The 69998-nt window shown below is 50.9% G+C and overlaps 3 protein-coding genes, 1 long non-coding RNA gene and 1 pseudogene across 4 annotated transcripts; 3 read left to right on the top strand and 2 right to left on the bottom strand.

Moving 5' to 3' along the window:
• The first annotated feature begins 2396 nt into the window (after positions 1–2396).
• LOC140264847 (uncharacterized) lies at positions 2397–7975 on the top strand. Its single transcript, XM_072360752.1, has 5 exons — positions 2397–2559; positions 2933–2995; positions 3577–3724; positions 4007–4526; positions 7862–7975. Exons 3-5 carry the CDS (start codon positions 3627–3629, stop codon positions 7973–7975), a joined length of 732 nt encoding a protein of 243 aa, XP_072216853.1. The 5' UTR covers positions 2397–2559; positions 2933–2995; positions 3577–3626.
• On the bottom strand, positions 2484–13489 carry LOC140264851 (uncharacterized). Its single transcript, XR_011906124.1, has 4 exons — positions 13368–13489; positions 10099–10217; positions 8662–8802; positions 2484–3007 (listed from the first exon to the last, which is right to left on the bottom strand). It is a non-coding gene; the product is annotated as an uncharacterized lncRNA (long non-coding RNA).
• Positions 13490–22716: 9227 nt separating this feature from the next.
• On the top strand, positions 22717–23673 carry LOC140264850 (olfactory receptor 4S2-like). Its single transcript, XM_072360755.1, has one exon. The coding sequence runs from the start codon at positions 22717–22719 to the stop codon at positions 23671–23673; it is 957 nt and encodes a 318-aa protein (XP_072216856.1).
• An 8873-nt stretch (positions 23674–32546) lies between these two features.
• LOC140264849 (uncharacterized) lies at positions 32547–46646 on the top strand. The gene is made up of 5 exons (XM_072360754.1): positions 32547–32555; positions 40545–41500; positions 41905–41918; positions 42636–42806; positions 45676–46646. Exons 1-5 carry the CDS (start codon positions 32547–32549, stop codon positions 46644–46646), a joined length of 2121 nt encoding a protein of 706 aa, XP_072216855.1.
• Positions 46647–61718: 15072 nt separating this feature from the next.
• On the bottom strand, positions 61719–67656 carry LOC140264848 (annexin A4-like; annotated as a pseudogene).
• Between the last annotated feature and the right edge of the window lie 2342 nt (positions 67657–69998).

The raw sequence follows: 69998 nt of genomic DNA, 5'->3' as shown, positions 1-69998 counted from the left end.
CCGTGTTCCGTGAGGTCACAGTGCTCAATGTGCACCCCAGGTGTTCCATGCTGGCACTTGCTGTGGCTGTAGCAGTGGTGGCAGCATGGCCATGCCCCCCGCCCACCTTGCTCTCCTCCTCTTACTGATGGCCATGTGTTCCCAGGAGACTTGTGCTGCACCGGGGCGAGCTCCAGCAGCAGGTGGGTGGGCAGAGATGGGACCAAGCAGCACCACGGGTGAGAGGTCCAGGTTGTTCTGCCTTGGGGGTCTGTGCCACGCTGCCCCGGGGCTGCCTTTCCACGGGGGTTTGTTGGGAAGGGGGACAGGCAGCACCCCAGGAGCAGGATGTGGGTTGTGGAAGCACCGCTTCCCCCAGGGCTGACTGAGCCTGGCCTTCACCCTGGAGAGGTCCTATGTGAGAGCTCAGAAGAAGCGTGCTGGGAAAAGCGTGAGCATTACTGCTCCAGCTTCCTGGTGCTCCCACAGGCAAATCCCAGTTCCCAACAGAGACCCCCAGCTGGAGCCCAGAGGAAGAAACAGGCATCGTTTTCTCTGGTGCTTTAGTGGGAGATCCAGCAGGGATCACCCCGTAAGAAAACCCTGACGGGTTGTGTACCCTTCCATGCGGTCCCAGAAGTGTGTTGCAAGTGGCCTGGAGAGTCAATTTGAAAAGCTGCTGAGTGCCACGCTCCAAGCCACCCTGGACATTCTGTAGCTTTGGCAATCATGGCCTGAGTCTCCCATCCCATTACCTGACCAGTCCCCAGTCACTAAGGACTGCATTGGGACTGCAACATGCAATGGAACATCTCTCATCTGTTCTTGATTTTAGATGATGATGTTGGAGCTCCTTACCCAGATGATTGGGTGGATACTGATTTTGTGCCTCAGGAGAAACCCAGAGGTAAGTTGTGTCTGTTTCCTTGAAGGCAGAAAAATGAGTGCTGTGATAGTTTATTCAGGTACTTAAGAACCTCCAAAGGTCTTTCAAGTCTCTCTGTGCCTTAAAGGCCGTACACAGATCAGCTGTGAGTAGTCCTTTACTTGGAGAGTTGTCACATTTCAGTGGGAAGGCAGCTCTTGCCACTCTTTGGAGGAGAGAACCTTTGCCTTTGCTGTTTGGGCCATATCATTCCCCAACCTGCTGCAGGTCGCTGCAGAAAAACCAGGCCCCAATGTGCAGTGGAAGCTCTCCTGTTGGCTTTGTCTCCATACATCAGAGATCTCCTCAGTAAGAAAACCCAAATGTTCTTCCATGCTGTCTCTGAGGATTGTTTCACGTGGCCTGGAGAGAGTATCTGCAAAGCTTCTGAGTGCCAGCCAGCTGCACACCTGGCCCCTCTGCAACTTCCAACCCAGGTCCGGGTGCCACGTTGTCACCTGCGCCCCTTCCAGTCACTGCAGGTCCCTAAGGAAGAGATCACAACACACAATGGGAATGTTTTTCATCACTGCTTGATTATACCTGTGCCCATAAGCACTGCCTTGCCAAAGCCTCAGTGTAATCTGGTCCATTGGCCTCAAGGCAATCTCACAGGAAAGGGCCTTTAGATCTTCCCCTTCTCCTTCCACCCCCTTCCTTTCTCCAAACAGTTCCACACACGGTTCCTTTTTGGACTGGTGTGGTGCCGCTGCAGGCACCCAGCAACTATTAGCCAGATGCTGCAGTGTAGTAGGGAGAGAGCTGTGCAGCAGTGCTGTCATTCCAGGTTAAACAACCATCTGGCCACATCTGACAGGAGCTGCTCTGTTTGCGTTTGTTGACAGGTGTGGGTAGAGATGGATGGGATCCAGATTCCCAGCTGAGCTCTGGGATAGAAGCCCCAGCAACTCATACAGGTATGACAGGAGTTTTTGCTTTGAGAGATGCCAGCTCACAGCCCTAATGTCAGCCAGACATGTTTGCAGGTGTGAGTGAGAACACACACCTGTGTGCGTGTGCCTGTCCTTGCATGACCCCCTGGAACCATCTGCTCTTCAGGGATTCTGTTACGCAGTTCTGTAGGTTGCAGTGTGTGATGGAAAGTTCTCATTCTTTGGGTGCTCAAGTGCCTCCAGGGAAGGCCGTGCCAAATACTTGGCTGCCTCCTGTGCTGGAGCCCCACGGGCATCCCAGGAGTGGCTGCTGTCTTAATTGACTTTGATGAAAAGACCACTCAGTTCAATACCTTGTTTGTCTGAAATTTATCTCAATACTTTCTGTTAAGGTATTGAGAGACAGAAAGAGGTGTTGGGAAGAAGAAGCTATCCGCAGAAGCTGTCCCATATGCTACAGAAAATCATGAAGGAGAGGGCAGCACACGGTGGGTGTATTTCTGTCTGTTCACTGAAAGACTTGGGAAGCCGAGTTTCTAGATATATACATGGAGCAACTGTAGTGTGCACAGCAGGAAAGAGCCTTGCTGTTGTGATGCCCGTGTCTGAACTGCCAGTTACTTACAGTCCTACTCTCTTACCTCCTTTCTAAAGAGACCAATGGAGAGCCTGCGTATAGGGACACATTTGAGCAAGGCAGCCATCGCACACTGCCCGTCCCTCTGAGAGAAAGAGAGGCCACAAACGCAGATGGCGCTTCAGGTAAGGGCTGCTCATACAGCTCCATGGCCATGGTTAGAGATTGCTTCCCTCCCACGACACTCAGTTCCCAGGGACTTAGGAACTTTGTCCTTTTGGGAACAAGGCCACCAAAACCACATTCAGCAGAGATGAGAGGAAATAGAACCCTTCAGTGTACCTCCCTCACACAGTCCCTGCATTCCAGAGCTTGCTGTGCCTCCCTTGAGGCTCCAGGCACACCAGCAGCCCGGAGCGGGGTCCCTCCTGCAAAGTGAGGTCCAGAGAGATGCGCTGACTCACAGACAGGACAGTGGCATAGAGGGAGCTTCTTGTCCTTCTGCCTCCTCTGTGCCTGCACTGTGCTGAGCCTCTGCCTTTCTCTCATTCTTCACAGTGCTCTCAGAGTCCCAGGAAGCCCACCACAACTGGATCGATGATCTTTTTCAGAGGAATCCAGGTAAGCAACGATCTGGGGAAGGAAAAGAGAAGAGGCAGGTTCAGGTGCCTGCTGAGAGGCCCTCGAGGAGTGGAGAGCTCAGGGCAGCACTCCCTGCCTGACACAGCAGTGGTTCTTGTCCATGTCACTCATAGCAGCAACTGATTAAACAGATCCACGTGCTCTCCTTCTGCTCTAATGAGTTTTGTTTAGTCAGGCAACGTGTCCCAAAGGGTCACGGTGTGCCTGCCTGCAGCAGCACTACCCAGCCTCACAAGGCGAGGGTAGGTCAGTGCAAAAGAAAGCTTAGAGCATGATGGAGAAGAAGGAGCAAATCAGTGGTCCAGATCTTCCTGGACCATGGCAGAGCCAGAGCGTAACCAAAGCTGAGAGGCAAAATAGAGGCTCCAGAGTGCCTCGATGTGCAGTGCCTTTGGGAGTTCCCTTTGCTTCCCCTGGAATCAGGGAAGCATTGCAGCCTGAGGATTTTCACTTGTCCCAGGAGGCCAACAAAATGAAAAAGAATTGTGTAGCAACGTCAGACCTTCTGTGAGATTGCCATTAGGACGTAAGACACAGCAATGACCACACTGTTCCTCCAGGTGTGGATGGTGAAGGACGTGCAAACAACAAGCAAGTTAAAAGTGCACCGATGTACCGCGTGGAAGTTGCTGTAGCTGTCTCAGTTTCCCTATCGCTAGCGACGTTTCTGTGCTGTCTTTTTCTTTGGTGGTTCAGGAACAGAAAGCAGTGAGTTGTTCTTTACCCTCACCCCCACCCTGCCCAACTCTTTACTGTAGGGCTGCTGTGAGCCAGGAGGCATTTCTAGTTAAAGCAGTGTAAAGACACGAGTTAGTTGTTGGCTCACGTGGTCTGTGATTTATGTTGTTAGATATTTTAACTGGCTTCAGCCCATTCTTACTGCTGGGCCCAAGACAGGCTGGGAGCTGAGGGTGGCTCTTTGACATGTGCTGTGAAGAAGCAGAGCAGGGGCTCTCCTCCTGTGCCCTCAGCATGTTCCTCTCTCCACAGGCAACTCTCTGAAGATGAGGAAGCCCGAGCTGATACTGGCAGCTACAGCTTAGAGTCAGACGAACAGCCTGACTCCTTGGACCGGGGGATCTCTGAAAGACCCAGCAGCCCCCAGTTCCAACGGGCATCAACACCGCCACCCCGTCCTCCTCCGCCATCCTTCAGCGGACGGAAGGAACCTGCCCAGGGTGGAGGCTTGCAGTCATCATCCAGCACTGAAACAATGGCTGATGAGCACATGAGCGACAGGTCCAGCAGCTCCCAGCCCCACCGGGCAGCAACGCCACCACCCCGTCCCCCACCACCCCGTCCGCCACCACCAACCTTTGGGGGACAGAAAGAACCCGCCTGGGGTGGAGGCTTGCAGTCATCGTCCAGCAGTGATACAACAGCTGATGGGCAGATGAGCAACAGATCCAGCAGCCCCCGGACCCAACGAATATCGACTCCACCCCCCCGTCCCCCACCACCCCGTCCCCCACCACCATCCTTAAGGGGGCGGGAGCGTTCCCCCCAGGGTGTCAGCTCAGGGCCATCAGATACCTGGAAAACCACTGCAAGGGGGAAACAGACAAGGCCCAGCAGCCCCCAGCCTCCCCCAGCACCACCTCTGCCCTCCCCTCCATCATCCCCCAAGAGACAGCAGTGGGTCCCCCAGCATGACAGACCTGGCCGCCCCCGGCCCCCCTCCCCTCCCAAATTGCTCTCCCCCTCCCGTCCATCAGCCTTTAGAAGGTGGGAGCGGCCCCCCCAGGGTGTCAGCTCAGGGCCATCAGACACCCAGAAAGCAACTGCCAGGGGAAAACAGACCAGGCCCAGCAGCCCCCAGCCTCCCCCAGCACCACCTCTGCCCTCCTCTCCATCATCCCCCAAGAGACAGAAGCGGGCCCCCCAGCATGACAGACCTGGTCGCCCCCGGTCCCCCTCCCCTCCCAAATTGCTCTCCCCCTCCCGTCCATCAGCCTTTAGACAGTGGGAGCGGCCCCCCCAGGGTGTCAGCTCAGGGCCATTAGACACTCAGAAAGCAACTGCCAGGGGGAAACAGACCAGGCCCAGCAGCCCCCAGCCTCCCCCAGCACCACCTCTGCCCTCCTCTCCATCATCTGTCAAGGGACGGCAGTGGACTCCCCAGCATGGCAGGCCTGGCCAACCCCGGCCCCCCTCCCCTCCCAAATTGCTCTCCCCGTCCCGTCCATCAGCCTTTAGAAGGTGGGAGCGGCCCCCCCAGGGTGTCAGCTCAGGGCCATTAGACACTCAGAAAGCAACTGCCAGGGGGAAACAGACCAGGCCCAGCAGCCCCCAGCCTCCCCCAGCACCACCTCTGCCCTCCTCTCCATCATCTGTCAAGAGACAGCAGCGGACCCCCCAGCATGACAGGCTTGGCCGCTCCTGGCCCCCCTCCCCTCCCCCACTGCCCTCCCCATCCTTTAGAAGGTGGGAGCGGCCCCCCCAGGGTATCAGCTCAGGGCCATCATACACCCGGAAAGGCACTGCCAGGGGGAAACAGACAAGGCCCAGCAGCCCCCAGCCTCCCCCAGCACCACCTCTGCCCTCCTCTCCATCATCCATCAAGGGACGGCAGTGGACCCCCCAGCATGGCAGGCCTGGCCAACCCCGGCCCCCCTCCCCTCCCCCACTGCCCTCCCCATCCTTTAGGAGGTGGGAGCGGCCTGCCCAGGGTATCAGCTGAGGGCCATCAGACTCCTAGAAAACCACTGCCAGGGCGAAACACACCAGGCCCAGCAGCCCCCAGCCCACCCCAGCACCACCTCTGCTCTCTCACTCCTCCGCCATCCATCAGGAGGTGGGAGCACCCCCAGTGTGTGGGTTTTGGGGCACCATTTGACATCCACAGAACAACTGATGTCATCAACCAGACTTTTCCATGCTTAACACTACCAATAAATAAATAGTAACACCACAGTTGTCTATGTACTGTTGTCATGTCATTACCTGATCCACTACCAGACCTTGCATGTTACTTGGCATTGGCAGACAGTGATAATACGAGTGGGAATGGCTTTAAACTCTAAGAGTGGAAACTGAGGTTGATGCGTAGATGAAATTCCTCCCCCAGGGGCAGTGAGGCCCTGGCCCAGGCTGCCCAGAGGCTGTGGGTGCCCTACAGCCCGTCTCAGGCAGGGGACGGGGGTGGGAGTACATGATGCAAAAGCGCCAGTGCTTCTGCATAAGGTTTACAAGACAGCAGGCACCATCCTGCTCTGACTAGCAGGCAATAATTTGCTTTGAAATTAGAACTAAGCAAGAACTATTAGCACATTTTCTTCCTCCTGCATTTCATTTTGCTCTGTGGGCTGGCCTGAGAATCTGAAAGCAGAGAGAGACAGTGCTGTAAACCTCGTACATCTGCTGTCACTGCTCACTCTGTAACAGCAGTCACTTTATCAGAGGCTCAGTCCATTGTGCTACCACCCTGCAACTCCTCTCCAGCACCTGCCCAAGGCCACTGATTTCGGAGGATCCTCCACGGGGTGCAACATTCCTGTTTCCTCACAGCACTGCTACACTCCTCAGGAGTTACGGCCACAAACAAAGCAGCCAACAGCAGCTGTAAAAGCATTTCAGTACTCTGCAAGAGGAAAGAGTGCTCCTGTTCTGACAGCTTCCCTCAGCAGCCCACTACTGAAATGGTTTGTGGGGTTCCTTTGAGCAAGCTGCTAAGGACAGAGGTGGTCACATCAGCTGTTTATACATTAACTGGAAGAGAGGGCTCTTTCTTTACCATCTTTATTACATCTCCTTAATTGAGTCAAACTGTTTTCTAAAAAAAATTCTCAGCACTACAGATGATACTTAAAACATGTATGTATATATATATGGCATACATACATTTCATAGGAATAGAAAACAAACAAGAAACAAACAAACAACCAACAAACTGCTTTGTTCCAAAGCAAGCCCTGGTGAGCAGAGAACAGCAATACTAAGCCTGCTGTCATCACCATCAGGGCTCAAATTAAGACAACAGGCTGACCAGAGAAGAAGTTCTATTAGGCACTGCTCAGTGATGATGCTCAGAATGAAGCAGCAAAGATGTTATGTGTAGGAGATGATTTTTTGGAACTTTGTCTTCTGTAGCCAGCATTGATGCGGGCTTCACAATATGAGAAGGACACATGTCCAGTGCGGCACTGTGAAGATGGAGAAGGGCTGAGAGGGCAAGATGTATGAGGAGCAGCTGAGGAGCCCTGGTTTGTTCAGCTTAGGAAAGAGAAGATGGAGCACAGGCCACATGGCCTCCCAGGGAAAGCTGAGGGAGCTCAGGGTGTTTGATGAGTTTATGATTACTCTTCCCTTTGCAGCCTACAGCGTTATGCTTTGTCCCCTCATCACCACTATCAGGTGCCACGAGCACTGCACTTGCAGGCAGCTGGGTAGTTGGGGGAGTGAGGGGAGACCATGCATTAGATGAAGAGGAGGCTGAACACTCCATAGGTCTGAGCCATTCTAAATTACAGGGAGAGCATTTGATGAGGAGACATTGGGCATGGATGAGGATGAAGTAGATTGTGGAAGCGGATTCACCTCCAGATACAGAACAACCCATGGAAGCGGATCCACCTCAGTTGGGGCCGAGAAGACACAACACCACCAGGGTGCCTGCTGAAACACAGCACCCTATAAGAAAGATACTGCCTTCTGCAATATGAGCCCAGCCCATGACTTCAGAGCTGGGGAGGGGCTTCCTGGGGGCCACGTCGCATCCCAGGACACATCGAAGGAAGTGCCTTCCATCAATGGTAAGAAAACTAAACTGGAGTGGAGATCTGAGAGTAGACTACCATTAGCTACTGAGAACATGGAAGAAAATGAAGACTGGCTTTTCTCTCACAGACGCTAAGTGGTGGAAGGATGGAAGACATCAGGCCCACACTGGAGCAGAAGAAATACCACCTCCTCATGCTGCAGGGGCTGAGGGACAAGAAAGGAAGGTTCACGCAGCCCTAGAAACTCAGCAGTTTCACTGTGTCTCCCCAGGCTGCCTCTGGGGTGTTGGTATACTTTATCCCCATGCTGCTATAGAAACTGCCTGCAAATCAGCATGTCCAGAAGAACATGGCTCTTCTCATCCCCAGATAACTGGAATGAACTGTCCTTTGGAAGTACTGCCTTGCTCCCTTATGTATGAAGAAAGCTTAGACAATATGCACCTTCATATCAAGGGAAGTGAAATCCCAGAACTGACTTGCTGGACTCACACAGGAGATCTGCTGCACAAGGACGAATGGAGCTTCAGTTTTTCACTCATCCTCTCTCAGATCAGTTAAAAGCGATCTTCACCCAAATTCATCATAGTATCATCATAGTATCATAGTATTGTGCGAGTTGGAAGGGACCTTAGAGATCATCGAGTCCAACTCCCGGGATTCGAGCCCTCTGTGTAGCAGAGCGGCACTTCTACCCCTTGCGCCACAGGGGGGATTCGAACCCGAGCCCTCTGGTGTTGCAAGCGGCAATTCTACTCTGAATTCTATTCTAAATAATCCCAAATCTCTACTTTCATTAGCACAGTCATTCCAAATAACCTTTTCTGCAGTACAAACGGGCTCTGCTGTGGATAACGCTAAACTCCTTACTGAACTAAGTAGACTGTAATGCCACTGTGTATTAAGGATGCCAACTCCTGGACTTACCACTGCATCTGTCTTGAAAAGGAGGCAATGGGCTGTCTGTGTCACACCTGCAGCACGCATTCGGTGGTGATAAGGGCTCTTGCATTTACTGTATCCAACCTCCAGAGCTTCTGCAAAGGACACCAGGGCAGAAACAGGCACCTAAGAAAAGCAGCACAGAATTAAAAACACATTAAAATAACCTGTAACTGCTAGCTAGACCATTTTTGTAAGAAGTTCCAGAGAGCACTTTGTACCTACCTCACAAATAAATAACATCTTAAAACATCTTAAAGCAATACTTGAGAGAGCGTAGATCACATTCACTTTCTCACACTGACTTTCACCCAAATATCAGCCTGCTCACAGCAGGAGTAGAAGATACACAGCACGTGTATTTGGAAATCTGTAAGCTTCCAGCCTTTGCTTGCATGCTTGAGATTCCTAAGAATCTCAGGAAAATGACACCATCATTCCCATTGGGTTTCATGATAAGGCTGTTTGGAACCCCACCATGTTCTACCTGGATACCATTTGGCCCTGGTTACAGCAAAAAGATTATGTTCATCTTTTAGGGAAAATGACAAAGTCTTCACATACATCTTCATTCACAGGTAAAATCACCGCATTCTGAATGGAACAAAGCCGAATAAGAATGGAATTCAGGAAAATTCAGGACAGAAGAAGAAACCAATCTAGTTACCACTGGCCTTGAAGCTGTTGCTCAGATCACAGCGTGTGAGAAGTTCACAGAAAATGAATTTCCATGCATAATCTCCACTGGCACCATTCAGTGCAAATACATCAGAGGAACACACCTGCCTATGTTCTGCATGAATGAGCAGAAAAGACAGTACATGTGACTTTCCATGTTACCACCTGTATGGTAACTGTGGAGTCACAACCTGAACCACCTGGGAGCACAGGTGAAGGCAACTCAGCTGTGTGTACAGCTGTTACGTGTTCGGTAACATCCTCTGCTCAGTGTCCCATGGGCATGGACTGCTGGCCCCCACCAAGGGCCTGCTTCCTTCCCCTGTGCACCCTACAGGTGCTGCTCTGCAGAGGACCCAGCAGAGGGGCTCATTCTGCCCATGATCACAACCAGACTGTGGTGCCCCAGCTGCCCCCAGCACACGTCAGCTTGAACAAGGGTTTTCTTTGGGTAACAGCCAGCACGCAGGGTGGAAGGCTGTCTCAAGGACATGTGCTGGGTACAGAGGCTGAGGAACAGCCACAGGCTCACAGGCCTACTGGTTATGCTAGCATCTTGCCTATATCAGCTCCCATCAGTCCCCAGCCCTCCTCTGACCTGTTTGGCCATTCCTTGTGACTCTGTGCTGGCTGCACTGGTCAGGGTGGGAAGCAGACCCAGATGGACAGGGATGGGAGCAGCTAAAACCCCTCCCTGGGAGTCTATGAGCAGGCAAAATGATTGGAATGACAATGGAGTGTTACCTAAGGTGGTTGGAGTGCACAGGTATGCCTGGGGATGACAGCAGTCCTTCTCTAGCCGCTCTTCCTGGTGTTTGTTACATCCCAGCTGCTGCAGCAAAGACTGCAAACCCCTCGTTTGCCTGCAGGTACAGAGACAGAACACAGAAGTGTGAAAGTCAGCTCTTGCATATGGGCTCCAGGAGAAAGAGGGCGGGATGAAGCCTCAGTAGAAGAGGAAGGAATCAAAACATTAATGTATCAACTACTAATAAAAATGAAACAACAGGAAAAAGAATACACATTAATAAAAATAAATCTAAACAAAAGAACACAAAATGGGCTCATTATTGTACAAGCAGTGAGTCATTCATAGAGAGATTAGAAGTCTACTGCTGCTTAAAAATGCCCAGCTCCAGGGGCAGGGAGAAAAATAAAGGAGGTTTAAGACATGAAAAAAGGCAGTGCTGAGAAACAGGGAGTGCACAGCCAGGTGAGGGAGGCACACGGAAAAGGCTCTGTGCTGTCCCTGCTCAGAGGGCATCCTCAGCACAGCCCTGAAGATCTGCACACAGGACAGCACAAGAGAAGCTGAACATTACCACAGACACTCCTGATGCCTACAGAAGCCTCAGTAGCACTGTAGAGTGCTGGGTGAGAGAACACAACCATCAACATGGCCAGAAGGGAGATGTGAGCATTTATGTGAGCATGAGATCATTTACTGTTACAAATATTTACACAAAATAATTTTTAATTTCCTTTGATTATCTGTAGTTTTCTTTTGAATTCTGTGTTTTGCTATGATTTTGTATTCTATTCTATTGCTTTTTTTTTGTAGTTCACTTTTCCTTACTGCTCCTTTTTCTTGGCATTCCATTGTTTCTTTCATTTTTGTTGCTTCCTTTTCTCAGCAGCTCCTCTCTCTCCTTCCTAAGAATATTCTTTTTCTTTCCAAATTACTTTGCTTTCCTCTCCTTTTCCTTTGCTAGCTTCACTAAGGTTATAGCTTTATGCACATAGGATCCCTGAGACACATTCCCTTATGAATGCATCCAGCAGTGCCAAGGATCCTTACCTCTGTGCTTTGAAGAGTTTAGAGAGCAAGGGGGTTTGCTCTGATCCTCATGACTCAATGGGAGGGCCTGCTCTATGCGCCTGTTTAACCCGGCCCTCCATGCAGAAAATAACCAAGTGTATCCAGACACTTGTTAAGTCTCTGGTAAATCACTACAGCATGTCTGCTTCTCCCTTAGGAGTGTATGCTGCAGCTGTATATAAATTGGCCAAGTGTACACACAACAGCAGCTATGGACACCAACTGATTACAGGAGTCATGGAGTAAATCATAGAATGGCCGGCACTGGAAAAGACCACAATGATCATCTTGTTTCAACCCCCCTGCTATGTGCAGGGTCACCAACCAGCAGACCAGGCTGCCCAGAGCCACATCCAGCCTGGCCCTGAATGCCTCCAGGGATGGGGCATCCACAGCCCCCTTGGGCAACCTTTCCAGTGCGTCACCACCCTGAGTGAAAAACTTCCTTGTAATACCTACCCTAAACCTCCCCTGTCTCAGTTTAAAACCATTCCCCCTTGTCCTATCACCGTCCACCCTTGTAAACAGCCATTCCCCCTCCTGTTTATATGCTCCACAGAATCACAGAATCACAGAATGACCCGGGTTGGAAGGGACCTCAAGGATCATGTAGTTCCAACCCCCCTGCCTAGCAGGGCCACCAAACATACGCCTTTACTAGATCAGGTTGCCCAGAGCCCTGTCCAACCTGGTCTTGAACACCTCCAAGGACGGGGCATCCACAACCTCCCTGGGCAGCCTGTTCCAGGACCTAACCACTCTCCTAGTAAAGAACTTCCCCCTAACATCCAACCTAAATCTTCCCTCTTTTAACTTAAAACCATTTCCCCTAGTCCTGCTATTATCAGCCCTTTCGAAGAGTTTGCTCCCCTCCTGGGAGTAAGTTCCCTTCAGGTATTGAAAGGCTGCAATGAGGTCACCCCGCAACCTTCTCTTCTCCAGGCTGAACAAACCCAACTCCCTCAGCCTGTCCTCATAGGGGAGGTGCTCCAGCCCCCTGATCATCTTCGTGGCCCTCCTCTGGACCCTTTGCAACAGCTCTATGTCCTTCTTGTACTGAGGGCTCCACACCTGGACACAGTACTCCAGATGGGGCCTCACAAGAGCAGAGTAGAGAGGGACAATCACCTCCCTATCCCTGCTGACCACCCCTCTCCTGATGGAGCCCAGGATCCCATTTGCCTTCCGGGCTGCCAGAGCGCACTGCTGGCTCATGTTAAGTTTCTCATCTATCAGGACCCCCAGGTCCTTCTCTGCTGAGCTGCTCTCAAGGACAACTCCTCCCAGCCTGTACAAGTGCCTGGGGTTCTTCCGGCCCAAGTGCAAAACCTTGCACTTTGCCGTGTTGAACCTCATTAGGTTCACCCGAGCCCAGCTTTCCAGCCTGTCAAGGTCCCTCTGAATGGCATCCGTTCCCTCCACCGTATCGACTGCACCACTCAGCTTGGTGTCATCAGCAAACTTGATGAGGGCGCACTCCATTCCCTCATCGATGTCACTAATAAAGATGTTAAAGAGCACCGGTCCCAAGACAGACCCTTGAGGGACACCGCTTGTTACCGGCCTCCACCTGGACATAGAGCCATTGACCACCACCCTCTGTCTGCGGCCTTTCAACCAATTGCTTATCCATCAAGTTGTCCACCCATCAAATCCACTTCCCTCCAATTTGGAGATGAGGATGTGATGGGGGACCATGTCAAAGGCCTTGCTCAGGTGAGCAAGGTGAGCATGCTCCCTTCAAGTACTGGAAGGCCACACTGAAGTCCCCTCACAGCCTTCTCTTCTCCAAGCTAACCAAGCCCAGTTCCCTCAACCTTCCCTCACAGGAGAGCTGCTCCAGCCCTCTGATCATCTTAGTGGCCTCCTCTGGACCCGCTCCAAGAGCTCCACATCCTTCCTGTGCTGGGGGCCCCAGGCCTGGATGCAGCACTGCAGATGGGGCCTCACAAGAGCCGAGTAGAGGAGGACAATCGCCTCCCCGTCCTTGCTGGCCACCCCTTTTTAACGCAGCCCAGAACAGAGCCCAGGGCCCACGGGGACACACGGGAAGGAGGGATGGAGAAGAGCGAAGGAACGGCTGCTGGGAGGGACGGAGGACGAGGGAGGGATACACAGCAGGCCGCGTCGGGGCCCACGGGTGTGATCTGTTGGCCCCGCGGCCGTGCTGGCTGCCACCGTGCCCACCGCTTACCACAGCATCACGTCCACACTCTGCGAAGTCACTTCGGACGCGTGTAACGCCCACCGAGAACCAAAAATACAACACAGAAAAGCACGACGCAGCGCCGGGCGGCCGCCATGACAACCGCCCAGCTTCTAGAACCTTTCTCCGCCTCCATCGCTGCAGCCAATCAGCGGCCGCCGCTGGGAGCGCGGCCAATCAGAGCAGCCGTGCGTGCCCCGTTCCCGGCGCGGCGCGACTTCAAGAGGGGTCGTTGGGTTGTGCGGTTGGGCGGTGTGGGGCTCGGCTCGGCTCGGCTCGGCTCGGCTCGGCTCGGCTCGGCTCGGCTCGGCTCGGCTCGGCTCGGCTCGGCTCGGCTCGGCTCGGCTCGGCTCGGACGGAGCTGCAGCGCATCGCACGGCGCTGGGAGCGGCCCCGGATAGCGGCTGGTACCGGCCGGGATGGATCCTGTGCGGGGCCGGCGGTGCGCAGGGTGAAGCTGCTGTGTCTCATCTGATGGGTGTCCTGGGCCCTGTTTGGGGCGCGTGGTTCATCTCTGCAGCTCCTCCTTGCTGTGCAGCTTCTCGAGGTGCAGCCGTGTCAGAACGGAGCTGTCTCGTGCCTTTCAAAACGGTTCTTGGGGTGCAGCTGGGGAGAAACGGTCACCGTTTGGCTTTTCGTAGCAACAAATGTGCCGGAGGTCTTTAACAGCGAGATGGGTTAGATTTATGCCCTAGGATTTCAGGTGTGTGTGTGTCAACCAAGGGAAGATCCATATGGATGGATCTTGTATGTCAGCGTCCAAGCTAGAAAAGCACTAAGAACAACTTATTTAACGTATTGATAGAGATGAAGTGGAATACTCTCAGCCTGGAGACCAACTGGGTATAGCCTTTCTATTTCAGTCTGGTTCTGAAAGCACAGTGTTTCTGTGAGAAACTGCTTGCATTTCTGCCCTACCGGCCCACGGCGATTGAAACAACACAGAGAAACACAGCAGTGTCCTGTAATTCCTCGTATAAAGCAGGGAATTTCATTCCGTATGAGAACGGGTGTCCCTTCGTTCTCCTAAAGAAACAGTGAGAAAACAGTGCTGTAAAACCTGTGATGTTTGCTCCTGAGAGCGACCTTAAGTTATCGTTGTTGTTATTTTAATGCATATGATAGTTGATTTTGATGCTTGGATATCTTCGCTTGGATATAAGGGAAAGTCTACGGTGTGCGTGGTGAGGCACTGGAACAGGTTGCCCAGAGATATGGTTGATGCCCCCCGTCCCTTTATCATCAGTGACATGTTGAATTGTGGAGTGGTCTGGGTTGAAAAGGACCACAGTGCTCATCCAGTTCCAACCCCCTGCCATTTGCAGGGTCACCAACCAGCTGCCCGGAGCCACATCCAGCCTGGCTGTGAATGCCTCCAGGGGTGGAGCATCCACAACCTCCTTGTGCAACTTGTTCATCACCAACGTATGAGTGAAAAACTTCTTTTAATATCCAGCCTCCCTTGTCTCAGTTGAAAACAATTCCCCCTTGTCCTACAGCTATCCACCCTCATAAACAGTCATTCCCCCCCTGGTTCATACGTTTCCTTCAAGTACTGGAAGGCCACAATGAGGTTCCCCCGCAGCCTTCTCTTTTCCAAACTAAACAAGCCCAGTTCCCTCCCAGGACCCTCAGATCCTTCTCTGCAGGGCTGCTCTCAAGGGGTTCTTCCCGCACTTTGTATAAGAGGTGGTAGCCGAGCCGCTTTCCATCATCTACCAACTCTCCTTGTTGACTGGTGAGGTCCCAGAAGACTGGAGGCTTGCTGACGTGACTCCCATTTACAAGAAGGGTTGTAAGGAGGATCCAGGGAACTACAGGCCTGTTAGCCTGACCTCGGTTCCAGGGAAGGTTATGGAACAGATAGTCTTGAGGGAGATCACGCGGCATGTGCGGGATGACCGGGGGATCAGGCCTAGCCAGCATGGGTTCATGAAGGGCAGGTCCTGTTTGACCAACCTGATCTCCTTCTATGATCTAGTGACCCATCTGCTGGATGAGGGAAAGGCTGTTGATGTGGTCTACCTGGACTTCAGCAAAGCCTTTGACACTGTCTCCCATGGTATTCTCCTGCAGAAGCTGGCAGCCTGTGGCTTGGATGGGTACACTCTCGGCTGGGTAAGGAGCTGGCTGGAGGGCCGGGCTCAGAGAGTGGTGGTAAATGGAGTTAAATCCAGCTGGCGACCGGTCACGAGTGGTGTTCCCCAGGGGTCGGTGCTGGGGCCTGTCCTCTTCAACATCTTTATTGATGACCTCGATGGGGGCATTGAGTGCGCTCTCAGTAAGTTCGCAGATGACACTAAATTGGCTGGGAGTGTGGATCTGCCTGGGGGTAGCGAGGCCCTACAGAGGGATCTGGACAGGCTGGAGAGCTGGGCTGAAGCCAATGGGATGAGGTTTAACAAGGCCAAATGCCGGGTCCTGTGCTTCGGCCACAACAACCCCAGGCAGCGCTATAGGCTTGGAGCGGAGTGGCTGGAGGACTGTGTGGAGGAAATGGACCTGGGGGAACTGATTGATGCTCGGCTGAACATGAGCCGACAGTGTGCCCGGGTGGCCAAGAAGGCCAACGGCATCCTGGCTTGTATCAAGAATGGTGTGCTGAGCAGGACTAAGGAAGTCATCCTGCCCCTGTACTCGGCATTGGTGAGGCCTCACCTCGAGTACTGTGTCCAGTTTTGGGCACCTCAGCACAAGAAAGATATGGAGGTACTGGAGCAGGTCCAGAGAAGGGCAACGAGGCTCGTGAAGGGCTTGGAGAATCAGCCCTATGAGGAGAGGCTAAGGAAGCTGGGGCTGTTTATCCTGAAGAAGAGGAGGCTGAGGGGAGACCTTATTGCCGTCTTCCAGTACCTGAAAGGTTCTTACAGTGAGAGTGGGGCAGGTCTCTTCTCACTAGTGACAAGTGACAAGACGAGGGGAAATGGCCTCAAGTTGCGCCAGGGCAAGTTCAGGTTGGATATTAGGAAGAACTTCTTTACAGAAAGGGTGGTTAGGTACTGGAATGGGCTCCCCAGGGAGGTGGTTGAATCGCCATCCCTGGATGTGTTTAAGAGCCGTTTGGATGTGGTACTCAGGGATATGATTTAGCAGAGTGGTTTTGTTTTTTTTTTTAGAGATGGGGTACTGGTTAGGCTGCGGTTGGACTTGATGATCTTCAAGGTCTTTTCCAACCTGGATAATTCTATGATTCTATGATTCTATGAAATAGCTGGGATTGCTCTGGTCCAATTGCAGCACTTTGTAGTTTTTATTTGGATTGACTGCTTATTGTCAAACTTAGGGCCAGCTAAAGGTACTGAACAGAGATAAACGAAGAATGGGAAAGGGGAGTTTTATTGGAGGTCTGAGTGGTGAAACAAGTTGAGGAAATACAACAAGGGCAGCCTGTGCCCACTGGGGGATCTTTTGATTGACTGGAAGCACGCCTAAAGGGGATGGCTACTCATGGAAGAGCTGCAGAAATGCTGTTAGAAAATGGTATGGCCATCCAGCAGGATGTGTAGGTGTGTCACCAACCTGTGAGTGAAAAACTGATTGAAGATTGTGATTCAGTACCCGGCTGCCAGTCTGGTGTTGCAAACTAATGTTTAAATTTATGGATTGCATCAAAAATAGGAGCTGAATGCAGTGTGTGTGCAGCAGAAGCCTATGGAGGAAGCTGGGCCAGCGGGAATGCAGAGCGCTGTGATGATGATGACGGCCCGGGACAACAGCACTGCAGATGGTATGTTTTGAATGTAGTTAATTTCCTGACGCTGTGCCAGGCAGTAAGCATCAAGCGGATCTTCTAATCCCAACAGAGCACTTAATGTTTTATTTGTTTTGTTCTGCAAGGAACTTTTTGCAGGACAAACACATCACCCTATGAGGCAGCTATAGAGCTGATTGAGGTGTGTGAAGAATGGGAACTTGTAGAAACCTCTGTGAGTATTGAGACCCTCTGAAAACTTGTGGCTTCCTCTTCTTTGTGTCATGCACCAGAGGTGTAAATTTGAGTACCGACTTCTCTTTCTGATGCCTGATGTAAACACCCGTGTTGGAGTTTTGATCAGGTCTGCCAAAGACCTGCATCTAAGACACAGGTGAAAGAAGATGTAGGCGTGGAAGGAGCTTGAAATCCTTCTGTACAGTATGTAGAGAAATAGAGCAGGAAAAGTCAGGGTGAAGTTTTCATCCTAAATGTCTTGTAGGTGATGTTGGTTGTGCTGCCTGTAATTAAGCTTGCTTCATGTTTCCCATTATGAGACCCTGTTTTCAGTGGGGTCTAACTTCGCTGAGTTTGATCTGTTTGGTCTGGAACAGTTGTTCCATGCTGAATGTCTGCTTCAGGTTAATTGGTTTGGAGAGCTTAAACCAAAAATGGTTTCACTGTTTGTGGGAAGGAAATTAAGAGAAAAGTGTTTTCTTTTGCTGTGCAGGCTTAACTCTGGCATTTCCTGGATTTTGAGTGCTTGGGTCTATAGCCTTGGTAATTTTGTGTACGTACGTTTACGTTTCCTGCTTTACTAACACCCACATGGTGTCCAGCATATCTGGAAATATTGCTGGAGCCTTTGGGGCCCTGTCATATCTGTGTTTATTTTATTTCCAGTTGTTTTTCCCCTTTTACCTCCATGCCTGTTTGTTACTTCTGGCTGTAACTGAGAGCTGGCATGGTCCTACAAACAAACCTATGCTTTCTGTTCATGCTTGATTAGCTGAAGCAGGGGAAGAAAGTAATTATAACTCTTCCCTAAATTTCAGTTGCTGCTAGGAAGAAGCCAAGCTGGTATATGACATCTAGGAGAAAATATATGGATATCTGTTATGAAAGAGAGACACCCGCAAGCACTGCTTGTGTCACGTTGCCATGTGATGCTCAAAGGAGCACTCAAGCTCCCCTCCCGTATCCAGGCTATGTAGACTCTGGCGGTGTGAAGAACTTCAGGCTAACTTCACATTTGCGGGACTTTACAGTGGGTGGTTGTTTGCTTGTCATTGCTCCCCTATCCAGAGTATTACAGAGAACCGTGTCTTCTGCCAAGGCAGAGTTTGTAGTGGAGTCTTGGCTGATAAAAATGAAGGAACTGCAAATGGCAGCTTTGCTGGACTGCAGTCTGGAAAGGAAAAAAATCCAAGGGGACTTTTGTATTGTAGTTCATAAAGACCTCTGAGTACATCTGGGACTGTGTCCTTTAACCTGCACTAGAGAAGGTTCTTTGGAGTTCCTACAGTTTAATTGGAACAGGAGGCAGAGGATGAAGGCAGTGAGGCCTAGAAGAGAAAAACTCCATTCAGTCTGCGTATGATAGTGACAGGCTTTTTCCCTTCTGTGTGGGGTGAAGAGACAGGCTGGTTGTAGAGCAGTGTTGGGTGACTGGTTGCTGAACTCATCAGAGAAAAAAGCAGTCTGTTTCACAAACAACAGGAGAAAACAAAGAGCAGTTGGAGGAAGTAGGTGTATGTGCATATGGCATTGTCCTGCAGAGCACAGAGCTGCTCAGTCTTGTGACTGTCCTGGAAACTGTTCCAATAGTGGAAATGTAGTGACTTCTGAACTAATTTGGATGAGATTCCTGTCACGAACACTGTCCTTTGGGAGGGCTCTACCAAGCAGCTAACAGGCTTGGTCCCATAATGTCTCTGAACTCGATCCCTCAGGAATGGGAGCGGTGGCATACAGTGACAGGGAAGTTGTTTGCATAGCATTTCTCTTGCCATGACTCTGGCTTGCTCTGTTCCTAAGCCACGTGTGCATTCCTTCAAATTAAATTCAGTGGGCGCAGTCTGTTCCTTCACTTCCTCCCCTGAATGGGTGTTGACATGCTATGAAACAGCTGCCTTGCTCTGCTTTGGAGGCAGATGCTCTTTCAGAGGCTGAAGTAACTCCTGCTAACATGCAGTTTGTCTTATTAAGCTGTTGGGATTGCTCCAGACCAAAGTTATGAAGAATGCTGTGTTTATGTGGCAAATGACCTGGAAAAGGTATTTTATTGTATATGTGGAATTACACTTCCAACATTTCTCTGTTACAGATGTCAGACCTCACTGTACAGCTTTGGCTCTCAATGCAAGGGATAATTGAAGCAATTCTATACCTTTCTTGGTTGAAGTTCAAATATATAGCTGAAAATCTGATGACTGAATAGGAGCCTTAAGAAATTAGGTTGTCTTAAGGATTGTTTCTTAGAAGAAGGATGACAGCAGAGCCAACGTGAGAGCAACTGTAGAGAAGTGGTCAGTGTGTCATGGTGTTACTTTCCCAGCTGTTCAGTGGGCTTTTCTTTAGTGCACAGCTGCTTCAGCATGGGGATGTTCTTTCATTCTTAGTTCTACAGTCCCCTAAGTATGTGTGGTCTAGAATTTTGCAGCGCTGTAAGTAATATCTGAAGTCTTGCTTACTGGCAGAGAGAGTTTACAGTATTATTCTAAGACACTTAATACATCGTAGTGTTCCTTGATGACAAAGTGAAGCACTGTCCGTTTTAAGTTCTATAATGCATTTAAGTGCAGTTGTGGCCTTCATGAACGAAATACCAATGATCGTACATGAAGAGGGGCACTGCATGAGCTGGGGATGAGTTGAGGTTGGACGTTACAGGCTGACTTCCCAAGAGAACTCTCCGTCAGTGTCTGGAGAAGTAATGTGTGCATTAGGGACTCCCGTGACCTTTAGGATGTCGTTTCTGTCGTTGTGTGTTTGTATAGTGCCAAGCATGGTAGTCCTGGCTGAAGCTGCACTACCTGGAAGCTGTTGTTAGTGCAGCTTTCAGCTCCAGCATGAGCTTCCCACTGTGGTTTCAGATGGGTGCTGTGCTATGTAAATAATTTCTGTGCCTGATGGACCTTGTGCAGCATCTTAAGAGCCTTGTGAATGGAAGGTTTTCTGTAAACATAGGTGTTAATTACAAGGTGGAAGGATACAAATGGTGACTTGAGTCGTGTGGGGCCCAGAGGTGGAAGTCATCATTCCAGGAAGCAGGAATGGGAAGCGAGACTGAGTCCATCAGTCCATCTGCGAGGAGACAGCGTGGTCGGAACTTCCCACCTCCCGCAGCCCGTCGGTGAGATTAGGATTTGGTTTTCTCCTCCTCTGTCCCCAAGAGCTTTTCATGTGAGAGATTTCCTTGGAGAGCATTGAAGAGAGGTACTTAAATGATTTTCTTCTCAGAGCTGCTTTCTGCTGTGGGTCTGTGAACACACTGCTGTCTGTACCCATTATCCAGGCAGAGCAGTTCACTCGTAGGCAAGGAATAGCTAGAGAGAATTGGATGGGATTACACGGAGCAAGTGCTGAAAGCTTTACATTCAACATTTCTTCTAAAGTCTGTGCCCTAACACATCCCTGCTGGGGAATGCAGGTAATGAGATAAAATCATACGGCTCATCCACAAGAAAATTAGACCTGCAAATACAGAAGAGGTAGGTTTTTCAGCTTATCTGACTTCGTTCTTTATTTTTATCATGCCCCTTCATCCTTTCCCCTTCCCTTCCCCTCTGCCAACCCTTACCCCCCCCCCCCCGTCCCCCTCCCCCCCGCCTTCCCTATCCACAAACTACATAAGGAGCAATAAGGAGAAGACAATTTTTTTTAATCCTTTCTGAAATGTTAGGTGTTCCGTGTTGTGTTTATTTCATTTTGTAGGTGGCTGAATTACATCATAGACCAGTGAAGTCCTGGAAAAGATTCTTGAAGGGGTAAGACAGAACCTTTGGGAATCCTCTACTGAATTTGTCATATCTGCCATCCCCCTGGGGGCAGCAGAAATAAGTAGGCATCTCTGCTGTGAATTAGACAGCTTCCTCCTCAGGTTATGGGTTGTGGGTTCCCTTCAGGGAATCCTGGGATTTCACCATTTTGGTGTTTCCTGAGGGTGCTTTATTTATTTATTTATTTATATCTTTTCCTGGCTCACTCAACAGTCTCTGATTCTGCTGTAATGTTAAAGTGGTTCTGCAGAGCTTGAGTTCACTGCATCATTCCGTATTGTTCTCTGCTCAGGGATCACCTGCACACCCAGGGAGAACTGACTGTGGTTTCATTGGCCAAGATGCGTCATGGTCATTTTGAACACCAGTTGACTTAGGAGCGTCAGCAAACTAAAAAGCATCCAGCTTAGGCAGTCATTTACTTCCAAGAGTTCCTATTTCTGGGTAAATTCCATGAAGAGTTTGCATCTGCTCGTTTCTAGGGCTAAAGGAACTCTGATGGAGCTGGAAATATTAATGGCTTTTTAAAGATGAAGTTTACTTCTTTACTACTAAGGGGCGATGATTGGAACCAACTGAAGCCAAGGAGCACCATGTTCTGGAAGGAGAAACTGCAGAGACTGACAGATGCCCATGAATACGGAATTCAACCACAACACAAGTAATAGAGTGGCATCAGTGACTTCCAGGGTATTAAAATGTTTATTTCTCTGAAGTTAACTTTACCTGGTGACAGTCATTTAGTTGAACCCCTCCTGGTCAGGGGAAAAAGAAGTGGCTCTGTAAAGGACTCCACTTTAGCCCCTCTGCCTCTACAGAGGTATCTGTTCTGAGCACCTTCTAGATGAGCTGCATTAAGCAGACATGAACCTGTGATAATGTCCCCAAAGCGTATCAGAACTCAGCAATAGGTGAAATGCACATAAGGCTGGGACAGATGGTTTGAAATGATGCTTTCAGCCCTCTTTCCTCACAAGATAGCATGGCAGCAAGGCAAATGCTGAGATTCAGAGCAAGATAAATACTGATGCGGTACGTGACTAAAGAAATTTTTTGCTGTTTTCTGCATGACAGACAACTTCCCCAGAACTCATTTTTTCAGCCCATGACATTGCAATTTTTACCTCCAAAATGGGTATAGGTAAGAGATTTTTTTTTTTTTTTTTTTTTCTGTATGTAGTTTCATTTCCCTCATGAGCAACAATTCAAAAATCACTTATATTTACAAATATTTACAAAACAAATCAGTATTCCAAGTGATATCTCCAAGTGATACTCATGAAGGCATTCTTCTCACAAGGGTTGTAATCATAACCTTGGACTATAATGGGGGAAAACATCCTGCCCTGCGCCTTTGTTGTGCCTCTCACTGTCCTTCACAGCACAGTGACTGTAGGCTCAGTCCTTCACAACCCCAAAGAACCAGGATGAAGGAGCACGTGACAGCCATGGCCAAAGCTTCACTCAAGGAGAATGAAATACCCAGTGGGAAAAAATGAGGAAAGCAATCCTTTCGTAGGGCTAATAGTAATCCTATGTGCTTCCCTGTTTCTGGTACAGAATTAATTATTAGTGATGATGATGGTGATGATGATGTCAAATAACATGTCCTTGCTTTTGCATGTGCACAGGCTGTGTGTCGAGTATGGCTACCCAAGTGACCAATGCGGTGAATGCAAGTGGTGTGAAGGAGTTCATTCTCATCGGCCTCTCTGAGAGCCAAGGTGTGCAGGAACTGTACTTTGTGATGTTTCTTTGCTTCTATACAATTAATGTGGTGGGAAATCTGCTCATTATTGTTACCGTGATTAGCAGCCAACATCTGAACTCTCCCATGTACTTCTTCCTCTGCTACTTGTCCTTTGTAGACATCTGTTACTCCTCTGTCACAGCTCCCAAATTGATTGCTGACTTCCTTGTCAAAAGCAAAACCATCTCCTTTGTGGGCTGCATAGCACAGCTCTTTGGGGTCCACTTCTTTGGCTGCACAGAGATCTTCATCCTCACAGCAATGGCCTATGATCGCTACACAGCCATCTGCAGACCTCTCCACTACACCACGCTCATGACTAGGCGCACGTGCAGCCGCATGGTGGTGGGCTCATGGCTGGGAGGCTGTGCGCACTCCATTGTGCAGGTTCTTCTGACCGCTCGGCTCCCCTTCTGTGGCCCCAACAAAGTTGACCACTACTTCTGCGATGTCCATCCCCTGCTACGGCTGGCCTGCGCTGACACCTACGCCGTCAGCATCATTGTCATTGCCAACAGTGGGATGTTAACTCTGAGCTCTTTCTTCATTTTGGTTGTGTCTTACGTGGTGATCCTGGTCTCCTTGAGAAGTCACACATCCGAAGGACGGCGCAAGGCCCTCTCCACCTGTGGGTCCCACATCACTGTGGTGGTTCTGTTCTTCAGGCCGTGCACATTCACCTACATACGCCCATCCAGTGATCTCTCGGAGGACAAGGTCATGGCACTGTTTTACACCCTAACTGCCCCCATGCTAAATCCCCTCATCTACACACTGAGGAATAAAGAGGTAAAGAATGCCATGGGAAAACTGTGGAGTAGAAGAGTAGAAAGTGAAAAGGCAAAGGTGTAGAAACGTGGACAGTTTTCCCAAAGGATCTTTCACAATGATATATTTGGTCAGCATTGCCACTAAGATTCCTTTTGAATAAAAGCTTGTTCATTCCCACTGAAGGCTCATCTTTTGGTTTGGAGGACACTGTAAACCCTGTGACAAGTTGACATTTCCTGTCTGTTCTCTTGTCAATGAGCACAGCCTCCCAGTGGGGCTCCCCAGAACTACCTGAAACACCATCAAATAGATAAACGCCATCAGAAACACTGAACATGCTGTAGGATCTCAATAGGCTCTCAATTAAAGCTCTGACATGAGGTGCCAGCAGAACCATCAGGGAGTGTGATCAGGAGATGGACTGGTGGAGTGATTCACTGGCATCCCCGAGGGAAGGGTGCCAGGCAGATACCCCCAGAAAAGTGGCTGACTCCCTGCTCTGTCACAGTCAGACAGACCTGACTGATGAGGAGGGTTGGAAGACAGTCCCAACTTGATATCACAGGAGCCCCCCCTGCCTGCCTAGCCCTCTTCCCCAGCTCCCTCTAAGCAACAGGTTTGAGACACTGGAAATTGAAGGAGATATGAGTGGGGAGGCAATGGAGGATCTGCCTAGGAGGGAGCCTGATGCAAGGCAGTCACCACCATGCCTTGAGACTTCCTCTGTCATGAAAGAAAGAAGGGTGGTCGTGGTGGGTGACTCCCTTCTCAGAGGAATAGAGGGCTCCATATGCAGACTGGACCCAAGCCGTCAGGAAGTCTGCTGCCTTCCTGGCATCAGGTCAGGGACATAACGAGGAAACTCCCAAAGCTGGTTAGGTCCACTGATTATTTTCCACTACTCATAGTTCAGGTGAACAATGGTGAAATTTCTTAGAGAAGCCTACAAACTATGAAAAGAGATTTCAGGAGTTTAGGCCATTTAGTTCAAAGAGCGGGAGCTCAAGTGATTTTATTGTTCTATACCTTCAGGGGCAGTGAGGGACATGGAGCAGGCTTGGAAAGCACGAGCAAAGAATGATTGGATCAGAGGCTGGTGCTGAGCCAGAAACTTTGGGTTCTTTGATCACAGGGCAGTTTACTTGGCCACCGGCCTGTTATCCATGAATGGAACCCAACTATCTCAAAGGGGGAAACGAATCCTAGCACAGAAGACAGCAGGGCTTATCGAAAGAGCTTTAAACTAGCTACCATGGGGGAGGGGACAAAACAGGGCTCACCAGAGATGAGCCTAGGGGAATGCTGCTTGAGCTGGGAGTGAGGCAGATGCCCCAGCTGAAGTGCGTCTACACCAATGCACGCAGCTTGACTAACAAGCAGGAAGAGCTGGAAGCAACTGTGCATCTGGCAAACCATGACCTAGTTGCTATTACCGATCCATGGTGGGATCACTGCTGTGACTAGAGTGCTGTGATGGATGGTTACAAGCTCTTCAGAAGGGATAGATGAGGAAGAAAGGGTGGTGGTGTGGCCCTCTATATTAGAGTTTTGATGTTGAAGAGCTTGGGCTTCGGAATGATAAAGACGAGTCCATGTGGGTAAGGATCAGGGGGAAGGCCTGCAGGGGTGACATCTTGCTGAAGGTCTCTTATAGACCACCTCATCAGGATGAATTGATGGGTGAGGCATTCTATGAGCAGCTCACTGAAGTCACACGATCGCCAGCACTCATTCTCTTGGGAGACTTCAACTTCCCTGATATATGCTGGGAATATAATAAAGAGCAGAGGAAGCAGTGCAAGAGGTTTCTAGAGTGTATGGAAGATAGCTTCTGTATACAGCTGGTACAAGAGCCTAGCAGGGGCGATACCTTGCTAGACCTGCTCTTCACTAACAGTGAAGGACTGGTAGGAGTTGAGAAGGTTGAGGACTGTCTTGGGCAGAGCGACCATGAAATGGTAGAATTCTCTATTCTTGGAGATGTCAGAAGGGTGACTAGCAAAACCACTATCCTGAACTTGAAGAGGGCGGACTTTGACCTGTTCAGGACATTTGTAGCACGGGTCCCTTGGGAGTCGCTCCTTATGGGTAGAGGGGTCCAGGAAGCCTGGACACTCCTCAAGATGGAAATCCTAAAGGCACAAGAACAGGCTGTCCCTGAATGCCATTAGGTGAGCCATAGGGGAAGAAGACCAGTGTGGATGAACTGGGAACAATTGTTGAGACTCAGGAAGAAAAAGAGAATCTACGTCCTCTGGAAGAAAGGACAGGCTACTTGGGGAGATTACAAGGAAGTTGCTAAGATATGCAGGGAGGAAGTTAGGAAGGCAAAAGCCCAACTTGAGCTCCGATTCGCCACTGCAGTAAAAGAGGACAAGAAATCCTTTTACAAATGTATCAGTGGTAAGACAAGAACCAGGGAAAATGTCCATCCTTTAGCTGATGGAGCGGGGAATGTGACTACTGAGGATAAGAAGGCTGAGGTCCTCAATGCCTTCTTTAAATCAGCCTTTAATAGGCAGGTCAGTTATCCTCAGGGCACTTTATGCCCTGATCTGGAAGTCTGGGATGGAACGCACAATACTCCCCTAGCGATTCAGGTGGAGACAAAAAGCTCCTCTTCCAGCTGGACTGTCACAAGTCCATGGGACCAGATGGGCTCCACCCTTGGTTGCTGGAGGAGCTAGCGGGGGTGATTGCCGAGCTTGCTCTCTGCCATCTACCAGCATTCCTGGTTGTCTGGAGAGGTCCCAGAAGGTTGGAGACTTGCCGATGTGATTCCCATCTACAAGAAGGGCCGTAAGGAGGATCTGGGGAACTACAGGCCTGTCAGCCTGACCTCGGTACCAGGGAAAGTTACAGAACAAATCATCTTGGGTGAGATCACGCAGCTTGTACGTGGCATCCAGGAGATCAGGCCTAGACAGCATAGGTTCATGAAAGGCAGGTTTTGCTCGCCCAACCTCATCTCCTTCTACAACTGGGGGACCAGACTAGAAGACAAGAGGAAGGCTGTTGATTTAGTCTAGCTAGACTTCAGCAAAACCTTTGACACTGTCTCTCACAGTATTCTCCTGGGGAAACTGGCTGCCCGTGGCCTGGACAGGTATACCCACCCTTGGGTAAAGAACTGGCTAGAGGGCTGTGCCCAACAGGTAGTGATTAATGGAGTTAAGTCCAGCTGGCAACCCGTTACAAGTGGTGTCCCCGGGGGTCGGTACAGGGGCCCATCTTGTTTAGTATCTTTGTTGATGACCTAGAGGAGGGGATTGTGTGTACCCTCAGTAAGTTTGCAGGTGGCGCCAAGTTGGAGGTGGTGTCAATCTGCTGAGGGTAGGGAGGCCCTTCAGAGGGGTCTAGATAAGCAGGATCACTGGGATGAGATGATTGGGATGAGGTGCAACAAGGCCAAGTGCCGGGTCCTGCACTTTGGCCACAATAACCCCATGCAGCGCTATAGGTTTGGAGCAGAGTGGCTGGATGGCTGTGAAGAGGAAAGGGACCTGGGGGTGTTGGTCGATGCTCAGCTGAACACAAGCCAGCAGTGTGCCCAGGTGGCCAAGAGGGCCAGTGGCATCCTGGCCTGTATTAGAAAGAGTGTGGCTAACAGGAGCAGAGAGGTGATCATCCCCCTGTACTCAACACTGGTGAGGCCGCATCTTGAGTTCTGTTTTCAGGTTTGGGCTCCTCACTACAAGAAAGACATTGAGACCCTGGAACATGTCCAGAGAAGGGCAACAAAACTTGTGAGGGGTCTGGAGCACAAGTCTTATAAGGAGCAGCAGAGGGAGCTGGGTTTGTTCAGTCTGGAGAAGAGGAGGCTCAGAGGAGACCTCATTGCACTCTACAACTTCCTGAAGTGAGGTTGTGACCAGAAGGGGCTTGGTCTCTTCTCCCAGGCAACAAACAGGGCCCGAGGAAGTGGCTACAAATTGTATCAGATGAGATTTAGATTGGACATAAGAAGGAACTTTTTCTCTCAGAGAATGGTCAGGCACTGGAATGGCCGGGGAGGTGGTGGAGTCGCCATCCCTGGCAGTGTTCAAGAGGCATCTGGATAGGGAGCTAGGAGATATGGGTTAGGGGTTTTCTGTAGGTATGGTAAAGGGAGGACAGTCAGACTAGATGATCTTGCGGATCCTTTCCAACCTTGTGATTCTGTGATTCTATGATCCTATGAATCTCAGCAGAAAGAGTTGTGCTAAGGGTGTGAGGTTAAGGCTGAAAGGCTGGAAACAGACCAGGGACTTAAAGCCACAGCCTGAGAGGCCGATATCAGCCCTGGGTCTTAAATCCCCAACCAGAGATGTCTGTACCGGCCTTGGGTTCCTCTGGAACTCCATTAACCACTATGAAGCCATAGCGGCCTATCCGGGTTCTTATTGGGCTGCACAAGAGTCATCTTCTCCATTATTTTACTTCAGATAACCTCACTGGATGACCCTGGTGCTGGTTTCCTACCATTTGGATCTAGAAGGAGCCCATTTCCTTCGCCTATGATGGAAGCCCAGAAGTGATGCGGGCACTCGCTGAGGTCACAACCGTTGCCGGGTGGGCACGTTTGTGCCACAGCTGGTGAGCAGAGCTGGTGCTCTGGTGAGCGTCTGCACGCAGACTGAGCTCTGGGCCGTCCTTGGAGCTGATCACCCTGTGAGAGCCCGTCTGAAGCAGCGCTGCGGCGTGTGCGTGAGCTGGGCACAGCTTGGGCTGAGCAGGCCCAGCAGGTGAGCCGGGTTTGGTGCTGGGTGGTTGCCGGGAGGTGTCTCAGCAGGAAAGCTGTGCTGGGGAGCAGTTCCCAGCTCCAGCGGTGCCCTCAGCACGGCTGTTTGCAGGGAAATGGGTTCTTGTTGAGATTCCATCCCATGTTACGGTGAGGATGATGAAATGGCATTCCTCCCCTGGAAAACTGCGGCCGGGTCCCCAGCTTCATGGCAGACATGACAAAGGAAGGAGAGCGCGGCCTTCACAGAGAGCAACTTGTGCCTCACTGCCCCACGGATGGCTGGGTGCAGAAGAAGGCTGGGAAAATGCTTCTTCCCCACAGTTTTTCACTTGTTGCAACTTCCTGTCCACAAGGAGATTTCGGGGTTCGAGGCAGTCTTAGTGAAGCCAGCTCTTTCCAAGAGCGGGGCAAGTTCCTGTGGAGAGAGCCCTTGGAGCTTCAGCTTCCTCTGAGACTTCACCAGCCATGTCTCAGCACGGAGACGACTGCTATTCCTACTTTTGCTCTGTGAGTGGAAAGGTATGGCTGAGTTTCTTTTCTTGGTTCTTCTTCCTTTGTCTCATTTTTAAGGGAAGGGACGGAGCGGGAGGAGCCCTACTGCTCCTTTGTGACCTCAGTAAGCGGTCGGGTTCTGTGCTCTCTGCTGACAGCCTGGGCTAATGGCGTGGACGTGGCTTAGGCTGTTTTCCCTTAGTGATAAATAATGTCTCAGCATTCTGATATCCCATCTCTGGCACCATCTGGAACCTCTGTAAACCGTGGCTGCCCGTTCCCTCCAATGTTTCTTCCTTTCTCTCTTCAGAAGCAGCCAGCAGGCTGCCAGGGATCCAACGGCGCCTTTCAGCTCACAGAGGGACGCAATGGGGACGACCCGTCCTTACTGCCAGGCAAAAGTGAGTGTCCTCAGCCCTCTGCCATGAAGTGTGGAGGTATTGTTACTTCTGGGCGGGGGCAGTGCTGCAGGGGATGCCAAGCAACCACCCATTTGGAGTGCAGGAAGGAGCAGTGAGAAGTGAGCAAACAGATTGTGTTTGGGCTGTCAAAGTAGCATCCTTCTGTGTTGTTTTTGGTTTTATTTTGTTTTTTGGTTTTTTTTGGGGGGGAGAGGGTGGCTGGACAGGGACACGGGCTTACTGGACAGTATTTCTGCTGCTTGTTGGTATCTGTGAAATCAACACATGATCTGTTGTTGTAGGGATGGAGCCTGCGCATCCATGGAATGGAGCAGGGCAAGGGGGAATACGGAAAGCCTCCGTGGGTAAGAAGCTCTTGTGAGCTGTGGTGTGGGTACCTGCCCTTAAATAGGGCTGCATGAAGGGCAGTGTGTGTGATGGAGGAGAGAAGAAAGGACACTGCAGATCTGTGCTGACTGCAGAAAGGGCACAATGCTGTGGCAGCAGAAAGGCAAACTGAAGAAAGTGCTCTTGAAGACCAGGAGCTTGTTGTTGGCTGTGCTCAGATCTTCCTCCAGTGAGATGCTCTTCATGTCTTTCTTGTCTCCTTTGTGTCAGAAGCTGATGCAAGCAGCCTTCCAGCAAAGCGCAGCCTTGCAGAAAGCCAGGGGAGGAGCGCAGAGTGTGGCACAGCACCCAAGAGAGGTACAGACACACAGCAGGCATCTGGCGTAGCCTTTCTAGTTTGGCTTTCTGTCTGTTCTTTCCTGGGACTGTTCTCATTGTGTGTTCTTGGGGTCTTAATCCCTGGGCTTGACAGTTACCTTTCCCATCCTGATCTGTAATGGGAACCCAATGTTGACCAGAGATCCCTTGGTATGGGATGAACATGGTGCAGGAGAGCTGGCATTGAGCCTTTGGGATTTTCTTGCTTTTCCCCGCAGTGGCGACCAGCTCGGATGTGCCAGAGGACATCAAGGACATTCAGGGTTTGCTCTCTTGGATCGGTGGTGAGTTTGGGGGCTGCAGAGCCCACAGGTGTGCGTTTGCACAGAGTGGGTGTGGGAAGTCCCCAAAACGGTGATCATCTTGCATTTTCAGACGTGGCGAGAGCTGCTGAGGTCCCCAGAGAGAAGCCAAGCAGGCCAGGATGCTTCATCGCTGAGCTCCCTGACAAGCCCAGGGACTGCACAGAGCTCAGCACAGAGGCACAGGCTGCCAGCGGGAACCTCACCGACCCCTTCTGGGGGCTTCCACCATCCCCTGGGTTCCTGTCTGAGCTGCAGTGTGGGTTGTCACAGCTGCACCCTGCTGCGCCACCTGCCAGTGCCCGGCTCAGGCCGCTGCCGACCACCCTGGCTGTCGGCACAGCTCCCTCAGCCCAACCCGCACAGCCCATTGAGGAGGTGCAGCTAAGGGAGCCCCAGGTGCTTCAGGCTCCCTCGCCACCATCACCAGGCTCTGTTATCTGCCGGGTGGCAGATAAGAAGAAGAGGGGCAGCACCAAGCGGGCCAAGCTACCTGTGCCTGCTGGCACGGCCCAGAAAGGGGAGAGTTCCCAGCAGGAGCAGCCTACCAGCAGCGCTCCAGCCAAGAAAAGGAAGCTGCCTCCACGCAAGGAAACAAAAGAAAGAAAAGGCTGCAAACGTCCAAATCAAGTGAAGCTGCCTGGGGTCAGTGCAGGAGCCAGCAGCAGCGGGCAAGAGGGCACTGCCAGCGAGCTGCGCAAGCACCTGTGTGAGTCCATCCAGGCCGTGCACCCGCTGGGGCAGAGAGTGACTGCGGTGGGGCCGGTGCGCCAGCCACCCTCTGTGCAGCCCCAACCCACAGCCAGCGCCAGCCCTGCTGCCCTCCAGCCCCAAGACAAGGCAGTGCCGGCACCTCCAGCAGTGCCGGCACAGGAGGATGCAGCCAAGAAGACGGCACCGAGCTGCCTGCGCCGATCACCACGGAGGAGCTCACCGCTGCAGAGGGACCCACTGCCACAGCTGCACCAGCAGCAGCCTCGGCCACAGCGCCCCGCGGACTTTGTGCCCTGCGTGGGGCCCCGGGTGGGAGGTGGTGCAGTACCCACAGTGCTGGAGGAGTCGCTGCCCATCACAGCCGAGCAGCGGCCCGAGAGGGAGCGCATGAAGAGGCTGGCCCAGGAGGAGCGGCAGCGGGCGGCCCAGCAGATGAAGATCGGCCCCGTGCAGTTCCTGGTGCAGCGGGAGATAGACATGGCCATAGCTGACAAGTACGGCTACCCGTAACCCTGCGCTCCTCGCCGGCCCCGCAGCACCAGGCAGCAGCGGCAGCTTTCCTGGGGTACGAACAATGGCCCCATCCCTCCCCTCCAGAACAGAGCCGTCCTCCAAAGTCATCACTGGGGATGAGACACTGTCTGGGAACTCAATTGTTGTGGGATTGCAATTTTAGGAATATTGCTGTTCCCGTTACTCGTTGTTTTCTATGATGGGTTATTAAATGATTTGTGTACCCTTTGCTGTATCCTTATGCCTGCAGTTATTTGTGCCGTGTCACAGCCCCTCAGACTCCGGCAGCGGCAGCAGGGGCAGCTCTCATGGAGGGGGGAAGCAGGGGCAGCTGGGCCTGCTGTGCAGATGGACAGACAGGCATCAAGATCCCTCACATGGCATCGTGGCTCCTCTGCCTTGTTTGGGTCCTGGCAGTTTTGTCTTCAGACAAACAACTTCAGACTCAGCCAAGCCTGGACACCCAGAGCAGCCTTTTCCAGCTTGCGGCAGATTACGAGTGGTGTTCCCCAGGGCTGAATATAGGGGAAATATGGGGAGTCTAGGGGGATCTCCATTGAACACCTTGATCAGGGATCTCGGCCAGGGCACTGAGTGCACCCTCAGTAAGTTCACAGACAGCACCGAGCTGGGAGGGAGTGCTGATCTGCTGGAGGGGAGAAAGGCGCTGCAGAGGGAGCTGGAGAGACTGCATTGATTCTATGGTTGGGCTGCAGTTGGACTGCAGGACCTCGAAGCTCTTCTCCAACCTGAGCAATTCTAGGATTCCACGATCCCATATGCATTCCAAGTCCATCCCATATCCACAGCCCACCCCATATCTATCCCATTTCCTGAAATCCCATCCCATATCCATCGCATATCCATATCCCCACAGCCCAATCCCAAACCTCACAGCCCAATCCCACATCCAACGCCCCAATCCCGCATCCCAATCCCTCATCCTAAATCCCACATCCCAATCCCTATTCCAAATCTCGTTCCCAGTCCCTCATCCCAAACCCATCTCCCACCAGTCAATCCCTCATCCCAATCCCAATCCCAATCCCACATCCCAATTCCACATCCTAAATGTCGCTCCCAATGTGGGAGGTGATGGGGGAGTTGCAGGGGTGAGATAGGGAAGCCGTAGGGTAATATGGGGCTCTAGAGGGCTGTTGGAGGTGTATAGGGGTAAATATTGGGGGATGCGGAGTTATAGGGCAATATGGGGCTGTTGGGGGGGTGTAGGGTAATCTGGGGCTATAGGGAGCTGTGGAGGGTGTATAGGGGTAGATATGGGGGGATCTGGGGCTATTGTGGTCTTTTGGGGGATATCAGGGGATATGGGTAGCTGCAAGGGGAATATGGGGGCTGTCAGGGGCTGTAGGGGAATATGGGGATGTAGGTTGCTGCTGTGGGAATCTAGGGGGATATGAGGCTGTGGGGGCTGTAGGGAAGGATGTGGGGCTATACAGGGCTTTAGGGGGGCTGTAGAGTGACTTACAGCCGTGTGGGGGTTATAGGAGGCTGTGGGGCTATAGGAGTGGCTATGGGCTAGAGGAGGCTTTATAGTGGCTATCGGGGAGATATGGGGTTATAGAAAGCTGTGGGGGATTATAGAAAGGGTATGAGGGGATATGGGACAAGAGGGGCTGTGCTGATGATATAGGTAGGGGACTATGGGGGAGTATAGGCAGTGGGGAGGAGTGGGGGGGATGGGGGAGTTGAAGGGGCTGTAGGTTAATGTGAGGCTGTGGAGGGACTACAGGGTAATATGGGGCTATGGGGGGTGGGGTATAGGATCATATGAGGCTGTGGGGGGCAGTGGGGTGGATGTAAGAGTGGATCTTGGGGTATATGGAGTTGTAGTGGGCTGTGGGGGGATGCCAAGGGATATGAGGAAATGGGTAGGTGTGCAGGGAATATGGGGGGCTGTCAGGGGCTGTAGGGGGATATGGGGATGTAGGTAGCTGATGTGGGAATCTAGGGGGATGTGGGAATCTAGGGGGCCTATTGGGAGAGATGTGGCGTACAGGGTGCTTTGGGGGGACTATAGAGGGTTCTAGAGCTGGGCAGGGCTTGTGGGAGGATATGTTGTTTTCAACTAATGAGAACACCAGGCTACAGGCCTGAGCTCTTGTTTGGACCACAGGGACGCGGTTAAATGGCTTCCAAAACTGCCCTGTAGCACAAGGGGGATACAGAGTCTTTAGGGTGGATGGCTGAGAAGACAAGGAAGTGCGAGTGCCCTCTGTGAGAGTGCACTGAGCTCTGCCTGGGGATGGCAGAGCAGCCAGGTCAGAGCTAATGGAAATGGCAAACAGAGGAGACCAACATTGTCTGTTCCAGACTTCCTTATCAGGAAGAGCAAGTGGAAAGTGCCCTCTGCAGACAGATGGGATCCTGATGTTGTCAGGCCCTTGTCCCCTCTGTGGGCCTTATTCACTCCAGTATCTGCTGCAGGGACAGCAAAGCAGGGCTTACTCCATCCAGAAGATCTCTGGAGAGCACAGATGGCAGCTTCTTGGCCAAGCTAGAGAGGAAGCAAAGAGGAGAGGTGCTCTGCTGGATCTCATACGCACCGGCAAGGAATGGCTGGTGAGGAATGTGAAGGTCAAAGTGGCACCAGGCCATCTGCAAGACACAAGTGGATCTCTTTTTATTTATTTATTTATTCATTTAAGAAGAATTGAAGACAAAGATAGAAATCAAAGAAAACGTGTTAACCCTTCTCAACATGTAAAATTCTCGTGAGTCCTGTTCCATATTAAGTTGCAAATATGAGTCTTTCAGGGGATTTTGTGACATGGGTTTTTTGTTTGGTTGGTTGGTTTTTTTCTTCCTGTAATTGCAGTGTTTTCCAGAAATGTGTTTGCAGGACGCAGATGCCTTCAGGTACAGGGACACAGACAGCGGTGCCAGTGCCAATGCCTTGTGAGTACAGCCTGGCACCTGTCTAACTCATTTCTAGTACAAATATTTCCTGTGAAAGACAAACCTCAATAGACGCAGCTTGGACATGGCATGCAGCAGATCACTGTGTTTTGCTGTTCATTCAATTGCATCACCTTTCCTTCTGTTTGATGGCAAAAAAAAAGAGAGAGAGAATTCTTTCCTTGCCCATGTGCAGCTGGTTCTCTGAGGAAAGCCAGTGGGAGCTGGTGCAAAGCAGGTTTAACACTGAGCAGGTGACTGCAGAGGAGAAGAGTGATGTGAGGAAAAGTGACACAAGTCCCATGGGACCAATGTGAGAAGAAATGGGGCGGGGGGGTTGAGGAGCACCTTTGTCCACACTGTAACAGAATAGACCTCACTGGGGGCATCCTGGATTGGTATCAGTTGCACAGTGCTGATTTGATGTCTTCTTTAAACCCAACTATAAATAAATAGACAGTAAGTGTATTTTGTGTATTTTGGACTCTTCCTCTTTAAGCTCTCGCCAGATACCTCTCCATTTTGCTGAACAAGCTCTGAAATCCTGAAGAAGATAACAGGAAGGCTCAAGGCACAGGAGGCTCTTTAGGTTATAATGGGCCCCAGGGCGCATTTGATGCTGAGTCCATCAACCTCCAGTGCAGTGAGAAGTTTGCACAAAGTACTCAGCAAGGCAAAGTCAGAAGTAACAGTGAAGTTTCTTGGAGTATTAATGGGCCCACTGAGGGCCATTACCAAGCAAGCTTCCCAAGGGACTTGTTAGGAAGATAATTGGAAGCCATGACTACAGGCAGGCAAAGGCACTGGCATGGTGGCTCTGATGCTAAGAAACCCTTCCTTTGCCTTACCAAGCTGACAGGCCAAGCCCTGATCCCCAGACCCTTGGCTGGGAGATCCTGTCCCTCCTGTTGGCTCAAGGCCCTCCCTGGGGCAGTGGGATGGAGATCTGTATGATGTTAAATGAAAGACACGGGGACAGAAGATCCCAGGCTCTGCATGGGGTGCAAGGATGCTGTGAAGTGCATGTCCCATGTGTGCCCTGTGTCTCATTGCAGGATGTGGGATGTGAGAAGGGCCCAGTCTGAACAAGCAGTCAAACCTAATGAAACGCTGAACTTCAGATCTCTCAGTTCCAGTGCCCTCTGCACACTCTCCTGTATTTTGATGTCCTTTCTGTTCTGCGGTGCCCAGAAGTGCACCCAGTGCTCCAGGTGAGGCTGTAGCAATGCAGAGCAGAGAGGGACGATCCTTTCCCTCACCCAGCTGGCAATAACTTGCTTCATGTGCTCCAGGGGACCGTTGGCCTTCCTGGCTGCCTGGGCACACTGCTGACTCACATTCATTTTGATGTTGACCACGACCCCCCCAACCCTTTTCAGTCAGACCTTTTTCCAGTGTCCGTATCCAGTCAGTGTGTATGTCCAGGGTTGCCCCTACCCAGGTGCTGAATCAGGCACTTGTTCATGTTATGGTTTATGCACTTGGTGCTTAGTGCCAACTGGTACCCACTTCTCTGACTTGTCCACATCTCTCTACAAGTCCTCTCCACCCTCAGTGGAGGCAACAGCACCTCCTCATCTGGTATCATCAGCAGCAAACTTGCTCAGAACATCTTCTAGTCCTGCATGCAAGTCATCCACAAAAACATGAAAGAGAAGTGGCCCTAAAATGAAGCCATGGGGAGCCCTGATAGTGACCATCTACCAGCCTAATGGAACCCATTGATTGTAAGCCTTTGGGCCTGACCTGTTGGCCAACTGCTCACCCACCACGTTCTGTTTCTGTCTAGCCGTATGCAGGACATTGTGTCCAGAATGGTGATGTGAGAAACAGTATCAAAAGCTCTTCTGAAATCCTCAAGATAACATCAACTGGCTTCCCTTGGTCAGCTAAATGGAAAACCGTGTCATAAAAGAACCTGAAGTTAAACAGGACCTTCCCCTCAGGAACTTGTGTTGGCTGCAACCAATGACAGAATTGTCCTTCAGCTGTTTTTCCATAACTCCCACCATCACTTTCTCCATAATTTTACCGGGCACTGGAGTGAGACTGACAGGTCCATAATTGCCCACGTCATCTTTCTTGTTCTTCCTTACAATGAGACAACATTTGCCAGCTTCCTGACAACTGGCATGACCCTAGACTTATTTAGATGCAATTGAAATGAGTGCCCAGAGCATACTAGGATGTCATCAGTGAAACAATGTGGATGTGCCATAGCTTTGCAATGCCTTTGACTCCAGAGTATGCCACAGATGGAGCAGAGAGGCAGATCTGACTCTTCTGTTGTTAGTTCAACCATTTGGTAAGTGGAATAACACTACATGATACATGAGGACTGTGTCTCTGCTCTGCTCTGCTCACAGGGGACAGGTGTGGGGGGTTGCTGTCATGTCAGTGCAGATAAACTCACCTTCTCTTTAGCCCTTTTTCATCTGTAAGCTATTCCACTATTTGTACCCTTAGATACACTTCTACATATCTCAATTACACTTCCATAAGCCAGTAACAACTACACTTTCATATACCATCAAAACAGTTTGTCATACAATACAGTTCTTCAGTTCCCATAAGACCCTTAATGCCATATATCTTTCCATTAACAATCAGTATTGTTCAGTAATAAACACCTCACCACAGAACCAGCACTGATTGGCCCACCTCCCTCACACACTTTCTCACAAGCAGAACATACTATTACATAGATGGGCTGACACTCATTAAATAGGATAATTAAATAGGCTTTTTTATTTTAAATAAATTAATTAAATAATTAAATAGGCTTTTTAAAGTATGTCAAGAGTGAAAGGAAGACTAGGGAGAGTGAGGATCCCCTGCTAAGTGAGGGAGGTGTTCTGGTAACGGGGGATGCTGAGAAGGTGGAGATACTGAAGGCGTTCTTTGCTTCTGTCTACGGTGAAAAAGCTCTCCCTCAGGAATCCCAGACCCTCAAGCTAAGTGGGAGGGTCCGGGGAATGGAAGACTTGACTTTAGTCAGGGAAGAGCTGGTCCATGAGCGCCACACCAATGTTCATAAATCCATGGGACCTGATGGGGTGCATCCACGGGTGCTGAGGGAGCTGGCAGAGGTGACTGCTGAACCACTCTCTATCATCTTTGAGAGGTCTTGGAGAATGGGGGAGGTGCCTGAAGAACTGGAGGATAGCCAGTGTCACTCCGGTCTTCAAAAAGGGCAAGAAGGAAGATCCAGGTAATTACAGGCCAGACAGCTTCACCTCTGTCCCTGGAAAGGTGACGGAACAGCTTGCCCTGGATGCCATCTCCAGACAATTGGAAGAAACGGAGGTTATCAGGAGTAGTCATCATGGGTCCAGCAAGGGGAGGTCATGCTCGACCAACCTGGTAGCCTTGTATGACATTTTCACTGGCTGGGTGGATGGGGGGAGAGCGGTGGATGTCGTCTACCTTGATTTCAGCAAGGCATTTGATACTGTCTCCCATGACATCCATATAACAAAGCTGAGGAAGAGTGGGATAGATGAGTGGACAGTGAGGTAGGTTGAGAACTGGCTGACTGGCAGAACACAGAGGGTCGTTGTTGGCGGTGCAGTGGCCACCCTTAGCAAGTTTGCTGATGGTATGAAGCTGGGAGGATTGGCTGACACACCTGAAGGCTGTGCTGTCATTCAGTGAGACCTGGACAGGCTGGAGAGCTGGGCAGTAAGAAACCAGATGAGGTTGAACAAAAGCAAGTGTAGAGTCTTGCACCTAGGGAGGAATAAATGCATGCACCAGGACAGGTTGGGGGATGAGCTGCTGGAGAGGAGCTCTGCAGAGAGGGACCTGGGCGTCCTGGTTGGCCAAGAGCCAGCAGTGTGCCCTCGTGGCCAAAAAGGCCAATGGCATTCTGGGGTGCATGAAAAAGAGTGTGGCCAGCAGGTTGAGGGAGGTGATCCTCCCCCTCTACTCTGCCCTGGTAAGGCTTCATCTGGAATATTGTGTCCAGGTCTGGGCTCACCAGTACAAAAAAGACAGGGATGATCTTTTGGAAAGAGTTCAATGGAGTGCCACAAAGATGGTGAAGGGCCTGGAGCATCTCCCCTATGAAGAAAGGCTAAACGAACTGGGTCTGTTTAGCCTTGAGAAAAGAAGACTGAGAGGGGGCGTGATCCATGTCTATAAATATCTGAGATGTGGTGTCAAAGTGGCGAGGCCAGATTCTTTTCATCAGTGTGTGGAGACAGTACAAGGGGAAATGGCCAGAAACTGGAGCATAGGAAGCTCCGCAATAATGTGTGCAAGAACTTCTTTACAGTGAGTATGACGGAGCACTGGAACAGGCTGCCCAAGTCTCCTTCTTTGGAGATATTCAAGAGCTGCCTGGACGCCTACCTGTGCGCCTACCTGGTGTTCCCCAGGTGTCGGTGCTGGGGTCTGTCCTCTTCAATATCTTTATTGATGACCTGGATGAGGGCATCGAGTGAACCCTAAGAAAGTTTGCAGATGACACCAAATTGGCTGGGAGCGTGGATCTGCCTGGGGTTAGCAAGGCCTTACTGAGGGATCTGGACAGGCTGGAGAGCTGGGCTGAAGCCAATGGGATGAGGTTCAACAAGACCAAATGCCACATCCTGCACTTTGGGACCTGGAATGGACTGTCCAGGGAGGTGGTGGAGTCACTGACTCTGGAGGTGTTCAAGACTAGATGTTGTGTTGAGGGACATGGATTAGTGGGAGCTATTGGTGATAGGTGAATGGTTGGACTGGATGATCTTTTAGGTCTTTTCCAACCTTGGTGATTCTATGATTCTGTGATATCCTGTCATTGTACGTGTGCCCTTTTTGTTTCAGCAAACGCTCTCTGGGAGGTCTCACCACATGTCTGGAATTAGTAACTAACCACTAGAATTCTGGTGTTTAACTCAACAGATTTTAATGTACTGTCATGATGCTGTTCTCTTTCAGGAGCTGCTGGCCATGAGGACACAGGGACGTCTCAGGGGAGACGAGTGGGAAGGATAAAGATGACATCCTCTGCTGATGAGCTGGGCCAGGCTCCTGGGACAGAAGGAGCTAATAAAAGTGGGCAGTGCTGCAGAGAGACAGCTGTGCCCAGGAGCAGCTCTTGTGCACAGCACAGCAGGGCTGGGGCATGATCTGAAGATGACATGAGGATAGAAGAGAAGGAAGAGAGACCTTACAAAGTATGTACAGCGTGAGCGTGCTGTGAGCTCACTGAAGGAGCATTGCCTACAGACCATGGTAAGTGTCTTGCATTAGGCAGGGCAGCTGCTTTTCCTGGAGGGATCACCAAACTGGGGACAACCCATAGCAGATCTGGCTAAAGGCACTGCATGTTTCTTTACTGTGGAAAAAGCCTTCTGCTCCAGCTGAGGTCTTCCGTGCTGCAGTGTCAGAGCACAGCCCTGAGGGCTGCGTGTCCCAGCACGGCTGCAGACTGTGCAGCCAGGGCTGCAGGCGGGTGCCCAGGGCTGTCCTGCAGAGCAGGGTCCCTGCTGTGCCTCAGGAGCTGTGTGCCGGCTATGGGACTCTGCCGCCTGCCAGGCTCAGCACTCAGCCTGCCCGGGGAGCTGCCCAGGGTGCTGCGGGGAGACGTGTGGGGGGAAGGAGCCCCCTGGCAAGAGGAGAGCCAAGGCAGGGATTTTCCATTTCCTGTTCTTAGGGAAGGATAGAGGATTGGAGGCAGAAATCTAAAAGGGGCTGTCAAATTTGAGGACAGCTCTGAGACCCCCAAATATTTCTTTAATCCATCAATTGCTTTGTGAACAGTCACACAGAATGTGCTTTCAGCCTCTCCTTCCTAAAAGGATACAAACAGTTTCAGTTCTCGTTGTTTTCTGCAGACATTAATAGTTCACTTATCCTGCAAACAGGCTGATTTCTCTATGGCAAATTGAAGTGCACAGTGGCTTGGACTGGGGTCTCGAAGAGCAGCTGGAGTAAAGAGGAAAATATCCAGGAGGCTGGAATATGATTAAGAGATGAGAAGAAAGTAAGAGCTCCTTAATCTTCTACTCCTTAAGGGACGGTGAAGAAATAAATTCAAGATCTGGAGTTAATTGAACATTTCCCAAGGGGAAATTCAAATATTTATTGTATAGCAGGAGGACTGTCTCTGAGAGTGGTCTGGACTCATCATTATCTTCTGCACTCTGAACAGGACTCCATGCCCAGCAACAGCAGATGCCCAACAGCAGCTCCATCAGCGAGTTCCTCCTGCTGCCGTTGGCAGACACGCGGCAGCTGCAGCTCCTGCACTTCTGGCTCTTGCTGGGCATCTACCTGGCTGCCCTCCTGGGCAACGGCCTCATCAGCACAGCCGTAGCCTGCGACCAGCACCTGCACAGCCCCATGTACTTCTTCCTGCTCAACCTCGCCCTCCTCGACCTGGGCTGCATCTCCACCATTCTCCCCAAAGCCGTGGCCAACGCCCTCTGGGACACCAGGGCCATCTCCTACGCAGGATGTGCTGCACAGGTCTTTTTCTTTTTCTTCTTCATGTCAGCAGAGTATTACCTTCTCACCATCATGTCCTATGACCGCTACGTTGCCATCTGCAAGCCCCTGCACTACGGGACCTTGATGGACAGCAGAGCTTGTGCCACCATGGCAGCAGCTGCCTGGGGCACTGGGGTTCTCTATTCCCTGCTGCACACTGCCAGTACGTTTTCACTGCCTCTCTGCCAAGGCAATGTTGTCAACCAGTTTTTCTGTGAAATCCCCCAGATCCTCAAGCTCTCCTGCTCAGCCTTCAGGGAAGTTGTGTTTCTCTTTTTTAGTGCCAGTTTATTCTTTGGGTGCTTTGTTTTCATAGTTGTGTCCTATGTGCAGATCTTCATGGCCGTGCTGAGGATGCCCTCTGAGCAGGGACGGCACAAAGCCTTCTCCACGTGCCTCCCTCACCTGGCCGTGGTCTCCCTGTTTCTCAGCACTGCCTTTTTTGCCTACCTGAAGCCCCCCTCCGTTTCCTCCCCATCCATGGACCTGATGGTGGCAGTTCTGTACTCAGTGGTGCCTCCAGCACTGAACCCCCTCATCTACAGCATGAGGAACCAGGAAGTCAAGGATGCAGTGAGGAAAGTGATGACCAGATGTGTTTCAAAAACACTGAACTGCCCATCTTTTGGAATTCATGACATGTAATGCAGCTTTTTACTGTTACAAACCCTTTGTTTTGTTTTGATCAGTTTTTATAAGTGCAATGTATTAAATCTGATTCTTTTTTTAAAATACTGTAATGCTTTTCACTAAAACGTCATTATTCAAATCAGTTCCTCTTCAGCTTGTCCCTTTGTTGTGTAGCCCAGATACACTGCACATAATGAATGAGGCTCCCTGTGAAGCTTAACAGAATAAAGGACGTGCAGCGACTCTGTCTGTCCTCCTTCTTGTGAGACATTTCTGGAGCTGTTGGGGTCGGATGTTCTGAGAAACCCACAATCCAGCAGGAAGCACACAGCTGTTCATCAGACTGTGCGGTGACTTCAGCCTGCAACAGCTGACGGGACATCCCTGGGCTCCTGGCTGGGGTCTGTGCTTTCAGGTTCACGTCTGTCGGTGCCTCTGTGTTGTGGTGTTGTGCTTTCTGTTGTTGGTATTCCACAACAGAACATCATGCAGAACAGTGGCAGTTGAAGAGTTAACGTCCTCTTTCCTTGTTACCACCGTTTATGGCATTTTGGGTTCCTGTGGGGGGGGAGAGGGTGGGGGCCCGAGGTCAGCATCCCTGGAGGACTTGGCGTGAAGAGGAAGCAGGGTGGGATTTCAGACCGGATCCCAGCCGCTCTCTGCCTCTGGGCATCTCAGCTCCCCACAGAGAAAAGCACATGCTGCCCTCACACTATCATGGTTTGACTCTTGTTTTGGGTAGTCTTTCTTGTTTTGTTTGATTTGGTTACATTTAGTAAATTACTGTTCCTCCTCAGACTGTTGCCATCGTGTTTTCTCTTTGTTAAAACTGTTTGCTCACTCTCTGCTGTTCCCCCTCTCCCAGAGCACGTGGCCAGGTCACAGCAAACCCCTTCCTTTTTTTTTTTTTCTTTTCTCTCTCTTTTTTTTTTTTTTTTTTTTTTTTTTTTTTTTTTTTTTTTTTATGGTGGAAGCTCACAAGAGCAACACTGGAGAGGTATGCCATTTCTCCGGTAGCAACGGCCAATAGATACGAAGACCTAGACAGAAGACCCCTAATTTTTGAACAGATTCTAACACTTCAAAACTTGGAACAAAAATTACCACCATCCCATGCCTCCATATCTGCCATCTGCCAAATGGCAGAAATACTAGATAAAATGGAGAAGAGACAGGATGTCTTGTGGGAGGAATTGTCCCTGGCAATTAATCGTGATGAACCCGTGGCAGTATCAGAAATACCTGATGAAGACCAGGATAATCAAAAGAATCTGCTGAAGGAGCTGGTCAAACTGATAAAAGTCTCAGCTGTCAAAGGCAAGCATCCCTGTCACAGAGTTATCTAGATCAATCTATGTCCGTGATGGGGGGGAAAAAGCAGGGGGACAGTAGGCCCATTGGCCCCCTGGCCTCCAAAAAAATGGGAAGGGAAAAAGGGAAAGGGGTAGGGAGATGGGAGCTGGGCTCAAGGAAGCAAACAGAGAAACAGCAACAATCTAAGGAGGAAAACTGTGTTACTGGAATACAAGATAACACAATATAATACAATCTAATTGAATTTGAGGCTAATAAATCAAGTAAAATAAGAGAGAGAGAGAGAGAGTTTTCCAAAGACTGAGAGGCCTGCTTTGAAATTGAAGTTGCACAGCTTGGAAGCACACCCACACCCATGAGGTCCTCTGGGACGTGTGGAGCACATCTGTGCTCCAAATGGTATTAAGATGTGGAATACCAATAGCTAAAATTACAAAACCATGACACCTAGAAATTTGGCTAGAAAGCCAAAGCAGTGGACCTAAAGCTCCTCCACCCTTTGCAAAACTATAACACTGAGTGATGACTTGGTCTTTAAAACATGTTTACTCAAACTTCTCGGTAAGGATGGAATTCACATCTCCTTTGCCTCTTCCTTTCTTTCCTCCCTCCTCTGTCCCCAAGAGCTTTTCAGGTGAGAGATTTCCTTGGAGAGCATTGAAGAGAGGTACTTAAATGGTTTTCTTCTCAGAGCTGCTTTCTGCTGTGGGTCTGTGAACACACTGCTGTGTGTACCCATTATCCAGGCAGAGAAGTTCACTCGTAGGCAAGGAATAGCTAGAGAGAATTGGATGGGATTACACGGAGCAAGTGCTGAAAGCTTTACATTCAACATTTCTTCTAAAGTCTGTGCCCTAACACATCCCTGCTGGGGAATGCAGGTAATGAGATAAAATCATACGGCTCATCCACAAGAAAATTAGACCTGCAAATACAGAAGAGGTAGGTTTTTCAGCTTATCTGACTTCGTTCTTTATTTTTATTATGCCCCTTCATCCTTTCCCCTTCCCTTCCCCTCTGCCAACCCTTACCCCCCCCCCCCCCCCGTCCCCCTCCCCGCCCTCCCTATCCACAAACTACATAAGGAGCAATAAGGAGAAGACAATTTTTTTTAATCCTTTCTGAAATTTTAGGTGTTCCGTGTTGTGTTTATTTCATTTTGTAGGTGGCTGAATTACATCATAGACCAGTGAAGTCCTGGAAAAGATTCTTGAAGGGGTAAGACAGAACCTTTGGGAATCCTCTACTGAATTTGTCATATCTGCCATCCCCCTGGGGGCAGCAGAAATAAGTAGGCATCTCTGCTGTGAATTAGACAGCTTCCTCCTCAGGTTATGGGTTGTGGGTTCCCTTCAGGGAATCCTGGGATTTCACCATTTTGGTGTTTCCTGAGGGTGCTTCATTTATTTATTTATTTGTATCTTTTCCTGGCTCACTCAACAGTCTCTGATTCTGCTGTAATGTTAAAGTGGTTCTGCAGAGCTTGAGTTCACTGCATCATTCCGTATTGTTCTCTGCTCAGGGATCACCTGCACACCCAGGGAGAACTGACTGTGGTTTCATTGGCCAAGATGCGTCATGGTCATTTTGAACACCAGTTGACTTAGGAGCGTCAGCAAACTAAAAAGCATCCAGCTTAGGCAGTCATTTACTTCTAAGAGTTCCTATTTCTGGGTAACTTCCATGAAGAGTTTGCATCTGCTGGTTTCTAGGGCTAAAGGAACTCTGATGGAGCTGGAAATATTAATGGCTTTTTAAAGATGAAGTTTACTTCTTTACTACTAAGGGGCGATGATTGGAACCAACTGAAGCCAAGGAGCACCATGTTCTGGAAGGAGAAACTGCAGAGACTGACAGATGCCCACGAATACGGAATTCAACCACAACACAAGTAATAGAGTGGCATCAGTGACTTCCAGGGTATTAAAATGTTTATTTCTCTGAAGTTAACTTTACCTGGTGACAGTCATTTAGTTGAACCCCTCCTGGTCAGGGGAAAAAGAAGTGGCTCTGTAAAGGACTCCACTTTAGCCCCTCTGCCTCTACAGAGGTATCTGTTCTGAGCACCTTCTAGATGAGCTGCATTAAGCAGACATGAACCTGTGATAATGTCCGCAAAGCGTATCAGAACTCAGCAATAGGTGAAATGCACATAAGGCTGGGACAGATGGTTTGAAATGATGCTTTCAGCCCTCTTTCCTCACAAGATAGCATGGCAGCAAGGCAAATGCTGAGATTCAGAGCAAGATAAATACTGAAGTGGTACGTGACTAAAGAAATATTTGCTGTTTTCTCCATGAGAGACAACTTCCCCAGAACTCATTTTTTCAGCCCATGACATTGCAATTTTTACCTCCAAAATGGGTATAGGTAAGAGATTTTTTTTTTTTTTTTTTTTTTTTTTTTTTTTTTCTGTATGTAGTTTCATTTCCCTCATGAGCAACAATTCAAAAATCACTTATATTTACAAATATTTACAAAACAAATCAGTATTCCAAGTGATATCTCCAAGTGATACTCATGAAGGCATTCTTCTCACAAGGGTTGCAATCATAACCTTGGACTATAATGGGGGAAAACATCCTGCCCTGCGCCTTTGTTGTGCCTCTCACTGTCCTTCACAGCACAGTGACTGTAGGCTCAGTCCTTCACAACCCAAAGAACCAGGATGAAGGAGCACGTGACAGCCATGGCCAAAGTTTCACTCAAGGAGAATGAAATACGCAGGGGGAAAAGATGGGGAAAGCAATCCTTTCGTAGGGCTAATAGTAATCCTATGTGCTTCCCTGTTTCTGGTACAGAATTAATTATTAGTGATGATGATGATGGTGATGATGTCAAATAACATGTCCTTGCTTTTGCATGTGCACAGGCTGTGTGTCGAGTATGGCTACCCAAGTGACCAATGCGGTGAATGCAAGTGGTGTGAAGGAGTTCATTCTCATCGGCCTCTCTGAGAGCCAAGGTGTGCAGGAACTGTACTTTGTGATGTTTCTTTGCTTCTATACAATTAACGTGGTGGGAAATCTGCTCATTATTGTTACCGTGATTAGCAGCCAACATCTGAACTCCCCCATGTACTTCTTCCTCTGCTACTTGTCCTTTGTAGACATCTGTTACTCCTCTGTCACAGCTCCCAAATTGATTGCTGACTTCCTTGTCAAAAGCAAAACCATCTCCTTTGTGGGCTGCATAGCACAGCTCTTTGGGGTCCACTTCTTTGGCTGCACAGAGATCTTCATCCTCACAGCGATGGCCTATGATCGCTACACAGCCATCTGCAGACCTCTCCACTACACCACGCTCATGACTAGGCGCACGTGCAGCCGCATGGTGGTGGGCTCATGGCTGGGAGGCTGTGCGCACTCCATTGTGCAGGCTCTTCTGACCGCTCGGCTCCCCTTCTGTGGCCCCAACAAAGTTGACCACTACTTCTGCGATGTCCATCCCCTGCTACGGCTGGCCTGCGCTGACACCTACGCCGTCAGCATCATTGTCATTGCCAACAGTGGGATGTTAACTCTGAGCTCTTTCTTCATTTTGGTTGTGTCTTACGTGGTGATCCTGGTCTCCTTGAGAAGTCACACATCCGAAGGACGGCGCAAGGCCCTCTCCACCTGTGGGTCCCACATCACTGTGGTGGTTCTGTTCTTCGGGCCGTGCACATTCACCTACATACGCCCATCCAGTGATCTCTCGGAGGACAAGGTCATGGCACTGTTTTACACCCTAATTGCCCCCATGCTAAACCCCCTCATCTACACACTGAGGAATAAAGAGGTAAAGAATGCCATGGGAAAACTGTGGAGTAGAAGAGTAGAAAGTGAAAAGGCAAAGGTGTAGAAACGTGGACAGTTTTCCCAAAGGATCTTTCACAATGATATATTTGGTCAGCATTGCCACTAAGATTCCTTTTGAATAAAAGCTTGTTCATTCACACTGAAGGCTCATCTTTTGGTTTGGAGGACACTGTAATCCCTGTGACAAGTTGACATTTCCTGTCTGTTCTCTTATCAATGAGCACAGCCTCCCAGTGGGGCTCCCCAGAACTACCTGAAACACCATCAAATAGATAAACGCCATCAGAAACACTGAACATGCTGTAGGATCTCAATAGGCTCTCAATTAAAGCTCTGACATGAGGTGCCAGCAGAACCATCAGGGAGTGTGATCAGGAGATGGACTGGTGGAGTGATTCACTGGCATCCCCGAGGAAAGGGTGCCAGGCAGATACCCCCAGAAAAGTGGTTGACTCCCTGCTCTGTCACAGTCAGACAGACCTGACTGATGAGGAGGGTTGGAAGACAGTCCCAACTTGATATCACAGGAGCCCCCCCTGCCTGCCTAGCCCTCTTCCCCAGCTCCCTCTAAGCAACAGGTTTGAGACACTGGAAATTGAAGGAGATATGAGTGGGGAGGCAATGGAGGATCTGCCTAGGAGGGAGCCTGATGCAAGGCAGTCACCACCATGCCTTGAGACTTCCTCTGTCATGAAAGAAAGAAGGGTGGTCGTGGTGGGTGACTCCCTTCTCAGAGGAATAGAGGGCTCCATATGCAGACTGGACCCAAGCCGTCAGGAAGTCTGCTGCCTTCCTGGCATCAGGTCAGGGACATAACGAGGAAACTCCCAAAGCTGGTTAGGTCCACTGATTATTTTCCACTACTCATAGTTCAGGTGAACAATGGTGAAATTTCTTAGAGAAGCCTACAAACTATGAAAAGAGATTTCAGGAGTTTAGGCCATTTAGTTCAAAGAGCGGGAGCTCAAGTGATTTTATTGTTCTATACCTTCAGGGGCAGTGAGGGACATGGAGCAGGCTTGGAAAGCACGAGCAAAGAATAATTCGATCAGAGGCTGGTGCTGAGCCAGAAACTTTGGGTTCTTTGATCACAGGGCAGTTTACTTGGCCACCGGCCTGTTATCCATGAATGGAACCCAACTATCTCAAAGGGGGAAACGAATCCTAGCACAGAAGACAGCAGGGCTTATCGAAAGAGCTTTAAACTAGCTACCATGGGGGAGGGGACAAAACAGGGCTCACCAGAGATGAGCCTAGGGGAATGCTGCTTGAGCTGGGAGTGAGGCAGATGCCCCAGCTGAAGTGCGTCTACACCAATGCACGCAGCTTGGCTAACAAGCAGGAGGAGCTGGAAGCAACTGTGCATCTGGCAAACCATGACCTAGTTGCTATTACCGATCCAAGGTGGGATCACTGCTGTGACTAGAGTGCTGTGATGGATGGTTACAAGCTCTTCAGAAGGGATAGATGAGGAAGAAAGGGTGGTGGTGTGGCCCTCTATATTAGAGTTTTGATGTTGAAGAGCTTGGGCTTCGGAATGATAAAGACGAGTCCATGTGGGTAAGGATCAGGGGGAAGGCCTGCAGGGGTGACATCTTGCTGAAGGTCTCTTATAGACCACCTCATCAGGATGAATTGATGGGTGAGGCATTCTATGAGCAGCTCACTGAAGTCACACGATCGCCAGCACTCATTCTCTTGGGAGACTTCAACTTCCCTGATATATGCTGGGAATATAATAAAGAGCAGAGGAAGCAGTGCAAGAGGTTTCTAGAGTGTATGGAAGATAGCTTCCGTATACAGCTGGTACAAGAGCCTAGCAGGGGTGATACCTTGCTAGACCTGCTCTTCACTAACAGTGAAGGACTGGTAGGAGTTGAGAAGGTTGAGGACTGTCTTGGGCAGAGCGACCATGAAATGGTAGAATTCTCTATTCTTGGAGATGTCAGAAGGGTGACTAGCAAAACCACTATCCTGAACTTGAAGAGGGCGGACTTTGACCTGTTCAGGACATTTGTAGCATGGGTCCCTTGGGAGTCGCTCCTTATGGGTAGAGGGGTCCAGGAAGCCTGGACACTCCTCAAGATGGAAATCCTAAAGGCACAAGAACAGGCTGTCCCTGAATGCCATTAGGTGAGCCATAGGGGAAGAAGACCAGTGTGGATGAACTGGGAACAATTGTTGAGACTCGGGAAGACAAAGAGAATCTATATCCTCTGGAAGAAAGGACAGGCTACTTGGGGAGATTACAAGGAAGTTGCTAAGATATGCAGGGAGGAAGTTAGGAAGGCAAAAGCCCAACTTGAGCTCCGATTGGCCACTGCAGTAAAAGAGGACAAGAAATCCTTTTACAAATGTATCAGTGGTAAGACAAGAACCAGGGAAAATGTCCATCCTTTAGCTGATGGAGAGGGGAATGTGACTACTGAGGATAAGAAGGCTGAGGTCCTCAATGCCTTCTTTAAATCCGCCTTTAACAGGCAGATCAGTTATCCTCAGGGCACTTTATGCCCTGATCTGGAAGTCTGGGATGGAACGCACAATACTCCCCTAGCGATTCAGGTGGAGACAAAAAGCTCCTCTTCCAGCTGGACTGTCACAAGTCCATGGGACCAGATGGGCTCCACCCTTGGTTGCTGGAGGAGCTAGCGGGGGTGATTGCCGAGCTTGCTCTCTGCCATCTACCAGCATTCCTGGTTGTCTGGAGAGGTACCAGAAGGTTGGAGACTTGCCGATGTGATTCCCATCTACAAGAAGGGCCGTAAGGAGGATCTGGGGAACTACAGGCCTGTCAGCCTGACCTCGGTACCAGGGAAAGTTACAGAACAAATCATCTTGGGTGAGATCACGCAGCTTGTACGTGGCATCCAGGAGATCAGGCCTAGACAGCATAGGTTCATGAAAGGCAGGTTTTGCTCGCCCAACCTCATCTCCTTCTACAACTGGGGGACCAGACTGGAAGACAAGAGGAAGGCTGTTGATTTAGTCTACCTAGACTTCAGCAAAACCTTTGACACTGTCTCTCACAGTATTCTCCCGGGGAAACTGGCTGCCCGTGGCCTGGACAGGTATACCCACCCTTGGGTAAAGAACTGGCTAGAGGGCTGTGCCCAACAGGTAGTGATTAATGGAGTTAAGTCCAGCTGGCAACCCGTTACAAGTGGTGTCCCCGGGGGTCGGTACAGGGGCCCATCTTGTTTAGTATCTTTGTTGATGACCTAGATGAGGGGATTGTGTGTACCCTCAGTAAGTTTGCAGGTGGCGCCAAGTTGGAGGTGGTGTCAATCTGCTGAGGGTAGGGAGGCCCTTCAGAGGGGTCTAGATAAGCAGGATCACTGGGATGAGATGATTGGGATGAGGTGCAACAAGGCCAAGTGCCGGGTCCTGCACTTTGACCACAATAACCCCATGCAGCGCTATAGGTTTGGAGCAGAGTGGCTGGATGGCTGCGAAGAGGAAAGGGACCTGGGGGTGTTGGTCGATGCTCAGCTGAACACAAGCCAGCAGTGTGCCCAGGTGGCCAAGAGGGCCAGTGGCGTCCTGGCCTGTATTAGAAAGAGTGTGGCTAACAGGAGCAGAGAGGTGATCATCCCCCTGTACTCAGCACTGGCGAGGCCGCATCTTGAGTTCTGTCTTCAGGTTTGGGCTCCTCAGTACAAGAAAGACATTGAGGCCCTGGAACATGTCCAGAGAAGGGCAACAAAACTTGTGAGGGGTCTGGAGCACAAGTCTTATAAGGAGCAGCAGAGGGAGCTGGGTTTGTTCAGTCTGGAGAAGAGGAGGATCAGAGGAGACCTCATTGCACTCTACAACTTCCTGAAGTGAGGTTGTGACCAGAAGGGGCTTGGTCTCTTCTCCCAGGCAACAAACAGGGCCCGAGGAAGTGGCTACAAATTGTATCAGATGAGATTTAGATTGGACATAAGAAGGAACTTTTTCTCTCAGAGAATGGTCAGGCACTGGAATGGCCGGGGAGGTGGTGGAGTCGCCATCCCTGGCAGTGTTCAAGAGGCATCTGGATAGGGAGCTAGGAGATATGGGTTAGGGGTTTTCTGTAGGTATGGTAAAGGGAGGACAGTCAGACTAGATGATCTTGCGGATCCTTTCCAACCTTGTGATTCTGTGATTCTATGATCCTATGAATCTCAGCAGAAAGAGTTGTGCTAAGGGTGTGAGGTTAAGGCTGAAAGGCTGGAAACAGACCAGGGACTTAAAGCCACAGCCTGAGAGGCCGATATCAGCCCTGGGTCTTAAATCCCCAACCAGAGATGCCTGTACCGGCCTTGGGTTCCTCTGGAACTCCATTAACCACTATGAAGCCATAGCGGCCTATCCGGGTTCTTATTGGGCTGCACAAGAGTCATCTTCTCCATTATTTTACTTCAGATAACCTCACTGGATGACCCTGGTGCTGGTTTCCTACCATTTGGATCTAGAAGGAGTCCATTTCCTTCGCCTATGATGGAAGCCCAGAAGTGATGCGGGCACTCGCTGAGGTCACAACCGTTGCCGGGTGGGCACGTTTGTGCCACAGCTGGTGAGCAGAGCTGGTGCTCTGGTGAGCGTCTGCACGCAGACTGAGCTCTGGGCCGTCCTTGGAGCTGATCACCCTGTGAGAGCCCGTCTGAAGCAGCGCTGCGGCGTGTGCGTGAGCTGGGCACAGCTTGGGCTGAGCAGGCCCAGCAGGTGAGCCGGGTTTGGTGCTGGGTGGTTGCCGGGAGGTGTCTCAGCAGGAAAGCTGTGCTGGGGAGCAGTTCCCAGCTCCAGCGGTGCCCTCAGCACGGCTGTTTGCAGGGAAATGGGTTCTTGTTGAGATTCCATCCCATGTTACGGTGAGGATGATGAAATGGCATTCCTCCCCTGGAAAACTGCGGCCGGGTCCCCAGCTTCATGGCAGACATGACAAAGGAAGGAGAGCGCGGCCTTCACAGAGAGCAACTTGTGCCTCACTGCCCCACGGATGGCTGGGTGCAGAAGAAGGCTGGGAAAATGCTTCTTCCCCACAGTTTTTCACTTGTTGCAACTTCCTGTCCACAAGGAGATTTCGGGGTTCGAGGCAGTCTTAGTGAAGCCAGCTCTTTCCAAGAGCGGGGCAAGTTCCTGTGGAGAGAGCCCTTGGAGCTTCAGCTTCCTCTGAGACTTCACCAGCCATGTCTCAGCACGGAGACGACTGCTATTCCTACTTTTGCTCTGTGAGTGGAAAGGTATGGCTGAGTTTCTTTTCTTGGTTCTTCTTCCTTTGTCTCATTTTTAAGGGAAGGGACGGAGCGGGAGGAGCCCTACTGCTCCTTTGTGACCTCAGTAAGCGGTCGGGTTCTGTGCTCTCTGCTGACAGCCTGGGCTAATGGCGTGGACGTGGCTTAGGCTGTTTTCCCTTAGTGATAAATAATGTCTCAGCATTCTGATATCCCATCTCTGGCACCATCTGGAACCTCTGTAAACCGTGGCTGCCCGTTCCCTCCAATGTTTCTTCCTTTCTCTCTTCAGAAGCAGCCAGCAGGCTGCCAGGGATCCAACGGCGCCTTTCAGCTCACAGAGGGACGCAATGGGGACGACCCGTCCTTACTGCCAGGCAAAAGTGAGTGTCCTCAGCCCTCTGCCATGAAGTGTGGAGGTATTGTTACTTCTGGGCGGGGGCAGTGCTGCAGGGGATGCCAAGCAACCACCCATTTGGAGTGCAGGAAGGAGCAGTGAGAAGTGAGCAAACAGATTGTGTTTGGGCTGTCAAAGTAGCATCCTTCTGTGTTGTTTTTGGTTTTATTTTGTTTTTTGGTTTTTTTTGGGGGGGAGAGGGTGGCTGGACAGGGACACGGGCTTACTGGACAGTATTTCTGCTGCTTGTTGGTATCTGTGAAATCAACACATGATCTGTTGTTGTAGGGATGGAGCCTGCGCATCCATGGAATGGAGCAGGGCAAGGGGGAATACGGAAAGCCTCCGTGGGTAAGAAGCTCTTGTGAGCTGTGGTGTGGGTACCTGCCCTTAAATAGGGCTGCATGAAGGGCAGTGTGTGTGATGGAGGAGAGAAGAAAGGACACTGCAGATCTGTGCTGACTGCAGAAAGGGCACAATGCTGTGGCAGCAGAAAGGCAAACTGAAGAAAGTGCTCTTGAAGACCAGGAGCTTGTTGTTGGCTGTGCTCAGATCTTCCTCCAGTGAGATGCTCTTCATGTCTTTCTTGTCTCCTTTGTGTCAGAAGCTGATGCAAGCAGCCTTCCAGCAAAGCGCAGCCTTGCAGAAAGCCAGGGGAGGAGCGCAGAGTGTGGCACAGCACCCAAGAGAGGTACAGACACACAGCAGGCATCTGGCGTAGCCTTTCTAGTTTGGCTTTCTGTCTGTTCTTTCCTGGGACTGTTCTCATTGTGTGTTCTTGGGGTCTTAATCCCTGGGCTTGACAGTTACCTTTCCCATCCTGATCTGTAATGGGAACCCAATGTTGACCAGAGATCCCTTGGTATGGGATGAACATGGTGCAGGAGAGCTGGCATTGAGCCTTTGGGATTTTCTTGCTTTTCCCCGCAGTGGCGACCAGCTCGGATGTGCCAGAGGACATCAAGGACATTCAGGGTTTGCTCTCTTGGATCGGTGGTGAGTTTGGGGGCTGCAGAGCCCACAGGTGTGCGTTTGCACAGAGTGGGTGTGGGAAGTCCCCAAAACGGTGATCATCTTGCATTTTCAGACGTGGCGAGAGCTGCTGAGGTCCCCAGAGAGAAGCCAAGCAGGCCAGGATGCTTCATCGCTGAGCTCCCTGACAAGCCCAGGGACTGCACAGAGCTCAGCACAGAGGCACAGGCTGCCAGCGGGAACCTCACCGACCCCTTCTGGGGGCTTCCACCATCCCCTGGGTTCCTGTCTGAGCTGCAGTGTGGGTTGTCACAGCTGCACCCTGCTGCGCCACCTGCCAGTGCCCGGCTCAGGCCGCTGCCGACCACCCTGGCTGTCGGCACAGCTCCCTCAGCCCAACCCGCACAGCCCATTGAGGAGGTGCAGCTAAGGGAGCCCCAGGTGCTTCAGGCTCCCTCGCCACCATCACCGGGCTCTGTTATCTGCCGGGTGGCAGATAAGAAGAAGAGGGGCAGCACCAAGCGGGCCAAGCTACCTGTGCCTGCTGGCACGGCCCAGAAAGGGGAGAGTTCCCAGCAGGAGCAGCCTACCAGCAGCGCTCCAGCCAAGAAAAGGAAGCTGCCTCCACGCAAGGAAACAAAAGAAAGAAAAGGCTGCAAACGTCCAAATCAAGTGAAGCTGCCTGGGGTCAGTGCAGGAGCCAGCAGCAGCGGGCAAGAGGGCACTGCCAGCGAGCTGCGCGTGCACCTGTGTGAGTCCATCCAGGCCGTGCACCCGCTGGGGCAGAGAGTGACTGCGGTGGGGCCGGTGCGCCAGCCACCCTCTGTGCAGCCCCAACCCACAGCCAGCGCCAGCCCTGCTGCCCTCCAGCCCCAAGACAAGGCAGTGCCGGCACCTCCAGCAGTGCCGGCACAGGAGGATGCAGCCAAGAAGACGGCACCGAGCTGCCTGCGCCGATCACCACGGAGGAGCTCACCGCTGCAGAGGGACCCACTGCCACAGCTGCACCAGCAGCAGCCTCGGCCACAGCGCCCCGCGGACTTTGTGCCCTGCGTGGGGCCCCGGGTGGGAGGTGGTGCAGTACCCACAGTGCTGGAGGAGTCGCTGCCCATCACAGCCGAGCAGCGGCCCGAGAGGGAGCGCATGAAGAGGCTGGCCCAGGAGGAGCGGCAGCGGGCGGCCCAGCAGATGAAGATCGGCCCCGTGCAGTTCCTGGTGCAGCGGGAGATAGACATGGCCATAGCTGACAAGTACGGCTACCCGTAACCCTGCGCTCCTCGCCGGCCCCGCAGCACCAGGCAGCAGCGGCAGCTTTCCTGGGGGACGAACAATGGCCCCATCCCTCCCCTCCAGAACAGAGCCGTCCTCCAAAGTCATCACTGGGGATGAGACACTGTCTGGGAACTCAATTGTTGTGGGATTGCAATTTTAGGAATATTGCTGTTCCCGTTACTCGTTGTTTTCTATGATGGGTTATTAAATGATTTGTGTACCCTTTGCTGTATCCTTATGCCTGCAGTTATTTGTGCCGTGTCACAGCCCCTCAGACTCCGGCAGCGGCAGCAGGGGCAGCTCTCATGGAGGGGGGAAGCAGGGGCAGCTGGGCCTGCTGTGCAGATGGACAGACAGGCATCAAGATCCCTCACATGGCATCGTGGCTCCTCTGCCTTGTTTGGGTCCTGGCAGTTTTGTCTTCAGACAAACAACTTCAGACTCAGCCAAGCCTGGACACCCAGAGCAGCCTTTTCCAGCTTGCGGCAGATTACGAGTGGTGTTCCCCAGGGCTGAATATAGGGGAAATACGGGGGAGTCTAGGGGGATCTCCATTGAACACCTTGATCAGGGATCTCGGCCAGGGCATTGAGTGCACCCTCAGTAAGTTCACAGACAGCACCGAGCTGGGAGGGAGTGCTGATCTGCTGGAGGGGAGAAAGGCGCTGCAGAGGGAGCTGGAGAGACTGCATTGATTCTATGGTTGGGCTGCAGTTGGACTGCAGGACCTCGAAGCTCTTCTCCAACCTGAGCAATTCTAGGATTCCACGATCCCATATGCATTCCAAGTCCATCCCATATCCACAGCCCACCCCATATCTATCCCATTTCCCGAAATCCCATCCCATATCCATCGCATATCCATATCCCCACAGCCCAATCCCAAACCTCACAGCCCAATCCCACATCCAACGTCCCAATCCCGCATCCCAGTCCCTCATCCTAAATCCCACATCCCAATCCCTATTCCAAATCTCGTTCCCAGTCCCTCATCCCAAACCCATCTCCCACCAGTCAATCCCTCATCCCAATCCCAATCCCAATCCCACATCCCAATTCCACATCCTAAATGTCGCTCCCAATGTGGGAGGTGATGGGGGAGTTGCAGGGGTGAGATAGGGAAGCCGTAGGGTAATATGGGGCTCTAGAGGGCTGTTGGAGGTGTATAGGGGTAAATATTGGGGGATGCGGAGTTATAGGGCAATATGGGGCTGTTGGGGGGGTGTAGGGTAATCTGGGGCTATAGGGAGCTGTGGAGGATGTATAGGAGTAGATATGGGGGGATCTGGGGCTATTGTGGTCTTTTGGGGGATATCAGGGGATATGGGTAGCTGCAAGGGGAATATGGGGGCTGTCAGGGGCTGTAGGGGAATATGGGGATGTAGGTTGCTGCTGTGGGAATCTAGGGGGATATGAGGCTGTGGGGGCTGTAGGGAAGGATGTGGGGCTATACAGGGCTTTAGGGGGGCTGTAGAGTGACTTACAGCTGTGTGGGGGTTATAGGAGGCTGTGGGGCTATAGGAGTGGCTATGGGCTAGAGGAGGCTTTATAGTGGCTATCGGGGAGATATGGGGTTATAGAAAGCTGTGGGGGATTATAGACAGGGTATGAGGGGATATGGGACAAGAGGGGCTGTGCTGATGATATAGGTAGGGGACTATGGGGGAGTATAGGCAGTGGGGAGGAGTGGGGGGGATGGGGGAGTTGAAGGGGCTGTAGGTTAATGTGAGGCTGTGGAGGGACTACAGGGTAATATGGGGCTATGGGGGGTGGGGTATAGGATCATATGAGGCTGTGGGGGGCAGTGGGGTGGATGTAAGAGTGGATCTTGGGGTATATGGAGTTGTAGTGGGCTGTGGGGGGATGCCAAGGGATATGAGGAAATGGGTAGGTGTGCAGGGAATATGGGGGGCTGTCAGGGGCTGTAGGGGGATATGGGGATGTAGGTAGCTGATGTGGGAATCTAGGGGGATGTGGGAATCTAGGGGGCCTATTGGGAGAGATGTGGCGTACAGGGTGCTTTGGGGGGACTATAGAGGGTTCTAGAGCTGGGCAGGGCTTGTGGGAGGATATGTTGTTTTCAACTAATGAGAACACCAGGCTACAGGCCTGAGCTCTTGTTTGGACCACAGGGACGCGGTTAAATGGCTTCCAAAACTGCCCTGTAGCACAAGGGGGATACAGAGTCTTTAGGGTGGATGGCTGAGAAGACAAGGAAGTGCGAGTGCCCTCTGTGAGAGTGCACTGAGCTCTGCCTGGGGATGGCAGAGCAGCCAGGTCAGAGCTAATGGAAATGGCAAACAGAGGAGACCAACATTGTCTGTTCCAGACTTCCTTATCAGGAAGAGCAAGTGGAAAGTGCCCTCTGCAGACAGATGGGATCCTGATGTTGTCAGGCCCTTGTCCCCTCTGTGGGCCTTATTCACTCCAGTATCTGCTGCAGGGACAGCAAAGCAGGGCTTACTCCATCCAGAAGATCTCTGGAGAGCACAGATGGCAGCTTCTTGGCCAAGCTAGAGAGGAAGCAAAGAGGAGAGGTGCTCTGCTGGATCTCATACTCACCGGCAAGGAATGGCTGGTGAGGAATGTGAAGGTCAAAGTGGCACCAGGCCATCTGCAAGACACAAGTGGATCTCTTTTTATTTATTTATTTATTCATTTAAGAAGAATTGAAGACAAAGATAGAAATCAAAGAAAACGTGTTAACCCTTCTCAACATGTAAAATTCTCGTGAGTCCTGTTCCATATTAAGTTGCAAATATGAGTCTTTCAGGGGATTTTGTGACATGGGTTTTTGTTTTGTTTGTTTGTTTGTTTGTTTTCTTCCTGTAATTGCAGTGTTTTCCAGAAATGTGTTTGCAGGACGCAGATGCCTTCAGGTACAGGGACACAGACAGCGGTGCCAGTGCCAATGCCTTGTGAGTACAGCCTGGCACCTGTCTAACTCATTTCTAGTACAAATATTTCCTGTGAAAGACAAACCTCAATAGACGCAGCTTGGACATGGCATGCAGCAGATCACTGTGTTTTGCTGTTCATTCAATTGCATCAACTTTCCTTCCGTTTGTTGGCCAAAAAAATAAAAAAGAGAATTCTTTCCTTGCCCATGTGCAGCTGGTTCTCTGAGGAAAGCCAGTGGGAGCTGGTGCAAAGCAGGTTTAACACTGAGCAGGTGACTGCAGAGGAGAAGAGTGATGTGAGGAAAAGTGACACAAGTCCCATGGGACCAATGTGAGAAGAAATGGGAAGGGGAGGTTGAGGAGCACCTTTGTCCAACAGTAACAGAATAGAACTCACTGGGGGCATCCTGGATTGGTATCAGTTGCACAGTGCTGATTTGATGTCTTCTTTAAACCCAACTATAAATAAATAGACAGTAAGTGTATTTTGTGTATTTTGGACTCTTCCTCTTTAAGCTCTCTCCAGATACCTCTCCATTTTGCTGAGGCTCAAGGCACTGGAGGCTCTTTAGGTTATAATGGGCCCCAGGGCGCATTTGATGCTGAGTCCATCAACCTCCAGTGCAGTGAGAAGTTTGCACAAAGTACTCAGCAAGGCAAAGTCAGAATTAACAGTGAAGTTTCTTGGAGTATTAATGGGCCCACTGAGGGCCATTACCAAGCAAGCTTCCCAAGGGACTTGTTAGGAAGATAATTGGAAGCCATGACTACAGGCAGGCAAAGGCACTGGCATGGTGGCTCTGATGCTAAGAAACCCTTCCTTTGCCTTACCAAGCTGACAGGCCAAGCCCTGATCCCCAGACCCTTGGCTGGGAGATCCTGTCCCTCATGTTGGCTCAGGGCCCTTCCTGGGGCAGTGGGATGGAGATCTGTATGATGTTAAATGAAAGACACGGGGACAGAAAATCCCAGGCTCTGCATGGATGCTGTGAAGTGCATGTCCCATGTGTGCCCTGTGTCTCATCGCAGGATGTGGGATGTGAGAAGGGCCCAGTCTGAACAAGCAGTCAAACCTAATGAAACGCTGAACTTCAGATCTCTCAGTTCCAGTGCCCTCTGCACACTCTCCTGTATTTTGATGTCCTTTCTGTTCTGCGGTGCCCAGAAGTGCACCCAGTGCTCCAGGTGAGGCTGTAGCAATGCAGAGCAGAGAGGGACGATCCTTTCCCTCACCCAGCTGGCAATAACTTGCTTCATGTGCTCCAGGGGACCGTTGGCCTTCCTGGCTGCCTGGGCACACTGCTGACTCACATTCATTTTGATGTTGACCACGACCCCCCCAACCCTTTTCAGTCAGACCTTTTTCCAGTGTCCGTATCCAGTCAGTGTGTATGTCCAGGGTTGCCCCTACCCAGGTGCTGAATCAGGCACTTGTTCATGTTATGGTTTATGCACTTGGTGCTTAGTGCCAACTGGTACCCACTTCTCTGACTTGTCCACATCTCTCTACAAGTCCTCTCCACCCTCAGTGTAGGCAACAGCACCTCCTCATCTGGTATCATCAGCAGCAAACTTGCTCAGAACATCTTCTAGTCCTGCATGCAAGTCATCCACAAAAACATGAAACATTATTCCAGAGATTTAAGGCAGGTTTGAGTTCTCAAATACAAACTTCTGCTCCCTCCTAGACTCCCAACAGAGAAATGAAGACCACTGGTCTTTGTATCAAACTCCTTTTAGGTGTTTTTTTTTCTTTGCCTGTTATCAGCATCTTTTCCACCTGAGGAGGCCAAGCAGGCACATGTGCTGTGCCACAGGGAATGCCTCTGAGCTGGCAGCAGGCACTGGGGACAAAAGCTTAGCCAAGGCTCCTGCTGAAGCACAATGCTGGTGGGTAAAGCCCAGCAAGCACGGACACCTCTGGATACATCCTGAAGTTTGGGGAGCTCCTGGAAACACCCCAACCTGCAGGAAATCAAAGAAATGCTAAGAAAAAGGTTTCAGTGTCACTGTCTTGTACCCTGAATAAAACAGATCTAAATTAATCTTCTTCCTCGTTGCTTTCTCGAGAAGTCAGTGCAGATTCTGGACAAATTCTGCAGAATCCCTACCCTCACCTTCATGTAACAGGGCCTGGGCATTTTTTGTCCTCCTCCAACCACTGGAAACGCTGCAGGCAGACTCTGCGCTGGTTCCCAACTGCCAGTGAGCACACAAGTTAAGCTGGACACTGCTGGAGCTCCAGACTTGTCATGGCTCGTCTGTTAAATATGCCAGCAGGTTTAGAGAAGGCTGAAAGAGCAGCCTAAATCATCTGAGAGTTTCAGATGAATTGACCAGCGGGTTTACAGAACAGTTCAAACTGCCCTGAGTATCAGCAGTCACTACTCCAGACTATGCTCAGTTCTTCATTACCACTATAACACAAAGCCTTTACCACTGCCATCAAAGAAAGGGAGCGGAGAAAGGGGTTCCTTCATCTGAGTTGTATCTTTCGCAGCTTTAATGCTTCGGCAAGTCATCGTGACCTTCCTGTTCAGCAAGAAGAAAATTCAGTGCTGCTCCAGGAAATCCAGACTCTCCCACCAGCATCACACCCACTGAGCAATACGTTTGATGATGCTCAAATTTGCAGCTTAACAGTCCCAGGAAATTGCCAGAGAACCATCTGCACAATGAGACTTAAACACAAGCGAGACCCAGGGTCCTGAATTCTATTCTGTTTCCTCTGCCTCTGGATAGGACAAGTCACTTCTTTCTGTGCTTCTGTTGTATCCTACAGCTTCATGAAGGGATGGCGTTTTCAGAAGAACTCCTATGTCTGTTAGAGCACAAAACCTCCATCGCTGTAAAATCCCACTGCTTGGCATTCCTCACTGTCACTGGGACAACATTCAGTGTAACTGAGTCACATCAGAAAGGATTTCTTTGTGACTGAAAGAGAAAATATGTAGCAGAAATAGCAAGATCAAGTACTACTTAGTGGTAAGGAAAACAGTGTGAAGTAAGAAATGAAGTAAAATGCCATTATATACCTACAATGAAAAAAAGTGTTATTTTATTCCTCATGATTTAGCACCTTTTCCTCCTCCCAGAGCCTCAGTTTTGCAATTCTTACTGTTGCAGTGCTGCAGGAACTGAGCCAAAGCACATCTTAATCACAGCCAGATCTGGGCATCATTTGCTGACACAACCATGCAGCCAATCCAGACAGCTCACATTTTAAAGACTGGAAAGGGAGAGGATGGCCCCATCCCTACCAACCACACAGGGGTTTTCAGTTTTCTTATTTATGCACTCTGCAAACTGCCAAAGCTAGCAATGCACACATCAATAGCAAGGCAGCAGAAACAAGCCAAACATCAGATGCTCATCTTCAATCCAATCAACAAATAGCCCTTGCCTGGCATGCTGTCCTCCAGCTTGCTTTAACTCAAAAGACATCAAGGTTGGTGGGTCTCATTATCACAATGGGTTGACTGATGTTCCTCATACACAGAGATACTCCTGCAAATGGTGGTTACCTAAACATCCCAACCCATACTCGTGCTGAACAGCACCTTTGTGACTGGATGCATGAAAATGACACCCATAGCAAAGCTGAAATTGCAACACATGTGCGAGTGAAGCTGTTTCCCACCACATATCTAGCTGCAGCCTGCAGGTATTGAAGGCCAACAGCTGCTACTGGCATATGGGGTATGAACAGCAACTGCTTTAACTGCAGCACTACCCATCACATAATGCACACGTGAGGAACCTCCAAGTCTCCTACAGAATGCAAATCACTCACATATTTATGTAACGTACAAATACCTACAATGCTACGTACCAGATGTACTGTGACATCTCAGTATGTTACTCCACGACTACAGCTCACAATACATAACCACACACGACATAATCGTGGAATAAGACAGCAAAGTCTGGAAGGCTGTGATTGCTTTCCTGGAACGGGAGGGGAGGAGAAAGAGCAGCCAACTGCCGGTTTCCTTCTGATTCCATTTCCCTTCATCCAGTTGGGCTTTTGCCCATTATACTGTTAGATGTCAGTGTTAGGAGTAAGTCATTAATAAATTAATTTAGTGCCTTTATGTATACCTTCTTGTTACTCCTTTTTCCTCACCGCTGCACACAGGAATGCGCTGCCGCTCCCTGAAGCCTTTCTAACATCAGCGCATTGGAAACCTTTGATGCTTGCTTTAACAGTCATTTGCATTACGGAGGTCTGCCACGTGCTGAAGTAAGGAATCAATGCAGCGAATAGCAAAGGGAGGCCGGCCGTGGGCAGTGCAGCCCTTCCAGCGCCATCAGGTAGATGTCAGTGAGATGCCTGGGGCTGGGCGACTTAAAACACCTGCTGGTGATCACCTGCCAGCTTACAGGATGGCCGGCAGCATTTCCTGTACCCGTGACAACACCTGGCTTGGCCATAAAGACACTCCTGGAACAAAGGCTGAAGGGGAAATAATGAAACACGGAGGCAAAAAGAGAATAAAAAGCAACGGATGGCAACAAAGATAGAGAAAGCAAGTAGGAAAGCTAACCATAGCACAGAAAAGCAAAGCAAGGGAAAGAATGGAAAAAAGAAAACTTGCAGGAATGGAGAAATGTGGGAAGAGCTGTGCCCCTGCTTGCCACAGGAGCTGCATGGGAGGAAAAGAATCTGGGCCAGAATGTAAGAGGAACTCCTTTGGGTTCTGGGTTTGAAGCACAGCTGAGAAGCCCGGGAGGAGCTGTGGGCTGCTCCAGGCCACCTTGCTGTCTCCCCAAGAGATGAGGTGCATAGGCTTGGCAGTGGCTGAAGTGCTGGCCAGAAGCAAGCATCCGTGTGGAGGAAGGCAAAGAGCGGAGGAGGATCCAGGGTAGCTACCGGGCATGGCCTTGCTCAGCAAGGGGAGGAAAAGCCTGGAGGGCATGAGCAGGGAACAGAGAAGGGCAGGCAGTAGGTGTGAAGCTGGGAGCAGAGAATGGTTTGGGTTGGAAGAGACCTCAAAGATCACACAGTTCCAACCACCTGCAGTAGGCAGGGACACTTCCCTCTACACCAGGGAGCTCCAAGTCCCATCCAGCCCAGCTTTGTGCACATAAACAAAGACAAACTAGTCTACCCCCTGAAACCTGTAACAGCCACTCAAGGGGACACACAGCACCTCTCATCATTTCATTCCTCTGCGTGCAAGGTTTAAAAGCAGAGCGCTCACCCACAACCAGCAAAGCATCTTCCAGGTCTCCTGACCTCCCAGATTTACTACTGTCTGTTATGTCCTTGTTAGCAATGCCTCTGTACACATCAAAAACTAGGAGGAAGAGTCCATGGTAGTGAGTCAGAGAGATCCAAAGGACCACTTTGCAAGAACAAGCTCCTCACGTGCTGCACGAACATTCTATCATTCCTGCAGCACTGCCAGCTAAATCAGGACCTTCCCACTAAAATAATTCATTTCCATTGCTAACATGCTTACTAATTGGCCTACAACAACTGTTCCCATTTTCAAGACCTGGCAGATGAATTTCTCAGCTCCTCTCCCCCCTGCCCCAATGGTGGTCACACTCCATGATCTCTGCTTTCCATGCTAGAGCAGCAGCAAATTGTACTTAGGTTTCTGAAATCCCTTCCAGTCTCAGAAGGGAATAAAACAGACCGAAGAGAATGGATGCAATGTCTCGCTATGACACCTGTTGACCCAGAATAGCTTGCACTTACTCAACACCTATGAAGCTCCTATACAAGCATCACACACAAACAAGGAAGGGAAGAAAAACCCAGGACGCTGGGGAGGGGTCCTACCTCTCAGGAGGTGATGCCTGTTCCATGTATAGAGGACAGACATAAATTGCACCTCATCTGTTCCCCATTTCTTCTCCCTCGCTTCGTACAGGCACTTATTATGGATGACAAAATAAGGCTCATGGAGAAGACTGGGTATACACAAGATCTTTAATTCATTGGTGCTAGAGAACTGCTGGAACATACTTGTCCAGATGATGGATATTTTCCAACAAGCACCAACCAGGCACGGCAACTCACAGCTGAAATGTCATTGCCCCTGCCAAGTAACCAGTCTACCTACAGACTTCTCATTAGAGACTTGCAAACGAGACCAGAACCCATTTATTCCCATTTCATGGGTTGGCTTCTCTTCACCACACATCACATGCACAAGAATAGATTGCTCTTGCAAGGAAGCACGTTCCTACACACCTGAGCATCCCGCTGAGCAAGGGCATCATCCACATGCATTCCCTCATCTCTGTTACCCTGCAAAGGTACAAGGACAGAAGACACAGCTCACCACAGCATCTACTGGAAGCAACCCTTGAGAATTCCCCACTCAGAAACAGCTGCAGGAGATGGCTAATGGAGTCCTTCAAAGGGAATACTAGCTTACAAACACAGTGACACATCTCAAATGTGCTTTGGGCTTCCTTCTGAAAGAAGCAGCAGCCCACTTTATTGGGACATTTAGAAAAGAGCCCATGGCATTCGTGCACACCCAGAGTCAGAATCCCCTCCCTGCAGAAGATGGGTTTGAGGAGCAGGCCATGAGACACGCAGGGTGAGAAAAAGCCAGCCTGGAGCTCCTCATCGCTGAGCACAGAGCTGCGCCCACAAGAAGATTCAATCCCTTCTCCCCTCTCCCCTTCACTTGGCTCACCGTTGCAAGTGACACAAGGACCCTTGGAAAAATGGAAGATGTGTTGGATACGATGTCATCCTCAAGGGAGCAGCCATACTCTCGCAAGAACACGGCACACGGCATCTGTTAGAAGCAGAGCCACCACCTGGGTGCCTCCCACAACGTTTGCCAGCTGTAACCTAGCTAAGTACTGAACTGTGCCCAGGGCTCTCAGCATCACTGCAGCAGTCCATTCATCATCATTAGTGCTACAGCCTCCAATTAAGAAGCACAGACAGTAAGAAATTGGCAAGAGAGCCATACGTCCTGCTGACAGAACGCTCCTCCCCATTTCATTTACATCATTTCAGTTGCCGGTGAAATTCTAGTCTGGCTCCACTCTGAACAAACAGCCACAGCGAGGTTGGCCAACATGTCACACCTAAAAGTTCCCCAGATTCCTTCCTCCTCACACCTGCCTGCACACACACAAACTGACTGTCAGGCAGCAGGACAAGGCCCGGCCTTTCGCACTACTTATAAAGCCTGGAGTTCTCATGAATGAGACGAATCTCTTCACTGGTGCGAGAAGCCAGAATTTCCATCAGGCAGCCTTCATCTGTTCCTGCTCCCCAGGGAATCGCCAAGGCAAGATTTAAGATACTAACAGCTGCTCCAGACGTGCAATCAAGTTTCTTTAAGAGCTAATAATAAATTAAGAAGACATTCATAGTAAAGCAGTAAGTCCTTGGCCTGAACTTCAACAATACAAAAGAAAGATTTCCAAACCTTCACAGCCCTCCTCAGTTCATGCACATCAGACGTGGCGGTGGGAGTCATCATCCCAACCATCACCCTCTCAAAATTCCCACTCAGCAACCACATCAAGTCACCAATCAAATCCTAGAAAGCCAAGACAGGAGGAAGGAGGTGGCAGAAGGTACGGCCTTCCAGGACAGACAGAACCGAGCTGTTCACCTCTTCTCTTTAGGCTCTAACCCTCCTTGCATCAACAACTGCTCTGAACTGAACAAAAACAAAACAACCTTGGTCAAGGAAATTCTCCACCGACCTTTCTCTTATGGAGATTGGGTCCTTTGTCACTTTTCACCCAAGTGACACAACCACCTTCACACATCTCTGTAGATCTTTTAGGTGATCAGAACTTGCTGACATTGGGAAACATTTAGTTTGGTCAAGATGTCGATGATGATTTCTTCATCTGTGCCTGCAAGAAACAAATGGAAGCCAGTCAGGCTGCTTGCACAAGAATCAGAACTGCCCCCTGGTCTTGTGCCGCCCCCAGTTCCCTGCACAGCCAGTTCTCAATAGCCCCAGGACCACATCCATGCACACAAAGCTGCCAGGACCCACTCCACCAGAGGAGCTGTATTTCAGGACATAAGAAAGGCAGCTGTGTTTCCTCTTCCCAACTATTTTTAGGGCAGTTGGGCAGCAGAGCAATACAAGCAGCTGCGCTTCCCTCAAACAAACCACCAGAGCAGCCATTCCCAGTGCTGGGAAAAAAGAACAACAAAAAAACTTGACGTGCGGAGGGAGATCAACTTACCAAAGCCCTTCATGGCCTTCCTGAGTGCTGTGCTTCTTGCTCAGCGCTGAAACTCGAAATCCCCTTGATTGTTGCCTACGGCCACAAGAAAAGGATTTAGCAAAGGCAGACTTGCACCCGTGCACACAGAGAGTTGAATTAAAACAAAACAAAGCACATAAAAGACGTGAACACAGAGATAGTAAAACTCCACCCACACAAGTGATGTTGCATCAGACTTCTGTCTCACGCAGCAGTCTATTCTAGGGGGACTTCCAGGCACATCAGAAAGATGCCCACAGGGGTACAACTATATGGAGAACATATCTCCATGCTGCTGCCCACAGAGTCTGCAGTGAAACAAAAGCTGGACCACCTTGCATCTGTGTCCAGTCCCACCAGGCCTTCTTCCTAGCAGTTCTCCATGTCAGTCATAAAGCAGTGTGCTCCCATCATAGCCCTAGCTACTTCTCTTGTAGCAGGTAAGGACCATTACTCAGCACCATTGCTTTTGCTCTACTCGGCACTGGTGAGGCTGCACCTGGGGAACAGTGTCCGGTTCTGGGCTTCCAGTACAAGAGACAGCTGGACACACTGGAAAGATTCCAACGGAGGGCTACCAAGATGGTGAAGGGACTGGAAGATGTCTTCTATGACAACAGCCTGAGAGAAGTAGCTGCTCAGTCTGGAGAAGGGGAGCTCAGGAGGATCCCACCCATGGCCATCAATCCTTGCAGGGAGGGACAGAGAGAATGTAGCCAGGCTGCATCCAGTGAAGCCCAGTGCCAGGACCAGAGCCTACCACCAAACATCAGGAGCACTCCTGCACTGTGTAAGTGCTGCAGCACTGGCACAGAGACCCAGAGAGGCTGAGTGGTTTCCTCTAGGTGATCTCCAAGCCCAGGATGTGGCCCTCGGCACCAATTCTGCTGGCCCTGTTGCAGCAGGGCCTGGACCAGATGGGCCCAGAGGTCCTTTCCAACACCAATCATTCTGTGCTTCTGCAACACACCACGACACGCTGTGTTTGGCTCAAACTGGCCATTCACAAACAGCTTTCTCCTGCCTCTTGCTCAGTGCCATCTCTGTGGGATCACACTGCCTCCTACGATCCAACTCTGTTCCAGTCAAGGTCAACACCAACGCAGCGCTGACCTTCATGGAGCCTGGGCTTTGGGAAACAGGCACAGGAATAACCACTGCACGGGTGGAACCTTGTGGGTTGAACCAGGAGGGAGCAGTACGCCCAGAGAGCTTATCGGGAAAAATACTTCCTCTGGGTACTGACATTCAGTTGCATTTTCCATTCACTCTCAAGCAGGAGAAGCACAGACGTGTGGGGCAATATCTTCTCGAAGAAGGAAACAGAGAGAAGTTACAAATTAACTCCTCATAAAAAGACAGACAGTGCTCCTCCTGCCCCATCCACACTCCCTGTGTTTATCTGATTGGAGCAAATGCTGGGCAAAGCGTGGTAGAGCAAACAAGCGCACTCACCACTGCTTGAGGTTTTGGTCCTTCTTAGGGCTCTGTTCCAGCAGCAGCTGCCGTCTGCAACAAAAAACAGAGAGAGCAGGAGTTTTCTAGCAAAGCATCAGTGGTTAAGAAATGCTTTTTCTATCCCGAGAGTGACAGCCTGGCGGAGGTTACAAAGAGAAGCAGACTGCCACCCTCGTCCTGCCCACAGCACCCGAGTGCTGCTGTCGTGAGCCCAACACACGGCGTCCCCATGTCTGTGTGCACTGTGGAACCCCACAGATGTGACAGCGGGGTCTGGCTTGTGGGGCGCTTCTCCAAGGAAACCAACGCACGGTGTCAGGAGGGGAGGAGGAAGCAGCTCATCCTGCCACTAACGCTGCCATTGTGCGTCCCTCCCCAGGACTCCTACAGCTTCCTCTTCCCAGCCCCGCTCACCTCGCAGGCTGCAGACACTGCTGGGCGCTCACACTCGATGGATCTCATCTTCTTCTTGTGCCTCTGGGCCACTCTCTGCAGGGCTGCGCTGAGTTCCCGCAGCTGCAGCAAGAACTGCTGCTCCTGTGCTGACGGATGGAGGAGTTTCGTGCCGGCACCCAAAGCACGTTGTCCCCAGGCTCCCGGTGCCACGGCAGGATGCTCCTCCCCCCCATCGCCCCTCAGCTCTCGCATCCTCCTACGATCTGCCTAAGGACGCAAAGACCCTGCGGAGGGATCCGGACGGGCTGGTCGACGACCGATGCCCACCAATAGCATGAGGTTCAACGACAGCAGTTGCCGGGTCCTGCGCTTCGGTCACAACGAGCCCAGGCATCGCTGCAGGCTTTGGGCAGAGCAGCCGAAGGCGGAGTGGAAGAAAAGATCCGGGAGATGCGGGTCGACTCTCGGCTGAACACGCGCCGGCAGCGCGCCCAGGTGGCCAAGAAGCCCACTGACAGAACCAGCAGCGCAGCCAGCAGCTGATGCTCACCGCTCTCCAGGAAGGCCGGCGTGGAACGGGGCAGCGCCGGCTTGGCCTCGCTGAGCTCCACCAGGTCGCCGCCCTCCTTCTCCTCCAGCCCCAGCCGGGGCCCTGGAAGCAGAGCAGGCGCATGGCGCGGGGCGGCGCCTCGGTGATGACGTCACGAGGGCGCGGGAACGTCGCGGGCGAAAGGGAAAGCCCCCAGCAGGGAGCGCTCGCCCCATTCGGCGGACCGACCAATGGGAGCGCAGAGGAGGCGGGGCCGAGCGCGGCTTCTCCGCCAATAGCGCTTGCGGGCGCCGGTCCGCGCTGCCGGAGTTGCGGAGCTCCGCGCGGGTCGAGCGCTGCTCCGCCGCCCCACGTCCCCGCCGCCGCCTGTGCCGTGCCTCGAGGGACGCCGGGCGGTCAGGCGAAGCCAGCGCAGGGGCAGAACTGAGCCGTCCTCCGGAGTCAGCGTGGCGGTGGGGCGCTGCTGGGCGGTGAGAAGCGGCGGCTGACCGCGAGCGGCGGAACGCGCCCGGTCTCGAGGAGCAGCTCCTGGCTGAGCCGGGCAGCCCCGAAAGAGAGGGACCGATCCCACGGATCGAGACGTGTGAAAGCCTGGCAGAGAATCAGGCGGGCGCCCGCAGGGAGGTGCAGAGAGGACGGAGCCAGAGCGCACCCGGTGGTGCCCGGCAGCGGGACCGGAGGCACGCGCTGCAGCACGGCAGGTCTCCCCGTAGCGCTGCCACCACCGTGCTTCTTCCCTGCCGTGCGCTAGGCAGGCTGCAGAGCACGTCCATACAGCGCACGCCCAGAGGTGCCTGTCCCGTACAGTGTGTTCAGCGGCTGGGGGATGTTGGGCTGGTTGCGGTGAACCAGGAGCTGCAGCTCCTCAAGCTCTTCCTCACTGACAGTCTGCCATCGCGGCTGCTGCTGCCGTTGTCCCTGTTGCCTTGTTTTGTGCCTGGGGAAGGAGATGGTCACGTACTAACCACATCCCTCCCTGTGCCTCCATTCACTGCACTAGGAGCTGAGTCGAGTGCACCTGTGGGGATGTGGCACCCACAGCCTCTCTGGGCAGCGGTGCCAGGGCCTCAGCTCCCCCTCAGTGAACAACTTCTCTCTGACTCAGAAGAGTCACAGGCACGTTATAGGAGTTTCTTTTTTCCTGTACAGTAGGGCTTTGCCTCCAACTTTGGCTTTGTTTCTATCACTAGCTATCAGATAGCAAAGGAAGTTCAATGCAGTGCAGCTGGTGCACTGGGGCAGCAGCAACATTCACTGATGGTGCTTAGTCCCTAGAGATCACACCATATCCTAGACCAATGCAGGAGAAATTATTCTCTCCTCTGCAGATCCTATACAACGTTCCCATAACCCCTAAGGACTCTCTTCCAAGAGTTTGGACCTCAAGCCCAGCCTCTTCCAAACGCTGAAAGGAAAATCAAGAGCTGTTCAATTTCCTTGACATTTCTTGCCTCTTACATTACACTATGACAAGCTTAACATGGAATGGGCTTCCTGGCCTCAAATAGCAGAAGTAACCTCTCAGTTAGGTAGGGATATCCATTTTTCATATATATATAAAACAAACAAACAAAACAATAAGAATGTTTGCACGGTAGCAGAATGCTTACAGTGAGACACCCACAAGCAAGATCTCTGCAAAGATAGTTGTCTGATAGAATCACAGCCTCATGAAGGCCATCCTAGAATTAACAAAGCCAAGTGTTCTACAGAAAGCTGCAAAACAAAGGAGAGCTTTTCACACAACAGGAAGTGGGTACAACTTAAAAGGCAGCTGTATGGGAGCTGCTGAATTATGGCCTGAACCTCTGATTGACCAGCTGAGGCAAGCCCTGAGTCAGCTGTGGGAGCATAGGTGAAGGCAGTTCCTCTGTGTGACTGGAAGGGGTGCAGCCTGGCTGCAGCTCTGAAGGAAGGATGTCTTTCTGGAGATTACTCCTTTGGGAGGTTTTATTATTATTATTATTTTCTGTGAGCCTAAGACATGGGTTAGCATTTTCATTTAGTTTTCCAACATGATCATCTTTCTAGCTGTATGATCTGT

The sequence above is a fragment of the Excalfactoria chinensis genome, unplaced genomic scaffold (assembly GCF_039878825.1).
Source record: "Excalfactoria chinensis isolate bCotChi1 unplaced genomic scaffold, bCotChi1.hap2 Scaffold_327, whole genome shotgun sequence".
NCBI classification, from domain to species: Eukaryota; Metazoa; Chordata; class Aves; order Galliformes; family Phasianidae; genus Excalfactoria; species Excalfactoria chinensis.
The sequence above is the reverse complement of the archived record's forward strand: the minus strand, read 5'-3'. Positions and strand labels throughout refer to the sequence as shown.

Bases quoted from the DNA above. Each gene is read 5' to 3' on its own strand.
- LOC140264847 (XM_072360752.1), top strand. From the start codon at position 3,627: ATGTACCGCGTGGAAGTTGCTGTAGCTGTCTCAGTTTCCCTATCGCTA. The intron at 3,725-4,006 runs GTGAGTTGTTCT...CTCTCTCCACAG, and splicing joins TGGTTCAGGAACAGAAAGCA to GCAACTCTCTGAAGATGAGG. The intron at 4,527-7,861 runs GTCAGCTCAGGG...TTTCTCTCACAG, and splicing joins GGGAGCGTTCCCCCCAGGGT to ACGCTAAGTGGTGGAAGGAT.
- LOC140264850 (XM_072360755.1), top strand. From the start codon at position 22,717: ATGGCTACCCAAGTGACCAATGCGGTGAATGCAAGTGGTGTGAAGGAG.
- LOC140264849 (XM_072360754.1), top strand. The intron at 42,807-45,675 runs GCAAGCATCCCT...GCATGTGCACAG, and splicing joins AAAAGTCTCAGCTGTCAAAG to GCTGTGTGTCGAGTATGGCT.